The sequence below is a fragment of the Asterias rubens genome, chromosome 7 (assembly GCF_902459465.1).
Source record: "Asterias rubens chromosome 7, eAstRub1.3, whole genome shotgun sequence".
NCBI classification, from domain to species: Eukaryota; Metazoa; Echinodermata; class Asteroidea; order Forcipulatida; family Asteriidae; genus Asterias; species Asterias rubens.
This window is the reverse complement of record NC_047068.1, coordinates 19,204,476-19,262,978: the sequence shown is the minus strand read 5'-3', so window position 1 is coordinate 19,262,978 and position 58,503 is coordinate 19,204,476. Positions and strand designations below refer to the sequence as shown.

General features: G+C 38.9%; 3 protein-coding genes across 3 annotated transcripts; 1 reads left to right on the top strand and 2 right to left on the bottom strand.

The window, feature by feature from the left end:
- Positions 1-1,657: 1,657 nt before the first annotated feature.
- Positions 1,658-26,470, bottom strand: LOC117292863. The gene is given in 22 exon segments (XM_033775033.1): positions 1,658-1,811; positions 5,558-5,690; positions 6,287-6,450; positions 7,026-7,196; positions 7,657-8,183; positions 8,185-8,336; positions 8,782-9,003; positions 9,413-9,595; positions 11,408-11,607; positions 12,268-12,406; positions 13,298-13,458; positions 16,081-16,431; positions 16,868-17,012; positions 17,617-17,783; positions 18,377-18,547; positions 18,951-19,620; positions 20,230-20,451; positions 21,417-21,593; positions 23,033-23,229; positions 24,274-24,409; positions 25,823-25,971; positions 26,418-26,470. Coding segments are annotated over 22 exon segments (4,605 nt in total). The 5' UTR covers positions 26,432-26,470.
- Positions 26,471-28,539: 2,069 nt separating this feature from the next.
- Positions 28,540-38,789, bottom strand: LOC117293036 (peroxidasin-like). The gene is made up of 11 exons (XM_033775244.1): positions 38,684-38,789; positions 38,037-38,185; positions 36,506-36,644; positions 35,788-35,981; positions 33,965-34,138; positions 33,321-33,539; positions 32,442-33,114; positions 31,507-31,674; positions 31,232-31,398; positions 30,187-30,310; positions 28,540-29,742 (listed from the first exon to the last, which is right to left on the bottom strand). Exons 1-11 carry the CDS (start codon positions 38,701-38,703, stop codon positions 29,604-29,606), a joined length of 2,166 nt encoding a protein of 721 aa, XP_033631135.1. The 5' UTR covers positions 38,704-38,789; the 3' UTR covers positions 28,540-29,603.
- A 4,087-nt stretch (positions 38,790-42,876) lies between these two features.
- Positions 42,877-57,576, top strand: LOC117293035 (dual specificity mitogen-activated protein kinase kinase 2-like). The gene is made up of 12 exons (XM_033775243.1): positions 42,877-42,928; positions 44,312-44,498; positions 45,606-45,666; positions 45,845-45,958; positions 46,585-46,704; positions 52,953-53,072; positions 53,513-53,564; positions 54,658-54,785; positions 55,624-55,701; positions 56,118-56,266; positions 56,454-56,499; positions 57,304-57,576. Exons 1-12 carry the CDS (start codon positions 42,907-42,909, stop codon positions 57,415-57,417), a joined length of 1,191 nt encoding a protein of 396 aa, XP_033631134.1. The 5' UTR covers positions 42,877-42,906; the 3' UTR covers positions 57,418-57,576.
- The last annotated feature ends 927 nt before the right edge of the window (positions 57,577-58,503 follow it).

Below are 58,503 nucleotides of genomic sequence, written 5' to 3'. Positions count from 1 at the left end.
ACGTTAAATAATATTGCTAAAAGAAGTTTCTATCTATAGTAGCCCTATAAAAACTTGCGTTATCTTTGCTTCGAGCCTCTACACTAGTATTACATGTCATTCTCACAAACAATAATTGTTTTATATATTTTGGTGCAACAGTCATCTTACAAACATCTATCTGGTCTCTTTCATTGTTTTCTTTTATTCTGACTGCCCCAAAAGGTCATTGTCTGTCATAGGTAAAGGCATACAATACTAGAAATATGCTCCACTTTTTTCCAAAACATGTTGGGTTTGATTGTGGAATGCTGTATGAAGATTTTTGTGGCGTTGTATATTGTGTGACATTAATTATTTATTCACAGTCACACCTACACAATAATTGTAAATAACCTGTACCTGTATTTGTAACTGCCATCATGAAATCAACATGTTTGTTGAATTGAAGTCACACTTTTCAATGTCAGGATGACCGTGGTGTTCAACCCATGGACCTAGAAAATGTTATGTTTCTCCCCTTTAAAATGGACCTGTTTCCTTGTTATTTTTCACATAGTTTACTGAATAAACATTTGTACTTATTCAAGCACACTCCAGAACGAAACAAAAAAAGTTCACCTTCCACAAAAGTTGCTGAAGATCACTTTCAAAGAAGAACAAATCTTAAACCTTTGAGTTGACTAATGTACAGAGAACTACAACTGGCCTATTGTTTATAAAACAATAATATATCGGTTATGAAAGATAAAACTCTGTTTAAAGACACTGGACACATTTGTTAATTCAAAGACCAATATTCTCACTCGGTGTATCCCAACATTTAGGAAATAACAAACCTGTGATAATTTGAACTCAATTGGTCGTCAAAGTTGTCAGAGAATAACGGGGGAAAAACACCCTTGTCGCACAATGTGTGCTTTTATAGGTCCATTGAACTAGAGAACTGAGCTGAGGTCTCGAATTCAACTCAAATATTTTAGTTAGAAGTATCTCAAAAACTACGTTTAATACTTCAGAGGGAGTCGTTTCTCATAGTGTTTTATGCTATAAACAGCTCTCCACTGCTCGTTTCAAAGTAAGTTTTATGCTAATCATTTGAGTGGGCCTAATGAAAATAAGTACCGGTAGTGCCTTTAAAGACAGTGGACACTATTGGTAATTGTCAAAGACTAGTCTTCTCACTTGGTGTATCTCAACATTATGCATAAAATAACAAACCTGTGAGAATTTGAGCTCAATCAGTCGTCGAAGTTGCGAGATAATAATGAAAGAAGAAAACACCCTTGTCACACCAAGTTGTGTGCTTTCTGATGCTTGATTTCGAGACCTCATATTCTAAACTTGAGGTCTCGAAATCAAATTCGTGGAAAATTACTTATTTCTCGAAAACTACGTCACTTCAGAGGGAGCTGTTTCTTACAATGTTTTTACTATCAACCTCTCCCCATTACTCGTAATCAAGAAAGGTTTAATGATGATAATTATTTTGAGTAACTACCAACAGTGTCCACTGCCTTTAATAATGAATGTAATCAATCAAAATAATTGTTAGTTTGGTGATTGGTTTGTCATCATGCTGTATTTCCGTTTCTATGATCCTGCACTCAATCACACAACAACCCATTTGGGGAATGGGTTCCCGATTTTCTCAGGGTGACTATTTTTCTTGATTGCACTACGGCTCGTCCTCAAGATCTCGTTTGTGCTTCACGGTGAATAGTTTGGCGAGGTCCATCCTCGGTATCAGGTCAGGGCGGTCGCATCTAGCTCGCCTGTTGTTCATTCCAGATAGAATGAAGGAATCCTCGTGCGGCCAAAACCCAGAACGGCTGTACTCATAAAAAGAGTTGTAGTATCTTTAAAAAAAGAGGGGGGGGGGAGGATAAGTTTTTCAAAGATATGTTCAATGTGATTTGGAATATGAAAAAATATGTTCATGTTAACCATACTGTTGTATAGCACCCGCAAACATTCCATGGTTTTACTATTACTGCCAATCGTAACAAATAAAACACTCAGAAATAGGGCGACCTGCCGTCGATTTCACAAAGAGTTAGGACTCGTCTTATCTCGAGTTAGGACGAGTAACTCTTCCTAACTCAGGATTAATCTTAAAGTCTGCATATTACATTGCAGAGTTGGGACTCGTCTTAAGTCCTAAGATTAGTCTTAAGTTAGGAAGAGTTTTGTGAAATCGACGGCTGGTCTATCAAAAAGAATTTGTAACCGTGTGTTGATATGAAATGCATATGGTTAGAAAGATGGTTTTAAAGTATAATACGATGATCCACACAAATACTCCACGAAATTGAACGGTTTTCCTTTTACTTTGTGAACTGACACGGTCGGCCATTTTGTGGAGTCAATAATTTGACTCCACAAAATGGCGTGCCGCGTTTTAGTTTATATCACGACGTAAAACTTAGGAAAACCATACAACTTCGAAGCATTTCTGTGGATCATTGTACTATACATTAAATCATCTTTCTGACCATAAGCATTTCAACATACGGTAGGCTAACAAACACTTTTTATAGACCAGCTCGCCCTATCCAATTAGGCAACTTGTCCCTTTTAGCTCATGTTCATATCGAATTGACATTTCCCCCCAATGTTTCCAGTCCTGAAACGAAATACGATTTTTAAAATTTTTTTTGTTATAACAATTATGATGCTTGTTTATGTTACCCCATCGTGTTCAGTTAGATAGTTGGCCTGGAAGTTCATTTTTGCTCTGAGAGGCCATGGCATGGCAAGACCGTTTCCATTGTTGATGCAAAGGGCACTTCTCATTGGAAAATCTAAAGGTTGATGAGAAACTTTTGAAGGGGCACCTATGCCTGTACCGCGGGGACGACGGCCATGGCCTTCTTGGCCGCGCCCCTGTGTTAATCAAGGCTTGATGTTTGGGGCTGTGTATGAGAAACATTGCTTAATCTTGGTGGCCGGGTCTGAGTGTTAAGAGTTTACAGTTGTGTAGAATTTGAGTTTATAGTTGTGTTAAGAGTTGGGGTTTATATATTTTTGTATGCAACCTAACATTAGTCCCATTTATGTTAATAGGGGTCGCGATTCTCGTCTTGCTGACCCATTGTCCCCAATCGCATACCAGAAGAACATTGGAATTCCACACGAAATCGGTTGTTTGAAAGGATGGACAATGCTTGCTACTCGGCAGATTCCTTTTTGGTTTCCAGAAACGGACGGGTGAGAACTTCAACTGCCGGGCTAGCAGCCATGAGGCATTTCCCGGTGACTTCTTACATTTCCTGCAGACTGTACCGAGTCCTTGCCGGTACATACCACCGTCTACAGTGACGACAGCCCAGTAGAACACCTCGTAGTTCCGCCCACGACTGGACCATGGCAGCCACGGAACTTCAAATCCCAACTTAGAGTTTCAACGGAGGTATGTTTCTCCCCTATTTTCACGCGTTCCGTTACCAGCACCCTCCATTTTCATTGCATTCAATTATTTTCATTGTATTAAATTTCTCATTGTTTTTTAAGTAATTCAACTTCCCCTTATGTTAATATATTTTCGAAACGCTGAGTTTTTATTTCAAGGTTTAGAACAACAAAATATAAAGCAGTTAATGGTTGTACTAAACCTTGACTCCTTAATTATTCAAGTGCGGTATTTCCCTTAATTTCTGCTATAGTTATTCCGTTGGATTTGTGACTTCGTAACAGAAACTCCAGAGGTGCGAAAACTCCTCACGTTGATTCTTATTTAGAAGTGACTATCAATTGCTACCATGTGAAAAATTACTTAAAGACATTAAGACACTATTGGTAATTGTCTAAGACCAGTTTTCTCAATTGGTGTATCACAACATATGCATAAAATTACAAACCTGAAAATTTGAACTCAATTGGGCATCGAAGTTGCGAGATAGTAATGAAAGAAAAAACACCCTGTTCACACGAAGTTGTGTGCTTTCAGATGCTTGATTTCAAGACCTCAAGTTCTAAACCTGAGGTCTCAAAATCAAATTCGGGGAAAATACTTCTTTCTCGAAAACAACTCCACTTCAGAGGGAGCCGTTTCTCACAATGTTTTATATTACCAACCTCTCCCCATTACTCGTTAGCAAGAAAGATTTTACGCCAATAATTATTTTCAGTAATTACTAATAGTGTCCACTGCCTTTAAGGGAGGATTGTTGACTCTGAAGACGAGCAGAGACCACAACAACGGCTCATTTTGGAGCAACTCTCCCCAAAAGTAATATACACAGTCAATGTTGTAGCCGTATCTTGTCATAGTTATTACTGCCACTGAAGACGAGCAGAGCATACTGCTTGAAACGTCGAGACCCAACTCTCTTCCAAGAGTTATTTACACAGTCAATGTTGTAGCCGTATGTCATAGTTATTACTGCCCCTGAAGACGAGCAGAGCATACTGCTTGAAACGTCGAGACCCAACTCTCTTCCAAGAGTTATTTACACAGTCAATGTTGTAGCCGTATGTCATAGGTATTACTGCCCCTGAAGACGAGCAGAGCATACTGCTTGAAACGTCGAGACCCAACTCTCTCCCAAGAGTTATTTACACAGTCAATGTTGTAGCCGTATTGTCATAGTTATTACTGCCCCTGAAGACGAGCAGAGCATACTGCTCGAAACGTCGAGACCCAACTCTCTTCCAAGAGTTATTTACACAGTCAATGTTGTAGCCGTATTGTCATAGTTATTACTGCCCCTGAAGACGAGCAGAGCAAACTGCTCGAAACGTCGAGACCCAACTCTCTTCCAAGAGTTATTTACACAGTCAATGTTGTAGCCGTATTGTCATAGTTATTACTGCCCCTGAAGACGAGCAGAGCATACTGCTTGAAACGTCGAGACCCAACTCTCTTCCAAGAGTTATTTACACAGTCAATGTTGTAGCCGTATTGTCATAGTTATTACTGCCCCTGAAGACGAGCAGAGCATACTGCTTGAAACGTCGAGACCCAACTCTCTCCCAAGAGTTATTTACACAGTCAATGTTGTAGCCGTATCTTGTCATAGTTATTACTGCCCCTGAAGACGAGCAGAGCATACTGCTTGAAACGTCGAGAGCCAACTCTCTTCCAAGAGTTATTTACACAGTCAATGTTGTAGCCGTATTGTCATAGTTATTACTGCCCCTGAAGACGAGCAGAGCATACTGCTCGAAACGTCGAGAGCCAACTCTCTTCCAAGAGTTATTTACACAGTCAATGTTGTAGCCGTATCTTGTCATAGTTATTACTGCCCCTGAAGACGAGCAGAGCATACTGCTCGAAACGTCGAGAGCCAACTCTCTCCCAAGAGTTATTTACACAGTCAATGTTGTAGCCGTATCTTGTCATAGTTATTACTGCCCCTGAAGACGAGCAGAGCATACTGCTCGAAACGTCGAGACCCAACTCTCTCCCAAGAGTTATTTACACAGTCATTGTTGTAGCCGTTGCTATATTTACTTGTACCCGATGCAGAGCTTGAAGCATCACTTAAAAGGTCTAAAAAAAAATGATAGCTGGATAGCCTTCCTACAATTATAAGCAATATTCAAAGTTGACGATTTGAAAGGAATTATCTCTAACCTGTCACCAGAATCTGCAGCCTTCTTGAACTTCTTGTTCGGCATAAATACATAGGGCTGGATTTCAGTGATCCCTTCAATGTTATCACACATCAATCTTGCCATGGTCACCTTCTCAATCTCGTCCATTTCATCTTTTCAAAAGGAATAATACATAAATAACTCGTACAAATCATTAAGGATGTGCTGAAATAATATTTTTTAAAGATTTGGGGTCGAACAGAGAATTAAAAAACATGACCATAATAGAGTGGGATTTGAACCAACGACCTCCAGATGACCGTGCCTGTAAGGCGAACTGTGTATACAAACTCCTCCATTTTATCTTTTCAAAAGGAATACATTATATTAATAGTGTCGTACAAATCATTTAGGATGTGCTGAAATAATATTTTTAATGACTTAGGGTCGAACAAAGAATTAAAAACTTGACTTGAACCAACGACCTCCAGATGTGTACGTGCCTGTATTGCGAACTGTTTATACAAACTTTTTCTGATAGCGCCCTCTTTTGAAATCTCCTCCAGCCCATGTTAATTTCCCTTTATAAGGGAAACAGAATATTCGGCAGATCGAATTCCCTGAGACACGGGGCTATCTAGCTTTGGCGTTATAATATTGGCAACACTTTTGTTCGAATAATATTTTAGATGAGGCAATTAATTAGAATGTTATTTCCATATTCCATTTTAGCACTGTGGGTCAAATTGTCACCGATGATATATTATACCTGATGTAAATTGGTCCGTATTTTTGTAGAAGAAACGGTCTCCGAATTTGAGTCGTTTGAATTGGTCCGCGAATATGCAAGCCAAGGTTGGTCCCACCAGAGCATTGGGAAGAGGCTTTTCCAGAATGAAACCAACAAAAGCATCGATGTCTTCCAATCCATGCCTCCTGGAATGTTCAGAACAGAATTGAAAAGATTAATTCATTGAAGCCATGAATCAGTGGGGCAGACAGGGTAAACTTTTGGGGGGGGGGGGGCTGTGCCTTAGGAATTGTGTGAAAGTTTCTTTGCAAAAGGTGGTTGCGTTTTTGAGATATCGCCGAAACTCCTGAGCGATTATCCATGCGGGAAGAATAATTCATTTAAAGGCGAACGTTAGGGGGAAGTGTGCATTTGATGATACAATCATTGAATTTGGCTCATAGTCAGAGTACGAGAAAGTTATTTGGCTGAAACTTGGGCAAGTTTTGAGCTTTTTAACTTATTAAAGGCATTGTAGGTCTATACCTTTGTTGTTTAAATAGCTTTAATCATTGATGTAGCTAAATAAAAATTAACATGTGAACATTTCAATTCAAAAGGTGGTCGGGCTTCAGTTTTGTATTTCTGTTAAACCTCTCTCAAAATCACAACACAATAAATAAAATATATCTTATGAGTTGTGGCGGTGTCGAAAATCCGGTTTTGTATACAACTCGACGTTTCTATGATTTGATCTTCATCATCTGAATAAACCTACCCGTAAACCCTCCTCAGTGCGTTGACGTTTCTGGAGCGCATGACTTTCTTTAAGTCATTGTAAGTCTGAATGGGTTCGAAGCCGCAATACTTTTCTCTAATCACAGTGTAGCTCGGGATGCCATGGTCACGCCCCCGTTGAATATTCAACGATGCAAGGTCAAATCCATCTCTGAAAAGGTCAATGAATATATAGTGTTATCAAACTTGAACCGAATATCCACAATAAATTGAGCAAGCAGAACATGAAAATTAGTATAGAGAAAGTTTTTTTATTGCGAGTAAGGGCTCAATTTCATAGAGCTGCTTTTAAAAGCAGAAATCTGCTTTATAGCAAAAATGAGCAGGATACCAGTCGAAATGGTACATGTAACCTTATTCTGGTGAGCTTAATCACTTTTTAACTACTTTTTGCGAAATTAGGCCCTACAGGTTGGTGCGGGCCGAGAATAGATTCAAGATCAAAATATTTTCATCCACCAAACTGTCTGAGCAATTAGTGCAAGCTTGAAGTAGTACATTATGCAAATTGCAGTGGGGGATAATAAACAATAGATGCTAGTTTTTCTCTTCACCAACTTAAAATCCATTTCTTACAGGAAGATATATTATCTTTTGCCCACACTTATTACCCTTTTGTGAGTGGTTCTCCAAACAGATTTTCAGTAATTGCAGATGCGAGATGTCGATCCACTTTATCCAGTCTCTGAACACTCATTCCTCTTAAAATAGAATCCACTGCACCATCAGGAATGGATGTATCAAACATATACGACGCATTGAAGAAAGCTTCCCTCATTTCAATTTGTTTAATTTGTTTGGTGCGATAGTTTTTGGGTGCACGACTAATTGAGTCTGGTACCAACGTGTGTCCGAAGCGGAAAGCAGCTGAAGAGAACACATTAGCAATGGAGGCATCGACGTCAGGGTCATATTGGTATTCCGCTGTAGGACCAAGGTTGGCTGAGCTGTACAGCTCTGCACCAGTGATATGTGGCAGGAATTCATTGTAGATAATATGTTGCCATTCTGCACCCACAATCTTGCGAGCTTGTTGGTAGATTTCATTGTTGCTTAACTCATCATTTTGATCCCGGAGTTCTTTAGCAATGCGGTTGTGTTCTCGAAGGAACAGGGTGTGGAGGGAGGTAAGGCCAGGTGTGCTCAGCGGCCCGACCGTCCCCGGCGAGACCGCAGTAGATACCAGCTTCCTCATCTACTCCGGCACATGCTTCCAGATCTTTATTTGGAGGCAGTAGATCTCGACCAGTCTTTTCGTCTGTTAGGTGTTTTAAGGAGTATGACTTGTCATCTACAGTAAAACACATAATAAAATAATTTTAAAGCCTTTTAATTTTGTGAACTTTAAATAAACGTGTCTATAGTGCAAATGACCAAAGTTCTGGAGATGGCTAAGTCATCATCAGAGTGTGTGTTCGAGTCCTGGCCATTACACTTTTACCTGGTACCATTTGACAAGGCCCTTAACCATTGTTGCTTCCCTGCACCAAGGAGTTAAAGGGTACCATGTGCATACCCAAAGATGGTTTGGAGAGTAATAAAGTTTCTTGTGGTATGTCTTGTGTATTATGTCTTCTTGTTACTAAAGTGACTGGATATGCTATCTTTGTAGCGCAGGCTGCTTCTCCAAAGGAAGCTGAAATGGTTTAGGAATAAAAACAACTTAATACCTAACTCTGGCCGGGTGAATGAGAATCAAAGATGTTGTTATTTTAAAGGGTAAAATTCATTTTTACCATCAATCAGAGATTGTGCAGTCTTTTTATCTGACCCATACACGAATGATGCATCCAGCCACGTCGTGATAGAGTTCAGTTGCTGACGGACCCCTGGACTGCTACTGTCATGATCTGATCTGGTGAACGGAAAACATGTCTGGGCCCCACCAAACACTGGGTCATTGTCTTCGATTGTGATTGCGAAACACTCATTATGAACGTCACATTCTCCGCATTCAACTGGGGGGAAACGTAAAACCATTTTCAGATACGGTTTTCAATGTATAACACACGATCAAACATTTTATAGCTTGAACATTTGACGTCACACTTCGAAGCTCGTAAATTGTTTGCACAAACTGTAAACAAAAAATGTTCAACATGAAAATCCCCAAAATTAAACAATCGCGAAAAATAGATAGAATTTCTTTCAACAAACATAAATATTGCAGTTAATTGCCACACAAGCAGGCGGTTTGCTAAATAATGTTGGTTAAAAACGGGATTGTATGCACTCAAAAATGTGCAGTTTCAGGCGTTTCAAAATGGCGTCCGTTGTGACTTAAATGAACGCACTACAGTCAGTCTATAGTATTAGAGATCAGTGGATCCGACTGATATAAATATTAATATAAAGACCATTTTAAACTCTTACTCTCTTGAGCTTCAATTGCAACGAGATCATGATCAATCAGTTGAGCAAAATGAATCCCTAGGGATGTGAACCACCGGTTGGTTTTATTTCTTGAATCGAAGACACTGTTTGAGACGTCTCGTGCGTTGGGCAATGCATCCACGTAGTAGAATGACGCAGTGCGTGGACTGGATATACCTGAAACCATGACAACATAAATAAGAGTTTATTCTCTTGTTGTTACAGTTGTTACATAACGGTGCAGAGCGTATGTTACCCAATTCATGTTCCAATGGTGTTGCGTTACAACACTCTTACTAAGAGAAGTGTTTGTTTGTTGGGGTTTGTTGGGGTTTGTTTGTCTGTTTGTTTGTCAGTCTGTTTTTTTTTTATTTTGTTTTTTTGGTGTGTGTTTTTTGCTTTGTTTGTTGGTTTGTTTGTTGGTTTAGGTAATCCATTCATGAAAACCTGGAAATGTTATTGATTTTAATCAATGGAACTCATCATCATCATTTAGCGGTCGCAACCGAGATTCCTTGCACAACGTCACGCCAGACGTGTTTATTCATATCCTCATGTTTGGAACTATCGTGATTACAGATAAATAAATGACGTGTGCCAATCAAATAATTTGATAATCATTTTCGGCAAAAATATCACTTTTGCAATCATTGTCAGTTAAGTCAAAGCTTAATATGATTTGTTTGTGGTTTTTGTTTTCAGAGGAAAGGTAAAGAAATGATGTTTTCCAGTTCAGGCGAACGAAAGCAAATCAATGTGATTCTTCCACAGTCAAGGAATCTTCAAATCGTAAGTCTGAACCCTTTTCTGGCATTATCAACGAAGTAGATAACACCAATGTACTGTCAGTGAGGGCGCTACACAAAATGCCTCAACGTGATGTAAGTGTGACACAATATTAACAGGACATAACTAAAACAAAAATGGTGACAGCTAGTCGCCCCTTCCAGTTGAACGGGTAATAAACAAAAGGTTGAATATAATGAAACCAATGTTTTCACACGCCCTTGGATAACTGGATGATCAGGTTCAAATGTACATCGATTAAATTAACGACGCCACTGCTCTAGATTTTAGCGTGTTTTTCCAACTTATTTTATTGATATTGTTTTGTAGTAATCGTCTAAAACCATGGTTACATTTCTACCAATGTATTGATCAAGCCATAAAATCTGCTAAACGGGCAATTGGTGTGATCTTCGTCGATTTTTTTTTCTGGGAATAAAAGCTGCCCTGCCGGTATTTCACGCTTTGAATCTATACTGTATGATGTTAATACTCGTGTGACTGTGAAATATACCTGTTATCGTTCCGTTTAATAACAATCAAATCATTGTTTTATTGGAGCTTTTCATACCCTTGACTCATAAGCTTACGGATTTGAACAACATTTGTTATTGTGAAGATAATCCTTGCTCAGTTGAATCATAACCCCAATTAATCTATTACGTGTCAGCCCTGTGTGCTTCGTTTTTGAAAGGGAAAGGACACCAAGGCACTTCTACTTGGTAAAGGGCACCCTTTGAGAAAATTGTAAAATTCTACTGGAGCATTTCAAGGGCACAAAGGCAATGACCAGTGCGTTTAATGCATCCGTCAAGTATCAGACCTGCAGTTTTGTCGTTGTGTGTTATTTTTGACAAGTGTTGGCTTATTCCCCAGTACAATTTTGTCGCTACTCTGAAAAACTTCCGGACTCACCCAGATTCTGGTTCGCGTACAGGGCATAGCCCATATTTTTTGCTAGGGACCAGAAAGCTGGATACAAAGATTTTATTTTAACCCAGATTGAGCATATAGTTCTATACCCATTTATGGGTTATTTTGACATCGACTCCGGGTCACCGGCCGTACAAAGCCACGATATCCCTCGGAACCCGGAATATCTGACTGGAAGTTAGTGGAATAGTTTCTTTGGGGTTGAACAGGGGGATCTATGAGCTTGGTTTGTGTACATAAACAAATATAAGAATTGCCATTCGTACTTACCATCATCATACGCGTTGTCGACCACCCTCAGCAGGGGGGTTCCGGCTGAACCCTGCTCCGGGTTACCGATGTTATTACACGTTCCGTCAATTGAGCGATACGGAACTGTATCATCACAGTGTTTGGTCGAGGTTACGGCAGCTCTTCCTAATACATCCATGATACTCGATCGGATCTTGTCCATGTCGTAATTTGGAGTACTAGAAGAGATTTTAAAAAGTAACAAGTGTTCTGTCTAATAAAATGGTTCTGCTTAGCAAAAGAAAGCAGTATTCCACTCACAGTTTGTAAAATGTGACATTCTACTTTTGCTAGTAACCTTGTTATAGTAAAGCAATTTTTTTGTGCCAACTCTTTGCAGTTCTATGAAATTGGGCCCCGGTCGTTGCACTTGCGTCATTGAGCAATACTTGATATTTTGCCTAGGTCTCGCATGCTGCTAACTGCAGCACTTTAATTAACCCACTTGTCTTTAATGGGTATGCGCCCCATTGTTTTTGGCATGGCTGGCATCAAATTGCACTGGATCGTCTTATAAACCCTCAGATTAAGTAGGCAAAGGTCTCATTCAGATTTGTCAAACCCGTTGCAGACCTGTATGCTTCGTTTTTGAAAGGGCAATGGCATTTCTCCTTGGTAAAGGGCACCCTACATAAGGAAACTGAATTTCTACTGGTGCTTTTCAAGGGCACCAAGGCAATGAACAGGGGGCAAGGAGGCAGTCGCTTTTGTTGGCTCCGTGAAATATAAGCCCTGCCGTTGCTATTAGTGAACAGATGGTAGTCTAGCTTGTGACAAGGAGGGAGTGTGATTTCGAATGCTAAAAATGAGGATTATATGGAAGAATTTTGTCTGCTTACAATTTAGCCAAAGGGCCGTTCTTTCGTTCCAGCTTCTTCCACAGTTTCTTGAGTTTCCGTACAGCTGCGGGCGATGTTTTGATACTGCTAAACTGATGCAATAAGTTTTTGGGAGAGCGGCAGTTTGGTCCGTGTCCAGCTGTGTATAGAACAACGAATTAAAAACTTGCCGTCTAAAAAACTCAAAGATTATTCAATGAAATTCAGGACTTTGGTGTGGAAAGTTTACTTTTCAGCAAAGTTTGTGGCTCACCATGATCATGTGATTTCCGTTTAGTTGGTTTAAACATTAATGAGTGGGGGACAGGCTGACTGATATTAAGTCACTATAGAAATTTACTCTATTAAAGACAAAAAGGTTTTTGGAAAAGGCTGGAGTCTGTAAGGAGAGGCAGTTTGTAGAAGTGTCCTCCCCGAAACATTATAGGGATATAAACTTTTTCCATTTTTTTTTTCTTAATATGATTCATGTTGCAACTATTGATAGTATAAAGCATTTTGAGAGACGTCTCACTTCGAAGTTAATGTAGCTATGTAAACAAAACAAAAATTGATATGCTCCAAACTTTGAATCTGAGACCCGTTACCGCGTACCGCTTTTTCAAATTGCGTTTTTCTATTAGAATTATTCTTCCTGCGTGGACATATTTTCTCCGGACTTTCGGCGAGATCTCACAAAGGCGACCACCCTTTGAAACAAAATTGTCGGATGTGAAATTTATTGTATATACATCATAAAAGAAACGAACGGTTAAAAAAATCTTGGCGTATATTGCCTGTAAAGTTTCCAGTTTCAACGGCGTGGTTGGGCCACTCCCATTATAATATGCCCGAAGCATCAATTGGTGATAATGATTATATTTACATTGATTATAACATTATCGTTGGCAGGGGTCTGTTTTACACATCTCAAGACGACAGGTTTTATACTTTTCATAGGCTTGACAGCCTCTGTCAAACTTGTCATCATTACATTTATGTCTAAAAATTTACAATAACATAAATAAATAAATACAATAAACAATCCTACCTCCTTCATGGTGGATGTAGGCTTCAACATTTCCCTGTCTCAAGATGAGGTCCTCTAGATCTTCCAATATTTTAATATCATCCGCATAGTCTTCTGCTTCGTCACTTTCTTCATTGTGTCGAGCAGAAACAATAGGTACAAGAAGGAGTAACAGTAAAACCCTGGCAAAATAAAAAGAAGAAAAACAAGTATAAAAAACTGTTTAGGAAACCATAAACGCTTGTACTTCACTCTTTAAAGGATTTGGGTACTTTTTCAAAAGGTCCACAGATTTACATTCTACCCTGTTCGAAGAAAATGATAGTAGAAAGCTTCCCTGAAAATATTACTTGCTGAAGTGCTGCAGTTTTTGAGACATGAGTAAAACAATGTCATAAAAATACGTTTTTACATGCTTAAATAATTTTCGTCTCATGATCACTGAGATGAAAACTATTTTCATTAAAAAAAATTGCACTTATTATACAAATGCCTGTCACTGATTGTGCTTACAGGAATACAACCAAAACAGAACACCAAAGAAAACATAATTTATGAAATGGCAATACAGTACAAAATGCACTGACTGAAAAAATAGTGGAAGAAACTATTGTCCAAACCTTCAATGTTTTTTATTTCGATTGGACTCGTCGAAATTTTCATTCATTCATATTGCATCCGTCGAATTGCAAGAAAATAATTTACATTCAAAATGTTAGACGTTTTAAGAAGGGAAAACAAAAATAAATTTGGATAGTAGTAAATGTTGACTGGTGAGCGTTTTGATGAGATGAACAAATCTAATCTCCCAAACTACAATTAATTAAAGGCAGTGGACACTATTGGTAATTATCAAAGACTAGCCTTCACAGTTGGGGTATCTCAACATATGTATACAATAACAAACCTGTGAAAATTTGAGCTCAATCGGTCTTCGAACTTGCGAGATAACAATGAAAGAAAAAAACACCCATGTCACACGAAGTTGTGTGCGTTTAGATGGTTGATTTCGAGACCTCAAGTTCTAAATCTGAGGTCTCGAAATCAAATTCAGGGAAAATTACTTCTTTCTCGAAAACTACGTCACTTCAGAGGGAGCCGTTTCTCACAATGTTTTATACCATCAACCTCTTCCCATTACTCGTCACCAAGAAAGGTTTTATGCTAACAATTATTTTGAGTAACTACCCATAGTGTCCACTGCCTTTAAAACATTAATTACTACTTACCAAGGAATAAGCGATTTCATCATGCCTGTCTCACTCTCAGCGTTAGCCGAAATGAACTACCTATTAACGTAGTTAATGTGAAAATTATGCCTGTGACAACATCCAATCAAATTGGGTGTTTGATAAAATGCGTGACGTAATCCCCATAACGTTGATTGTCATACGTTACATTAAATGACGTCATGTATGACGCTGTTGTTATTGTCATTGTCGTTAATGTCGTTCTAAATATAAATTGAAGCTAGTTGGAAGAACTTTGACATTCTTTTTTTGCCCCTGAGAACAATTAGAATTAGAATATTGAGTTCGGGCGCCCTCTATCGTATACAAGTATCCCATTATAATGAGCAACACTTAGAAATATGAAACTGTTCCTTTTGATTGGTAATTAGTTTGCAATAGCTGATTCCATCTTCTCAAAATATGTAACTGATTGCAGTGCAACACATCACGGCAAAAACATGCAAACCAATTACCTAGTAAAATCCTGAACAGCCTTCAAATTATTGACAGAACGAACTAATTTAATTTGGAGATAAGAGGCAATTGTAAACACCTGTGCATAAACTAATTGTAACTCGACATATTAGTTAACAATAGATTTAGAATACACGCGTTCATAAAAGCTGCAATTAAACACAGACATTTGTTACACACTCAATTGTATATAATATATATGAATGATAACTCGGCAAAAATGCGTCCGTAGTTGCAGTCCTTTGTCCGTTTTGAATTAATAATGGCGTAAGAATTCCACTTATACCTTAATTATTTATTTTTTTGGTCAACTACATTGTAAAAGAATAACAGACACATTATATATAGAGTTTGCTTTAGAGTATCATTTTAATGTCTCGCTGTTGTATTGTTCAAGTAACAAATTGATATGCTACACAGCCCTTTCACTATCCAAATGAACCGAGTCTGCCTCGCGCGATTAGGCAAGATTATTCAATACAACTAACAATAAAATGCAATTTAAGGGCAAAAATAAGAGGCATTTACACCCAATTATTTACCTGCTATAATACCACAACTGCATCGAGTTGTTTTAAAATATAGTTATTTTGTTATGTTTTTAAACATAACAAAATAACTTAAAAGAATGTGTGCTCGGTTTTGAAATCATTTTGGGAATAAGACGTATAACCCATATTGAAATTCATGCATTCTGTTCAAGATATTCCCTAAGTAGATTCTTCATACTTTATACTTTTTTTATAGTTTAATGTATTTATTATATGGATAATATTAACGATGTGTAGTTATTAGCAGAAGATCCTACGTTGTCATCAATAATTACCAATAGTAATGGTAATTGAGTAATTGCCAATAGTGTCCACTGCCTATTAAGCAGAAAAAGAAGCTAAGCACAACACCATTTTGCTTGCTAGAATAAGGTTACCATGCCAAACTATCATGTCACATGTCACATGTACCACCTGTGACTGGTATTTCTGCTTAGCCGATTATTAGTAAGCAGTATTTTCTGCTTATAAGCAGCTCTGTGAAGTGAGGCCCTGTTTGAATGTGGGTCTACTGGAAGCAGTGTCTGTGTCCTAAACTTAAAGAAACACACTTAGATCCAACTCGGGTATTTTCTGAGTATTACTGCAGCGTACTCTCTTGGGATCTCCAGATTCAAGTGACGACTCACCCCATCCACCATGCCCTGACTCATCCGAGGATCCACTATTCCCGGATTCATCCGAGGATCCACTATTCCCGGATTCATCCGAGGATCCACTATTCCCGGATTCATCCGAGGATCCACTATCCCCTGACTCATCCGAGCCCCCCCATCCACCAAGCTCTTTCCACAATGGTAAACTTGGAGCAGTCTTTTTCTTACCCCATCCTTTCCACCCTGGTTCACTCGATTCCTCCTCTGATGCTCCCCATCCAGGGAAGAGATACTTTATCCAACTGAATAACAAAGAAAAAGGTCAAGGGTTAAAATAATGCATAAGTTAGTCTGAAATGAAACGGGGAATTGGAATAATATTATTATAAGGTATTTCAACTTATCCTGGGATGATTTATTAGGTTAAAGAGTGATATTGGCTGATCATGTCTCTCTCCTAAACAATGGTCGGAGAAATGGGAAGGAAGCTGTATGTTGTTTGGGCTGTGTAACCCAAAGTTGTGGGGGATGGGTCCTAGTTGGTAATACTATTACACTTCAGTAGGCCTACCATGCAGTTTTTAAAAGCTGACTTTTATTTTTGTTCAGCCTGGTATGTTGAGAAGAGTGGCCACATGTTTTCTTTAGTTTGTGGTTTTACACAGCGCCATCTATTTTTGGAATAATATGATGGCAAGAACTGACTACGTCTTGAATAAAAGTCAACCGTTACTTCACCTAAATTGTTTGAATGGAAACCACGGTTTGGAAACACTGTCCACGGTGGCTGCCAAGAAAGCAGACGGTTGAATCTTTCTAACGCCCTCAACGTTATCACACATCAGCCTGGCCATGCTCGCCTTTTTTATTTCCGTTCTTTCAGCTTTCAACAAAACACACACAGAAAACAAAGTTTCATATGGGGTCAACATTGAAATCCTGGAGAAATATTCAGACCCTAACTTGTTGATTGACCCCTTTCCATACGCCATATGACGTCACAATAAACACATACTCTGTTACCCATGTGTCACTCTTTCTCTTGTAACATGAACTCTGTAACTCGTGTTTCATTATTCTATCGCTTGTTTCACGTAATAAGTTACTCTTATATTTCATATGTTGTGTTACTCTTCGTCACATGTATACTCTTTCTCTTAATCCCCAGCCGTGACACTTGTGTCCTTAAGCAAGACACTTAACCATTGCTTCGTCCTAGTCGGATGGGACGTAAAGCCGTTGGTCCCATGTGTTGTGTAACGCATGTAAAAGAACCAAGTGCACTTTATCGATGAGAGAAGGGGTTCGCCCCGGTGTTCCTGGTTTGATTAGATGCAAATTGCACCATTACATGGTGCTACCAAAAGGAATGGGTCTCATAATTCAAACGTAGTCCTTAAAGGAAAAACTCTTGTTATACATATACTGTGTGTCCTGTTACAATGCATTATTACCGCCTCCAGCTAGCCTATCATGTTTCTAATTACCTAATGTAAATTGATGCGGGTTTGTGTAGAAGAAACGGTCCCCGAACTTGAGTCGCCTGAACTGGTTTGCAAAGATGGTAGCCAATGTTGGTCCCACGAGTGCATTTGGTAGATGTTCTTCAAGGATAAAACCGACGAAGGCGTCGATGTCTCTTACACCGTGTATCCTGAAGGGGAAAACAGTAACAACATCAACAAACCCAACCTTTTTGGACGAGTACCTGGTGCACTCACAAACTGAATTGATTCGGATCCGGGCCGTGCAGCTTGACCCATTTCGGAGTCAGGCTGGCTCTAGAATCTGTGTCAAAATAACACAGAAATCGGTCGAACTGACGCAAAGTCCGACTGTTAAAACCTCTTTCCGGAACCCGTTATCCGGATAAAATGTTTACACAGTCTTTGCAGAGTATGGTCACATTATGTGAAGTCTTGTATGATTGGTGACAATGTATAACCACTTTTGGAACTGGATCAGGCTCCTGGAACCTGTAATCAGGCTAGTTATATTAGCATTTAGACTCAGTAGTTTTTAAAGTATGGGATGGTCGGTCACCGTCTTTTATGAATTGTGAAAATGTAAAACTTCCTATGTGGCAGGAGATTCTGTCCCCCGGAGATCCTGTGCCCCCCCCCCCCTTCACACATATGGCGACACAAACTACTTCTGGTAGCGCCCTCTTTTGAACCCTCCAACCCATTCCATTTTTCCATATTTGGGACAGTATCTCAGACGGACTGACTTCTCTTGGCCACCTACCCATAAGCTTTTCTGAGTTTCTTGATATTCCGTCTGCTCATGACTCCCTTCAGGTCACTGTATTTGTAGATTGGCGAGGCTCCTACCAGCTCTTCTCGTATCACAGCGTAGCTCGGTAAGCCATGATCACGTGCTCGTTGAATATTCAGCGATACCAGATCCATTCCATCCCTTTAGAAACAAAATAATCACATTTGAAATTGCATATTAATTGTAGAGCTTAAATTAAGAAAGTCGCAGTGCGCCCTCTTTGATGAAATAGGGCAAATATATTTGGTACCTAGTCGTACCATCGGTCTCTATTATATAGATCAATGTAGTTGAATATTTGACGACACACTTCCAGGGTCACCAATAACGCCAAACACCAGCCTGACTGGATGGCGGGATCCCGCCAAAATGTACATTTTGACCTCGCATTCATTTCACACGCAGATTCCCAATCAATTCACACGTACAGTGAAATAAATGTAGGCCTATCAAATGAAATCATTGGGCCTGTAAGACCAGTGCCTGTCTTTACCCTTGCTGATACAGACAGTTGACCATTCTACAATATGTTCTGCCTACTTACCCTTTAACATCCGGGTCTCCAAACAGGTTTTCAGTAACTGCTGACGTCAGCTGTCGATCAACCAAATCCAATTGTTGAATTGTCATTCCTCTCAAAATAGAATCTACTGCACCATCAGGTATTGATTCGTCAAATATATACGAAGCATTAAAGAAGGCCTCTGCCACCTTGATTTGGGGGATGGAATGTGTTTGGAATCTCTTAGAAGCACGCATGATGACGTCAGGTATTTCAGTATGCCCAAAGCGGAATGCAGCTGCCGCGAACACGTTAGCAATGCTTGCGTCTTGGTGCCCTTCCCATTGGAACGGCGCATTCGGGCCTAGTTTACTGGTTCTGTATAATGTTTCTCCAATAATCTGTGGTAGGTATTCGTTGTATAAGATATGCTGCCATTCTGCTCCTACAATCCTGCGAGCTGTTTGGTAGATTTCCTCATCACTGAGGTCTCCAAGATCCCGGAGTTGTCTGGCAATGCGGTTGTGTTCCCGTAGGAATAGGGTATGGAGGGAGGTAAGGCCAGGCTGCTCAGCGACCCGACCGTCCCCAGCGAGCCCGCAGAAGATACCAGCATCTTCATCTACTCCGGCACAAAGGGTTAGCTCTTTATTTGGAGGAAGCAAGTCCCTCCCAGTTACTCCATCAGTCAAGTGTCTCAACAATCCAAAATCTGTAATCAGAAGATACCAGATCATAACTTAATGTTTATATTACTCTTGTTTCATATTTTGTGTTACTCTTTCTCTTAATTACAGTATTTTGTGACCCCAGTTTCATATTTTGTGTTACTCTTGTCACATGTACCTTGCTCTTGATTACAGTTCTCTGTGACTCTTTTCCATACTTTGTGTTACTCTTGTCACATGTATTCTTTCTCTTGATTACAGTACTCTGTGACCCCTGTTTCATAGTTTGTGTTACTCTTGTTATATGTACTCTTTTTCTTGATTGCAGTACTCTGTGACTCTTGTTTCATATGTTGTGTTACACTTGTTACATGTACTCTTTCTCTTGATTGCAGTACGCTGTTACTCGTGTTTCAAGTGTTTCAACAATCCAAAATCTGTGATCAGAACATATCAGATAAAACCCCGTGTTTAAATTAGGAAATTAGTAGAAAATTGAGAAAAGTTAAAGTATTTTGTAAGTAAGGCTCGCGGTGACATGTAAACCTCTTTGTGAGTAGTGGTGGCTCAGAGAAGAGCCAGTTTGTACTACCCGACGTTTCGATCAGTCTGCTCTGAGTCTGACTGTCTTCTGGAGAAGAATACTTTGTTACCATCTCTGAGTAGTTCCGCAGTGAGTTCATCTGAGCCATACACAAAGGAAGCATCCAGCCAGGTCGTGACTTCGTTTATTTGTTGACGAACACCTTGGGGATCTTCTTCATGATTTGCCCGGATGAATGGGAAGCATTTCTGGACGCGGCCAAAGACTGGGTCTGATTTGTATATCCTAATGGCGAAACACTCGCCTTCCATCTCACACTCCTCACATTCAACTGTGTACATAAAGGGAAGATGGGAGAGTATTAAACAAAACAGCTGGAGCTTTGGCATGGCAGCAATTGATTGTTCAAGATGAATTTGTTTGCATATGTTTGCGGATGGTGGATCACATCGAGACATTTTTTTTTGAAAACTTAAAATGAAAAGTTGTAAAACAATTGTTTGTGGACTAAAGCTACTCAAGAGTCATTGGTTGGTTTGATCTGTGATTTTTTCCACCTAAAGTTTGAATTAATTAGTAATAATCCTTGCAAAATTTAAAGGGCAGTTGGGGTTCAGTGTTCCTAGATGCAATGCACATGTTAATGCGCAAACAATTGAATTTTCCCTGGTAAGCCTGCTGCCACCTGGAGTTCCAAAGTCTCCAATTATGTTGGCTTTTCGTGTGTATTAAGTTCAGCTCAAAAAGGTTCGCTTTTAGTATTATAGTTGAATTTCTCACTTATTTATACCAAGGCAGGTATTCGATCAGAGCACCACACCTGTCATATTGTATGGTGCCGAGACATGGACAACCACCAAACGACTTGAGAAAAAACTAAGGGTGACAGAGAGGGCTATGGGGAGTATTATGATAGGAGTAACAAAGAAGGACATGGTGACGATGAGGACCTATAACAAAAGAAATCAAGAGTGCATGATATTATTAATACGATTAAATAAAAAAAGTAGAGAAGGGCAGGTCACCTAGCAAGGAGGTATGACAACAGGTGGGCATGCAAAACAACCAATTGGACTCCAAGAAACTGGACAAGAAAAAGAGGGCGACAAAACAAAAGGTGGAGAGATGGACTAAGTACATACAGGGGCATTGCTTGGCAACAGACAGCGCAGGATATAGTGAAATGGAGAATTGGCGAAGAGGCTTTCCTCCTGCAGTGGAGTGAAACAGGCTAGATGGACAGACTAAGCACATTAAATGAAGGTTCATGGTCCCTATGCTGCTAACATTGCTTACTTTCTTGGCTCTCTGATGCTGTAAGGTCATGGTCAGTCAGTTGACCGAAGTGTACTCCAAGTGATGTGAATGATTTAATTTGTTTGGTAGATCCACCAATAACTTGTTTGGATATAGCTCTTGGATTAGGCAGTGATCCCAGCCCCGCGGCTTTTCGTGAACGAGGTTTAGATAGTCCTGCCAGAAACAGATGAAACCAAGTTGCAATCGTTAACTATAATCTTCAAATTCTTATGTATGATTTGAGGCATTGCATGGTGAGGTATCAATATTATTTGGTTTGCGGTAACACCATGTGTGTATCTGCGCCAGGTAGAGTTTGTTCGTTAGAGAACTGTCTTGCTATATATTCTACTATCCCGGAGTAGTTTTTCGGCCTTTTCGGGAGACGTCTGTGCGGCACCATAATGTAGCCCGAGCCCTCAATGGTGCCGCACAGACGTCTCATTTCTGGAAAAAAAAAATTCCTGCTTTTCAACCACTACGTGGGTGGAAGTTAGAAAATCTGCTCACTGCACTTCCGTGGAGTGAGTACTTAAAGTCCTTGTTTTGATCTATGTTCATTTCGAGAAAAAGGCCATATATAAAAATAGTTCACCAAAAAATAAAAAAAAATAAAAAAAGGTCCCTTGTGTAAGTTTCACAAAGATAGTCCGGCCCGTCCGGCCCATGTCCATCTGGACAATTCTGTACCCTAAATTAGATTATCATATTTGTTTCATTCATAGACAATTAATGACCATCCAGAAATCGATTTACATAATGATCGTTCTATTTACTATTAGTGATTTGAAGGTTCTACTTTAACACTAAACAATAGCGGTGTTAATTTAAACACTGCACAATATCCATTCCCTACCGTTCAACAAATTAACTGGGTCGGCAATAGTAAATACGCATGTGATTTTTTGTCACAACTCCGGAAAGTACTGAGTATACATGGCTAACACACATCGGTGTAAGAGTAAAACCAAAATTAATATGGGTCAACAGGAGTATCCGTCGTCATGCGTTAAATTTACCATCGTCATAGGCGTTATTTTTACCATCGTCATAAGTGTTAACTTAATCATTGTTATTAGCGTTAGCTTTACAATATTGTCTTAAAGCGTTATATTACCTTCGTCGTAAGCCTTAACTTTACCCTCGTAATAAAGCGTTAACTTTACCCTCGTCATAAAGCGTTAACTTTACCCTCGTAATAAAGCGTTAACTTTACCCTCGTAATAAAGCGTTAACTTTACCATCGTAATAAAGCGTTAACTTTACCCTCGTAATAAAGCGTTAACTTTACCATCGCCATAAAGCGTTACTTTACCATCGTCATAAAGCGTTAACTTTACCATCATCATAAGGCGTTAACTTTACCATCGTCATAAAGCGTTAACTTTACCATCGTCATAAAGCGTTAACTTTACCATCGTCATAAAGCGTTAACTTTACCCTCGTCATAAAGCGTTAACTTTACCATCGTCATAAGGCGGTAACTTTACCATCGTCATAAGGCGGTAACTTTACCATCGTCATAAAGCGTTACTTTACCATCGTCATAAAGCGTTAACTTTACCATCGTCATAAAGCGTTAACTTTACCATCGTCATAAGCGATAACCTTACCGTCGTCATAAGCGTTGGTAACGAGTCGAAGCAATGGAGTTTCAGCTGATCCTTGCTCGGGTTCGCCAAGATTATTACAGCTGCCGTCGATTGTACGGAATTTTAGCGTAGTCACGTCACAAGTCGTTCGTAAGGCTGACTTTCCTAGAGAATCATCTATCGCACCAATTAGGTCTTTTACCTCTTGGTTTGGTTTCCTGTAAAAAAAAATAGTATCCTTGAAAAGAGAATATCGACTTCCGATGACAAAGCTTTATATTTAGATCTAGAAATAGAAACAGTGTCAACTAATTGAAAAATTAATACTTCAGCAGGCTTGCTATTAGGGTAATTATGTTAAGGAGATAGGACGAGAAAGTGTAGATTCGTGGATAGAATGTACGAGCCGAAGCGAGTACATTGTAGTTACGAATCTACACTTTAGAGGGTTCCCCAAAACTTTGTTGTGCTTTGTCAAAATGACGTTTGGTCACATTTATAACTATTTTGCAAAATGTATAAGCATCACATATAGTGCTTGCAACATTATCGAGTACCATAAATGTTTTTATCGACTACAATTAGGTTTTTACTAGAGATATTGCAAAATATTTTGGGAAACAGAAATAATAACGTGTTTCAGCTGTGTTTTGCACATCATGTTATCTTTCAATTTGAAGGCAGTCACTGTTGAACTATTAATTCAGTTTGTAACGAGTATATAGTCAAGTGTTGATTCGTCATGAATGTAGATTCGTAACGAATCTACCGTTAAAGGCACTGTACACTATTGGTAATTGTCAAAGACCAGTGTTCTCACTTTGTGTATCCCACCATAAGCATAAAATAACCAGCCTGTGGAAATTTGGGCTCAATTGGTCATCGAAGCTGCGAGAAAATGAAGAAAGAAAAAACACCTTTGTTGGACGAATTTCTGTGCTTTCAGATAGGAATACAAGACTTCTAGCCAGAATATTTTAGTGCAAAATTACATCTTTCTCAAAAACTACGTTACTTCAGAGGGAGCCTATTCTCACAATTTGTTATACTATCAACAGCTCTCAATTACTCGTTACCATGTAAGGTTTTATGCTAATAATTATTTTAAGTATATTTACCAATAGTATCCACTGCCCTTAAGGTACAGAATGGATGGTTTGCCATCACACGTCCAGTGTAAGTTTGTTGTCAGTCACTTTTTATTACAACAATATTTGTCTTTGCTCATTAATTTGTCATAATTCTAGTTGTTGTTTCCTTACCGTGCTGCCAGTGCACTATTCCTTGCTGTTAGCTGTTGTCGTAGTTTCTTGAGTCTTCTCAGTGCTGCTGGGGATCTCTTGGCTGTATTAAACTGACGCAGCAGTGACTCCGCGGTGCGTTCATGCAAGACATGCCCTGTTATGATTATGTCAAATAGGACTAGTCATTTAATTGAAAACATTTTAACCACATTTATATAGTCAGAGAAAGTAATTTATAAGTATAAGGACATATCTAAGAAGAGACAAATCCTTTAACAACTTAAAAATAAAATAAAAATCTTCTAAATATGCTCACCGAGGAAATATTTTCGAATAAATAATTGAATTTTATTTTATTTTGATTAGTAGCTGTATAGAACCGGGCACTCTGCGTTCCTTCCCCAATGTTCCCCCACCTCTGGGTCCCTGGTTCGAATTCCACCGGGGGCACTGAGTGGATTTGGTTTTCAGTCCCTACCCAACTGTGTGGGTTTTCCTTAGAATATCCCTAAGGTTTTCCTCTCACATCTAAAACTGAAACTTCCTTCCTTGTACTTTCTCCATTGGGTTCAAAATCATAGTTCTCTTTATTAAAAAACACACACAAAAAACCCACCAAACCAACCATGACAAACAAACAAACAAACAAACAAACAAACAAACAAACAAACAAACAAACAAACAAACAAACAAACAAACAAACAAACAAACAAACAAACAAACAAACAAACAAACAAACACATACAAACTGAAGCAAGCAGTAAACAAACGAATAAACAAACAAACAAACAAACAAACAAACAAACGAACAAACGAACGAACAAACAAACAAACGAACAAACGAACGAACAAACAAACAAACAAACAAACAAACAAACACACACATACAAACTGAAGCAAGCAGTTAACAAACGAATAAACAAACAAACATACAAACAAACAAACAAACAAACAAACAGACAAACACCCCCTCAATCAAAAAATCAAAAAATTAAAAACAAAACAGCGAAACATACACCCAAAAAAAAACACCCCCAAAAAAAAACAAACAAACAAACAAACAAACAAACAAACAAACAAACAAACAAACAAACAAACAAACAAACAAACAAACAAACAAACAAACAAACAAACAAACAAACAAACAAACAAACAAACACATACAAACTGAAGCAAGCAGTAAACAAACGAATAAACAAACAAACAAACAAACAAACAAACAAACAAACAAACGAACAAACGAACGAACAAACAAACAAACAAACGAACAAACGAACGAACAAACAAACAAACAAACAAACAAACACACACATACAAACTGAAGCAAGCAGTTAACAAACGAATAAACAAACAAACATACAAACAAACAAACAAACAAACAAACAGACAAACACCCCCTCAATCAAAAAATCAAAAAATTAAAAACAAAACAGCGAAACATACACCCAAAAAAAAACACCCCCAAAAAATAAAAAAACAAACAAACAAACAAACAAACAAACAAACAAACAAACAAACAAACAAACAAACAAACAAACAAACAGACAAGAAACGGATTATCACCTACCTGCTTCGGGTTCGTAGTATGCTTTGATGTTGCCATCTCGATTCAGAAGATCTTCAAGTTCTCCCAGCAACTGAATATCTTTGTCAACAGTATCTGTTTCTTGGATTAGACTGGCAGCAGTCACAGCCAAAGAAACCAATAACGCCAACCTAAAGAGAAGCATTATTCCATTTCGACTATCAACTCCGAGCATTACCCCTAACTGACTTCTTTATTAATTTATTAATAACGGAATACTTTTGCTAACAAAACATTTGTTGGCAGTGTACGCACGCTATGTAGTCCACCACATACATAAACTGACAAACCTGTAGAAGTTTGAGATTGATCGGCCATCTGGTTCACGGCAAAGCTCCCCCTTATTTTGCTTAATCTGAAATAGGCACTTGGAAATAACTCGGATAGTATAATAATGGTGTGTAGCCCTCGGTATTCAAACATGATGTGACTCAACATAAACACATAAAACGACAAACTTGTGGAAGTTTAAGCTCTACTGTTATCATTGAAAGCGAAAAGACCAAACCTTTTGAGCATGGTTTATTTACAATAATATTATATATAATTATGTTCCAAAAAACGCGCAAAATCTTACCCTAACAATCTCATCTTGCACCGAGTTGAAATAGTGCGAACTCAATTCAGCAACAGACCACACAATCACAAATAAGATTTGAAGTGCCAGATTTTAACTCTGAGTTTGTGACGTCGCCACTGTGTTATCAGTAATAAAGTGACAATTATTATGCCATCGTTGTGAATGTTATAATGCGTAAACCTTGGATTAGTGTTTGCTCTTATTAAAATTAGAACATCGTTTCGATTTGTATTCGATTTTTCACCAGATGTTGTTTTTTCCAATAACGAATACTGGTAACGACTTTGGAGATTAGCGTACATAGTCTGACTGAATTGAGTGAGAGCATTAGTCTTGGTTTGTGACGTTCGTTTTGCTAACGTAGTTGCCGATCGCAATACGAATTACTGGAGAAGAGATGACTGTATCACACAAACATCTGGGTCAAAACGAACTGTTGCGACCACAAAATTATATAACAACTCTATATAATAATGGTTTCGACCCAGTTTCGTAGACTTGCCAAACACTTACGAGTCGGCGCGATGTTGGGCGCCCTATACCGGTGTCAGATGTAATTTTGTCCGCCAAGCAATATTGCCGCTCCGGACACTTTTGCATGTGCAATTGTGTCCGGGGCTATGCAAAAACCATCTGGCGGACATGTACATGACTGTACATGTATGTGCGCGCGTGAGCGAGCGTGCATGTATATGTCATGTATTATGCAGCATGAACTCACGTATTTTATGATTGCAGAGCATTTTCCATGTCAATCATGACATGAACTTTATCTTGTTAAAAAATGACGAACGTGTTCCGCCGACCAAGGGCGTTTAATTTACCGCAAGGACGGTTTTGCACGGGGGCGGACACAACTGCATATGCAAATGTGTCCGGGCGGACACAATTGCATCATGCAGCAGCGTCCGGGTGGACACGATTGCATATGAAAAACCGTCCGGCGGACATTATTGCATATGCAATACTGTCCTCCGGATAGTATTGCATAGAGAACATAACTGCATGCGACACCGGCAACTAATACAAAAACGGGAACTCAAATCAAGGCGGGCTTGAAGAGCGAATTTGGAAAAGGAAGACTGTTTTGTTCGACAATACTCAAATTTAATGCATTTACATGTACACACATTCTTATTATTTGACATGGGAGCATCGGTGAAATTTACTTTGGGCTGTTTTTCGTTCTCCTGTTGTTATTTTTCCTAAAGTGTATTGCTGATCCCTGGTCTATTTTAATGGACTAATCCGGACAACATTTAGCCAATGAGATCGTAAACCAGTGTAAACCAGTGTTATACTGAGCCTGTCAATCACCGGACAGACGCAGACATTTTAACTGGGGGGGGGGGGGGGTGTCAGGCAAGCAGGGATCAAAGACAAGCGGGGATCAAAGACACTCGGGTGTAGAGGCTATGTATCGAACAATGTTGCGCATTTGTTAGGGGGGGGGGGGCAGTTACCGTCATTCACATTCCGACCTTAGTCGACCATAACCACGGTAGAAATAATTTTGTGGAGTTATGATGATTAAACTGGCTCTTGTCTTGAAGCAGTTGCCAGTGTTTTGTACGGACGGTCTTAAGTATCACAAAATATATTATCTACACTTTGTGATACTGGTTTAAAACCGAGTTAGACCAAATTTGTCATTGTGGCAGGAGGGTCTTTCCCCCGGAGATAATGTGTCCATCCCCTTCCCCATACGGCAAACTGTGTACAAAAACATTTCCGATAGCGCCCTCTTTGAATCAACCTCATCCAGCGCTTATTACTTCGCCATTATGGGAGACAAAATCTCCAGGGTTGGATTTCACAAATAGCTATTAGACTAGTCTTATCTCGAGTTAGGACGAAATATTCTCCTTGGTCTTTTAGTATCTCCTAGATAGAACTAATCATAAGGACTATAGTCCTAACTCTTTGTGAAATCGACCGGAGGGACAGTCTTATGACACCAGGGGCCGATTTCACGAAACTTTACGCAACTGCGTAAGTCCACTTGCGCAACGTTTATGGAGCAACTTGCGCCATAAACGTTGCGCAAGTGGACTTACGCAGTTGCGTAAAGTTTCGTGAAATCGGCCCCTTGATAAATAAAACATATTTTACACTCCTGTTTTTATGCTGAGCAAAACTTCTCTTTATTTATCAGTGATTATTTTAAGTTCTGTTTTACTTCTACACCTAAGCTATATATAGGAGCTTCGTCATAGCAGTCATGTCTATTGCTGAACTGCCTTTATACCCTTTCTTGGTGGTACCATATAGGGCGTTGTATGTGTGGTTTTGGACTAGTTTGTGAAGTTCTGGAGCTTGTAAAGCCCGTCGACTTTGTTTTCTCTAAATTGGACAATCAGTTTGATAAAGAATCTGACAAAACGGATGGCTTAGGGTTGCAGCTCAGTGCAAACCGAGCAATTAATATGACCAAATTTTACATTGCGCTTTGTATGTTTTTTTCTTCATCAGTTTGTGTTTTATTCTTCAAATGATCAACTGACTACTGTCAACCAGACCAATACCCAAACAACTTTAAGAAACCATGAGAATTGTGAGTATATTTCAAATTTGAGTTGTTCCATACTCGCAATTTTAAACTTTCTCATTGGTTAGGGGCATGCCACGTGGCATTGATACTATGTGTACAATTATTGTTGACGTAGAGTGATTGCACACCAAACAGAGTTTGAGCGAATGAGTGTCAGTCAACATTCTGGGTGAATGAGGTAACTGGGTGGATGAGAAAAGTAAATTCAGTACCTCCAGTGGAAATATTATTTTTAAACTTTTGAAAAATGATCATATCATGCTTCATCACACAGGTGTATTTGTATGAAGAAAGCCAAATAGTATTCTTTATCCCCGATGCAAATTTAACACCTTACTCCGGTAAGCATCGTTGTGCATAGCCGTAGCACCTCCATTAATTTGCCCCTTGTTCTGGGAACAACTTTGTTTTGACATCGATTTGTAAGTCTTACATTAATTTTTCGGAAACGATTACAATAATATAAGGCATGGCCTATGGGAGACGTTGGGACGCTAGGTGGCGGCAGACTCACCAGGTAAACTTCCATTGTTTACGTAAGTTTTAGCTTGCGCACACTACCAACTACGCTTTACATGGTAAGTATGCTGCCACCAAGCGTCCCAAAAGTACACATTTGCATAATTATAGTTTTAGAATCTATTGATATCAAGTTTGGGAATGAAATTTGTGTTTGAGCAGGATTTTCGATGGTTGTTTAATCCATTCAGGATTGTGGATCTTGTATGGGGCCAGTCACCAGACTTGCTGTACTCGTGGAACGAGTTATACCTTTTGAAAGACCAGAATAAGAAATGGTTAGCACTGTATTCGCGGGTGTATCGTTTTGAGTAGTCAGGACGCCAAACATCTGACGTCATCACTTCAGAACAAATTGATAAACGTAGGGTATCAGACTGGAGAGATAGTACATACGATTCAAAACATTGCAATGTGGCAGTACAATCAATATGGTTTGCAGTGACACCATTTCCTACATCCATAAAGCTGTTTAAGCAAAAGATACTTCTCATGAGATTTATATGCTAAAAGCAAAACGGTAGTTGGCTGGTAACCAGTTGCTGCTATTAAGCAATATTTTTCTCTGCTTAACATATTATTTTGTGTGCATACATAGTTTTTTTTAATTGGGCACTGGCGCTTAGCGTGTATACGATTGAAAACAAGAAGTATAAACTTCAAATGAATATTTTAACTACACTATCCATTTCTTACCGTCTTTCTTTCGTCTGAAAGTTCTTAGGTGCCACGAAGACAAATGGTTGGATTTTCGTAACCCCTTCCACGTTATCACACATCAATCTTGCGAAGGTTGCTTTTTGAATCTCTTCAATTTCATCTGTAGACAAACGGAAATTTAATTATTCGTAGTAATTGGGTGACGATTTATATTTGTGACAATGCAGAATTTGTGCGCATAAAGTAAGTTTGGACGGTATTATTATACTTAAAGTTGGGAATGGGGGTGGTAATAATATGGCAGTCTTGGTATCTCCGCTATGATGGACTGATAGTCTGTCAACTCTGTCAAGTCAGTTTTGGTTGTGTGGAATTTAAAGTGCTATTGGAATAAGAGTGGCAAGATGGCACCCTTGGTACCTCAAGTACTTTTTCAGGCGTTAATGTATAGACCTTACGCACATGACGTCATTTCAGTAGGGCGCCCTCACCTAGAGGTCAAAAGGAGGTTGTTCATTGGCCAATACTGTGCGCCGCGCGTACAAATCTGTGTGTTCGTCTCGATTGTTAAGTCACCGTTTTTCCTCTAAGATGGCGGCTGGATGACGTCAATGCATAAGGTCCATTGATAGGATTGGTTGTACATGTTTGTAGGGAAGTCACATGGTGATGAAATGCCTTTGTCTGTTAAGTTCCCAAGCATCCTCTTTCTAAAAACCTTAATGGTTCTCTCTGACCAATGAGGGCGCCATCACATCGTTAATTTATCAATAATTTTTAGTGTTGTATAAATCTCAACTCTTTATTACAATAAATTGTAACTAAAGCCCGGTTCATACTTCCTGCGAATGCGAATGCGAAGCGAATTTGACGTGAATTTGATGTCACACCCTCCTTTCGCAGCGATTATTCGCAAGGGAGCAGAGCAGAGGGCAACTGCTGCGAATTGTTCGTTGCGAATTTGTGACGTCAAGATTCGCTTCGCATTCGCATTCGCAGGAAGTATGAACCGGGCTTAATGGTTGCGATAATTAATTTAAAAAAACAATGGAAAAAATATGGAACAATCTTTTTTACATACCTACTGTAAACTGATCAGAGTTTTTGTAGAAGAAACGGTCTCCGAATTTGAGTCGTTTGAATTGGTCCGCGAATATGCAAGCCAAGGTTGGGCCCACCAGAGCATTCGGAAGATGGTCTTCAAGGATCAGACCAGCGAAAGCATCGATGTCTCGTACACCATTATCTCTGCATTGGGAAGATTCAAAAGGAATGGACTTACACAAGTTTATGCACTATAAATAGCTCTTTCTGTGTTTTTTTTAGTACACGAATCCAACACACGTCACTACTTACCCGTAGACTTGTTTAAGCTTATCGAGGTTAGCTCCACCAATGTCAGTTAAGTCAGAGTAATCGTTGATGGCGCTTGCTCCACAAAACTCCTCCCTGATCACAGCGTAGCTTGGCAAGCCATGCTCACGCCCTCGTTGAATATTCAGCGCTGCAAGGTCAAGTCCATCACTGAAAAGGTCAAAGGATAAAGTCGCCGGTTGATTCAATGGGGAAGTTTTTGGGGTGCTATGTGGGTGCTATAATAAGAGCTATAGCTCTATGGTGGTTGCAGCAGCTTTACTAGGCAAATTCATTGTTCTCTGTAATGTACGCACCCTCAGAATACGCTTGCTCAAAAAATCTTCACTCTAGTTAGCTTAGCCCCGGTAAACTACTCGTGATATTTAATACAATAATTAGTCTGCTGCCACCAAGTGTTCCAAAGTTTCGGATTACATCACGACACCAAAAACAGTTAAAGTATTGCTTAAAATACAGCGAAAAACCTGCATGCATGGTATGAAAGGCCCTATCGTTATTTTAAACACCTTTGTCATGTTTCCCGAATCCAATCCGCACCAACGCCATCTAAAAATATATACCGCAACGCATCTTGGGAAACTGAGTACAGTTACAGAATAAACCAAGCTGGTAAGAGTGACGTCATTCTGTATATGAAATGCTAGGTTTATAGTTGTGTGCCGCAATGCTTCAAGAAGTGCACCATGATGGTGGCTTGTGTTGCTTGAATTCGGATCCCCCCGAGTCATTTGCGCGCCGATCATGCGCATTTGGACTTGTTTATGAACTATTGGACTTGTACTGTAATTAAAGCCTCAAATTGCGTACGTTGACTTGAATCATAGCACCATGCTTGAATATTAAGAAAACATGCTTGTCCACATTTGAAAATTATAGCTTAATATGCAAGGACTTAAGCACATGAACCAAATTACCCTGTCGCATCCGGATCTCCAAACAGGTTGTCAATAATTGCTGACGTCAGATGTCCATCAACCAAATCCAATTCTTGAATTGTCATTCCTCTCAAGATAGAATCTACCGCACCATCAGGTATTGATTCATCAAATATATACGAAGCATTGAAGAATGCTTCACTCATTTGAATCGGTGGTATGTTCGAGGCACGGTATTTTGTTCCGGCTCGTATTATTGTGTCTGGTACCTCGGTGTGCCCGAATCGGAACCCGGCCGCAGCAAACATGTTAGCAATAGACGCATCAACGGCTGGGTTGTATTCATACGGAGCATCCGGACCGAGTTCGTTAGCATTGTAGAGAGTAGCACCAATAATCTGTGGAAGGTATTCATTGTATAATATATGCTGCCATTCAGCGCCTACAATCTTACGAGCTTTATGGAACACTTCATCGGCGGTTGATGTAGGGCGGAGTGCACGCAGCTCTGCAGCAATGCGGTTGTGTTCTCGTAGGAACAGGGTGTGGAGGGAGGTGAGTCCGGGCTGCTCAGCGGCCCGACCGTCCCCAGCGAGACCGCAGTAAATGTTTTGTTCTGCGTCGATCCCAAAACAATCGGTAAAGGCGGTATTTGGAGGGAGAAGGGGTCGGCCTGTCACGCTATCTGTAAGGTGCACCATGGAACCACACTCTGAAAATAACACAGTTTTCAAAATATAATAAAAAAAATCCCATGCCTTTTTCATTTGGTTCAATTCCCTAGCCTTTTTCCAACGCTAACCAGTAGCAGCCTCAACATTGACAGATAACAAAAAATGTATTTACTGATTCAAATCTATCAGAAGTTGGCCTCACAAAAGCTGAGGTGCCTTGCATAAAAACTTGGCACAGTCTTACCGTCAGTAAGTGTATCTGCAGTCATATCACTGGACCCATACACGAATGATGCATCCAACCACGTGGTGATAGAGTTGAGTTGTTGGCGAACTCCGTTACTGTCAGTCTCATGATGCGCTCGAGTGAAATCCAAACAACTTTTTCCCCCAAACACTGGGTCAGGTGAGTCAAATGTAATAGCGAAGCATTCGCCCTCAACGGCACACTCACTGCAATCAACTACAAATGGAAAGGGTATAAGTGAATGCACATAATGGCTGGGTCATAAAGTTGAAGCACAGACTGGATTGACCCTTAGCAACAGCCGCACATATTGCGGGTGACACTTACCCATTTCTAGTTGAAAACTGATAGGATCTTTACAGTCTCACTCACTTTATAAGTTTCATTTGCTAGAAATATTGGCTCTAAAGGAGCTGTTGTCAAGTCTCGACGTTTTAAAAGGTATACCCTGCTGGTCGTCAGGAGTGGTTTGATGATCGGTTTTTCCTTTAAGACCAGCATAGTATCTGATTGTCTGATCTAAACGTGTAGACCACAGCGACTGATGTCAGAGCCAATACTCCTAAACAGTAAGTGAAAATTACTTTCTGATGAGCTAAACAAAGTAAACAGTTGAAGAGGAATATAGTATATAGTACCACCTTGTTGTCTGTTCACTGCCGATAGATCATGATCAGTAATTTGCCCAAAGTGTACACCAAGTGATGTAAAATCGGATGTTGTCTCAGTACTGCCATCGAATACACCAAGCGAGACTGTTCTGGCACTTGGTAGTGGTCCACCGTTTACTGACAACGTGCGTGGTGTACCAACACCTATCACATAAAGATATATTGGAAATGTTAATTGTTATAGTTACATTACTATTTATATGTTTGTCAAATTAAATTGATTAAATCACAATTCTCATGTTATACTTTTAAAGGAACGTTACAGAATTGGTAAGAAACAAAAATCGTGAAGATCACAGATTTACATTAAACTTACACGGTCTAATGATGATGATAGTTGAAAACATCCCTTGAAATATTTCTGTCTGAAATGTCATATTTGATGTTTGGAGTTTATTGCTCAGTGAGCGTTTCATTCAATTTATTAAAGGCATCGATGCGATGCAAAATTTGCAATCGGTTTTTCACTATTCTCACGTGGCCGATCGATCTCAAACTTCTACAGGTTTGTCATTGAGTATATGGTGGTTGGTGCTTACACCGCCAGCAACGGTTTTGTTAGCTCAGTAATGTTGCTTTAAAGGCAGTGGACACTATTGGTAATTACTCAACATAATTATCAGCATAAAACCTTTCTCGGTGACGAGTAATGGGGAGAGGTTGGTGGTATAAAACAATGTGGGAAACAGCTCCCTCTGAAGTGCCATAGTTTTCGAGAAAGAAGTAATTTTCCACGAATTTGATTTCGACACCTCAGGATAGAACTTGAGGTCTCGAAATCAACCATCTAAACGCACACAACTTCGTGTGACAAGGGTGTTTTCTTCTTTCATTATTATCTCGCAACTTTGATGACCGATTGAGCTCAAATTTGCACAGGTTAGTTATTTAATGCATATGTTGAGATACACCTCTTGTGAAGGCTAGTCTTTGACAGTTACCAATAGTATCCACTGCCTTTAATAAAGATATTTTTTATATTAATACAATTTTCAACGGGCCACCGTTTACTGACGGCGTGTGTCAAAATGACAATGATTTGACGTCATGCTTGTGAGTTTGCTTTGTTATACCTCCCCGCTGCAACAAAGCGGCTATACAAATTGGAGCTAAGTAATCATTTTATGGGTGATGACGTTACAGACTATTTCGCGAATCTTTCAGAAAAGCACTGGATATGTGTATTCGAAATGATTATTTTTTTTACACAATTAAAATCTATTATATTCATAATATGACCGATTTCCGTAAAGATTGAAAACATTTCAAATTGAATTCAACAAAGGTCACGACTTGCCATCTTCGCTCAAGTACGTGTTTAAAGGCAGTGGACACTATTGATAATTATTCAAAATATTTATTGCCATACAACTTTTTTTGGTAACGAGTAATGGGGAGAGGTCGACAGTATAAAACATTGTGAGAAACGGCTCCCTCTGAAGTGACGTAGTTTTCGAGAAAGAAGTATTATCCCCGAATTTCATTTTGAGACCTCATATTTAGAATTTGAGGTCTCGAAATCAAGCATCTGAAAGCACACAACAAGGGTGTGACAAGGGTGTTTTTTCTTTTATTATTATCTCGCAACTTCGACGACCGATTGAGCTCAAATTTTCACATTTTGTTATTTTACGCATATGTCGAGATACACCAACCGTGAAGACTAGTCTTTGACAATTACCAATTAGTGTCCAGTGTCTTTAAATTGTAAACAAAACTGGTATTTATCATCTTTTTTCCTTCGTCAGCTTCTACAAAGTAGCTTGAATAGGTTAGTGACTTCTCGTACGTACCATCTCCGTATGCATTGCCAACAACCCTTGTTAATGGCGTTTCCACCATTCCTATTTCGGTATGGACAAGGTTGTTACAGCTCCCATCTAGGGTACGGTAGGGCGTAGACGCGTCACAAGTCGTTTGCGTGTTCACTTGCCCCAAAACATCATCAATTTGAATGATTAGTTTGTCCACTTCATCTTTTGAAAGCCTGTAAGAAAATGCACAAGTTTTGAAGTTAATATTATGATTACTTCAATAATACAGACAGAACAATGTAATACCAGGGTCTGTAAAAATGTTCATATAAATTGCATAGGCCTTTCTATGCCCACTCACCTGTTAGCCAGTGGTTTCTAAATATCTCATAATAAAAACAATGGCCTCTTATAGCGCGCATATCCGTCACTCAGTGACGCTCCTGGTGTTGTTACATACATAATTTCCCTGCAAGGTATGTATAGGACTACGTTTGAATTATGAGACCTACTCATTTTTTGTTTACGAGGGTGCTGTTGCTTAATATGCCAATCCAGCCAGGAACATCAGGGTGAACCCTTTTCTTATTTATAAAAGTACACCGGGTTCTTTTACATGCGTTACACGACACACGGGACCAACGGCTTGATATCCCATCCGGAGGACGAGTACACTCTGCTAATCGGAAACACCAAAATTTGAATTCGGTGCTCTTAACCGCTCGGTCACCACACTTCCAATACTATACCCACTCACCTATTTACCAGTGGTGTGTCATTTTGAAGCCTGGTCCTGAATTTTCCCAATTTCCTGATAGCAATAGGTGAACGGCTGGCGCCATTAAATTGGTTCAATAGAGATTTTGGACTACGTCCATCCAACTGCTGGTGTTTGTCTGTTAACATTAACCAAATTCAATTATTTAATCATTCATTAATACACGTAAAAGTTTATCCTTTCTGATTGGTCTAGAGGAGATCAGGTGGAGAACGCACGGCTTAATAGTTCAGTCGGTAGGTCGCATATTATTTGGCCCGCGCAAGTTTTAATCTTTCGCGATATTTATTTATTTCATATATATTTTAAAGACATTGGACACTATTGGTAATTGTCAAAGACCGGTCTTCTCACTTGCTGTATCTCAACATATGCATAAATTAACAAACCTGTGAAAATTTGAGCTCAAAAAAGACCAAGGAAGTTGCGAGATAAAATGAAAGAAAAAACACCCTTGTCATACGAAGTTGTGTGCTTTCAGATGCTTGATTTCGAGACCTGAAGTTCTAAATCTGAGGTCTCGAAATCAAATTCGTGGAAAATTACTTCTTTCTCTAAAAGCACTCCACTTCAGAGGGAGCCGTCTCTCACAATGTGTTGTACTACCAACCTCTCCCCATTACTCACTACAAAGTAAGGTTTTATGCTAATAACTATTTTGAGTAATTACCAATAGTGTTCACTACCTTTAAATCTGTAGGCAGGTTGGAGAGGGACTGCTATAGGTTATACAAAAGTAATAAAAAAAAAAAAATGAAAAAAATCATCTTAAGATGTGTACAAACAAACCCCTGCCAACGATATATAATTGTATAATTATAAAAAGGAGATTGCACTCAAACGCTATTAAAATCACACAACTTGAAACTTTAAAACAAAAGCAAATTCAGAACCTTGCAAAAACAACACACATAAAACACTATAACAGGACAGCCATTTTAACACCCAAAGCCAAACACGTATGCACTTCAACCTTCTAAAGCCCCCCCCCCAAAAAAAAAAAAAAAAAAATGGTACAAAGAACATAAAAGTTCCGATAGTTTGAAATTGAAGCGGCATGCAGATTCGAAGCATGAGGAGTTATAGGATATAGGCCTAGCACTCAGCGTGATAACAAATTCAAGGCAACATCGAGAGAAGAAGAAGCTTAATTTGTAGAAATTCACATACAATGATATTATTACAAGAAAAACACTGCCTCTATTTTTGCAAAATAAATCGGCACCCGAACACAGATATTGACAAAACGGAGAGATCGCCAACATAGGGCTAGATAGCTCAGTTGGTAGAGCGCCGGCACGTTAATCCGGAGGTCGTTGGTTCAAATCCCGCTCTAGTCAATTCGTTTTACCTCAAAATAATGACTGTGTGGAGAACGTTTTTAATTTGACTGATAAACTCCATTCCACGAAAGCTTATACAAGTTGTCACAGCTTATACAAGTTGTCACAACTTATACAAGTTGTCATAAGAAACAAACTACTGAGCCCTTACAGAACGTTGCACGTACCTTCACAATGTCCCAAGTATGCTTGGATGTTGCCATCTTTGTGAATAAGATCCTCCAATTCTTCTAACAGTTTCATGTCTTCATCATAGATGTTCCTCTTCTGACGATGACCGACAACAAACGAAGTGATCACCAACAACACCAACAGCCTGAAAGGTACAGATAAATTAAAGGCGCTGGACACTATTTGTAATTACTCCAAATAAACGTAGTAGAACAACTTACTTGGTAATGAGCAATTGAGAGCTATTGATAGTATAACACATTGTGAGAAACGTCTCACTCTGAAGTAACGTTTAGGTTTTGAAAAAGAGGTAACTTTTCACTTGAATAATACCAAAAGACTTCAGCCCTGAAGCCTTCTATTAGGTGCCTGAAAGCACACAAAGTAATTCAACAATGCTATTTTTCTCTTTCACTATTCTCTTGCAAATTCGATGACCAGTTGAGCTCAACTTTGTACAGGTTTGTTAATTTTTTATGCATATGTTGGGATACAAAAAGTGAGAATACTGGTATTTGACAATTTACCAAAATGTGTCCAACAGTGCCTTAAAAGAATTGTCTCCACACACTTTTGAAATTCAATTTTAGTTTGTTCGCAATATTCAAGTTTGGCTGCATGCGGTAGAAATACCCAGTCTTACCTTAAAAACATCGTGAACATCTTGCCTTACTTCGCATCAATGGCAAACTGTGTAGTTAAGGGTGTCGGTGGTCTCTTTATATATGCCTACCTCTTCAAGAAAACACCAGTTTGTGCTCATTGAATTCAGCATAATAAACAAACGTTCTGTTTACTAGCTGATCAAAGTTTAGTTTAAAATGACGTGGGTTATAGAAAAGACTATTTTGATTGGTCGACAGCCAAGTGATATCGGTGACCGATTTGCATTTCGTGATGGTACTCTGGTGGTCGAGTGATTGGAAAAATTAAATATTGATTTCACTGGATTCAAATGCAACTTTCTTTAACAATTTTGTTTTAAAGCATTTCAGACAAAATATGTCTCTATTTTGCTCTGGGGATAAATTTCAACTTTATTTAAGTAACCTTACACACAAAATATCACAACTTTACATCTAGACACTAGACTTAGCTTTTTCGAACTGCTATACCAACCAAAAGGACCTATGGTATAATTGGAAAATATATATTAATGGCCTGACGGAGGCTAAAAAAGAAAGATTCTGCAAGGGTCGAAACGTCGGGTTATGAACTTTCTTTCTTTTTCTTCCCCACCCATAACAGAATTACAAATACCTAATGCAAATATTGACTGTTGATGTTGTGTGCTGTCAACTGACGGGAATGTGAACCAGTGGAATTTTGAACAAAAGAATGGAAAAAAAACATACATTCAAAATCAGGGTTGCTCAGCTACTGTGAAGTCAGTTTGCTTTTCAACTCATCAATGTTTATTTTCGAAGGCAGTTAGTTGTACCTTCTTGTGTCATTAAACTGTGTACAACGCAACCCACGGTCAACGCTACAATATAAAGGGGGTACAAACACTTATATTTTGTGTGCGTGCATTTCTCAGTATTTGGTGTTATACATTTTTTTGAAGAAATCTAGATGACAGACCAGTGTTTATCTTTCTTCACTAGGAACTCAACCCAACCATTCCAACCTCACATTCCCATGTATGTATGGACTTTCATATCATCTTTACTAAGAACAATCAATGTTGAATTAGTGTTTCGAATGTTCATATATCTTTTCATATATGTATTTTTAAATGTAACATTTTCCTCGGTAAACGGATCAGTGTTAATTGTAAAGAAATAACTAAACAAAATTAATAAACACAATTGTGAAAATCCTCAAAAAAGTCAACAGATATAAAGTGCAGGGCTGATGAACGAACTGAAGTTTTGAGGAAAACCAATGACTATCCTTTACTGTTTTTGATCATCTGTGGTTTTGGTATGCACGCATTATTCAACAGATAAGTGCCGTAGTGGGTGTATATGATGTTAAAATAATGTCCACAGTGTCAAATTAATCATCTTTGCTGATTAATTTTGTTGTATCTAATTAGATACAAACTTGTTGTCCTTAGTTGAAGTCCCCTTGATAGAACCGGGCGTCAATCAGTTTAATACCTAAGACTCCAGACAGTAATTGGGTTTTACTTGTAACAGACTTGACTTTAGGGTACACTATTGGTATATTAGTCAAAATAATTGTTAGAAAAAAACTATGGTAACGAGCAGTGGAGAGCTGTTGATAGTTTAAAACATTGTGAAGAACGGCTCCCTTTGTAGTAACGTAGTTTTTTGAGAAAGAGGTAAATTCTCTCAAATATTGAAAGACTTCTATGCATCTGAAAGCACACACATTGTGCAACAAGGGTGTTTTTCATTTCATAATTTTTTTGCAACTTTCGATGACCAATTGAGTCAAACTTTTCCCAGATTTGTTATTTTGTGCATTATGAATAATGGTTCATTGTGCGTGCGCTTTATATGCTTTACGTAAAAAAAACCGAAAATGATTAAAAGTTGCGTTTAGGTTCCATGGCCCAATTTTCGACAACATTGGGTGCGTTCGATTAGCTTCTGCGGGTCGACCCCGATATGCCCCCGGTACGTTCGAATAGCTTTGACGTCATTCCAGGGGCTGACCCGGGTCAGTCCCAAACCAAGTTCCCTGCTTGTGGAACGGGTCACTTGGGGCTGACCCGCGGTGCACGACGTCACCACGAGAGGGTGAGTGATCGTTCGATTAGCTCTTGTCAGGAGCTCACCCGAATGAGCCCGCGGGTTCGACACAGGGAAGCTATTATCGAACGCACCCATTGTTTGTGTAAAACACATATCGGAACTAATTTTGCCAGACGGTGCTACTTCCTAACTAAAACCATAAAAACACTTGCGCATTATGTCATTGACAATGCACAACACATGTAAAATGCAAAATTATTTGTACGGCTTATGGACGCGAAATAATATCCGATTCCTGGCAATGAGTAATTTGTTTTACTTTTCAATTTAACTACCCGCACACCACAATAGTAGACTTGCGGGTACAACCATTGTGTAAAATCTCTTCTGAGGGAGTGTTGGCTCGATCTGAAATTAGCCGGTTTGGTTCCGACGTTTCGGACAGTATACTCTGCTCGCCTAAGGAGAATGCTGCACTACTGGTGGTGAGTGAGCTTATAATGTATGGCTTGAGGGATGGGGCGGGAAGCTGTGGATTTGTTGCTGGCTGGATGTGTGTGCCATAGTCCAGCATTCTCCAAGACGAGCAGAGTATACTGTTCTAAACCGGCTCTTTTTAGAGAGCCGCGAACACTCCCTCAAAAGAGATTTTACACATGGTTCTCTACTAACTATATATTTATAGTTATTGTGTACAAAACATGTCTGAACTAATTTTGACAAAATTGGTGCTACTTCCTTTGATTAAATTCTTATATAATAAGCAATGTTCAGAGTTTCTGCTGAAACAATACGGAAAGGAATAGATAAGCTCACAGATGATATAACTTACAAGCCATAATTATTTTTTATTATCCACAAGAAGACTATATTGTGTAATAATTTCCATAAACAGTGTGTTCGAATTAATTCACTCAGTGCCCCCGTACTTCGAAGTTTTCTTGACAAGAAGTTACTGGCAGACCTCGACTTGATATGTCAAGAGAGAGACAAACATTAATTTGCAATCTATATGCAAATCGCAATCATCTTCAAGGCCTGTGCTGACCTTCAATCATAATTATTCGATTTAATGTTCATGGAAATAACTTTTCCCATTATTTGTCTCTTGAAACAAAAAGCGGGTTTGGCAGTACGAACCGTAGTGTTAACGCTCCTCTCCAAATTCACCTCTCAAACTTTGTAGCGAGAAGTCAAAAGGTAATTAATAATAAACTGTGAATTATTCCACCATGACGCCATCAGTAAGATGTAAAAGTACTTGAGTCGTAATGAGATACAATGAAGGTCATATTTCTTTGTTTAAATTTCGTAAACTCATCAAAAAAGAGCAAAATTGGCTTTCCCTGCAAGGTTGGCATCAAAAACAAGCTGGTACTCAACAAGGCTATTGTTGTTTGACATTTCTTTTTGACATTTTGTGACATTCAAAGATTACAGGGCTAAAAGGGGGCGTTTCCCCATTGTTTCCAGGCTCCGCCCATATTTGTTGTCCCAAACAGACTTGGCAAGATAAGCACTGTCCCTACTATTGAAGTTTATTTGAATAAGGCCCGGGATGAGTACATCGGTACGTGGCTTATGTTATTTCATTTCGGTATACTTTTATTTGTTGCTATTCAAATGTAGCCCGTGACACCCACCCCGCCCCGCCCCTTCCCCAGCACCGCATGGACATGTGCCAACTGAAGAGGGCGCTGTGCTGATTATTTGCTGCTCATCGCATGACGTATACAAGTTTCGACTGACATTTACACTCAAATCAAATTGTTTGAAGCATTTGAGGATCAAATCCATTTTGATAAAAGACTCTACCGTCACATCAACATACAACACCTCCAACACATTGCCTTTATAATTTAGATGAGTCATTTTCATCGATGAATCACGCAGTGTGTGAGATAATATCTTGAAAAAAGACTAGCCTAAAACGTCATAGGAAAATAGAAAAGTTAAACTCGTTTTCAGTCTGTTGTGATTTTACTCAATCGTTCTGTCTCTTTTTGTCGGTAGATATCATGATTATGGATATATTTTACCCCACATGCTACACATTAAGTGCATAGTATCGCAAAAACAACAACCTATTGACTTCATTTAATAACTTTGTCGCATTTCGCCGTTATACTAAAAAGGTATCGACTGGGAAAGTTTACTACAATGACCTCAAATGACCTGATGTAAAATTTACTCATCCAAAATGGCGTTGAATCGAGCGAATGGTGAGTCATTTCGGTCTTCTTTTGGGACTGATTTCATCTTTGAAATATCCTCAAATCTCACTAAAAATTATTGAATTGTTGTGCTTATATCAAGTGTTTTCTTTCTTGTATTTGGAATAAATAAACGTTATCTAGTTTGGGAATAATTATGAATTATTTGGGGGTGGGTTGATAAATTGATTCCGGTTTTTTTTTTTACCATCTTCGCCTATTGCATGCAACACACACAGGGCAGTTGCATTCTGTCACTGAATAGGTTTTATTTCATGAGTCATTTACAAAATTACATTTAACTGTGTAGTCTTTTCGATGTGACAGTCATGTCATCCTACAGTTGTGACAATTACTTCGTTTGTTCTGTCAATTAACGAAAAGTGGCAAATACAATAGGGGTAAACATGCAAAAATATGAAATGTTGAATTGTGAAAAAGAAAGCAAAGAAAAAGGACATCTGTCTCTCACGACACGAGTCACAGTCCTCACTCAGTCAGTGTCAAATCTGCATCTGCATCTGCATGTGCATCTGTCAGCTACTGTACAAATTGTCAAATTGTCAGTCTGTTTATATTTTACAATTAGGATTCAATGAGTGAATGACAAGTGACAGTAACCGACTGAGACCATCTGAAACCTTTTGGGAGTGACACTTACTTACTAGCTGCTTGTTGTATCCATTAGTTAGCCCAACTTACAACTAAACTTTATGAAAAATTTTATGGGTAGTGAAGCCTTTAGTTAGTATATTATAGCCAATGCCAAGTACACCACCATCCGCCTCCTCAACAACCAACTTCTGTTTTGTTTGGTGCATACCCTATGGGCGGGTCTTTGGTTTAAACTAGCCAAGATTAGACTACCCTTTTAAAAAGTTATTGCAAATTGTTTTCAATTTATTCAGAATTACTTCCCTGTATGTGTGGGTGGATTGCAGACTTTGGACCCACCCACAATGTAATGCCATCTCAAAATGAGGCACAAAGTGGGCGTGTTTAGTAAAACTAACTAGCCAGGCCTGTAATAGTCCCCCTAATAAATACATTTATAAAGTGGTGCAGTGCCGTTCATTTGCCCTCAAGCCTTTGCTGCCCAGACTTTGTGTTTTTATTGCTGTAAATGTGCAATTCTGATACTCAAAACTTACAAGTCAACGAAGTAGCCAGGCTACACACATTTAGTTATGCTGCTATAGGTGTCAGTTAAGCTACAATAACCATAGCTCAACTGGTCCTTGACATACAATGAACCGTGTTGCTGTTAAATTTGGGAACTGAAAAAAAAATCTTTCCAACATTTTAATATGCTCAATTGTGACGCCCTTTCGCTTGAATTTCATGACAGGTATGTTTAACTTTTATATCTTTTTTTTTTCTTTGAAAAAGTAGATGATAAGTCAAGGCCAGGACTGAAGAAGTTGGATTTCACACGCATTAGTCTCAATGATAATCCAGAAAGCACAGTGCTGGATGGAATGTCATCTAGCAGACTAAGTCTAGTAACTAGCCCCAGTGATTCCAGCATTAGTAGTACACACAGTAGCAATGGCAGCCATCAAAGAGCCGAGTCCACACTGTAAGTACACAGACTGTATCTATGAAGTCTAGGTTCCAGACTTTCCTAGGGCCATTTTCACTACTAAAAAAAAATCCCAATTTGCAATCGCAAAACGAAAATCCATCACTCTTGTTGATTTCACTAGAGTCATCGCGATGAAATAAAATGGAAAATAAAGTCTTTGTCTGAGGCTAAAACAGAATGAAAAACTCTAAACTATATTTAGTTTTGAAAATGACAGAATCGTTTTAAATAATCCCAAAGAGTTAATACCGTCTTTGAACAAAATCTTTAAAATTATACTCTCATTACTTTACTAAGCTTACCAGTAAATTAATTATTATAATAATTAATAACTATAATGAGGAATTTGATTAAGTGCCCTTTCCCTAGGATACAAAGTGCGTACATGAAAGAATAAACTTAATGGTTGAAGAGATAAGTTTTGGGTTCTTTCTGAACTGAGATGTGGAGATGGAATTCCTGAAACATTGTTTTCAATCACAGTTCATTGGGTCTGATAGCAGTTCTTATAGCACTAGGGTGTCACTTGAATAGTGGAAAAATAACAATTAAAGCAGGAAGAAAAATAATATAATTCATTGTAAAAAGATATTACTATGTTAAATTTGCATCGGGGGTTAAAGAACATTTATTTAGGTTTTACCCTTGTACAGGCATATTACTCTAGTGGGATTCAAACCCAGCCGTCGATTTCACCAAACTCTTCCTAACTTAGGATTAATCTTAGGACTTAGGACGAGTAAAGTTCCGTATTCAAATACGTAGGACGGGTTACTCATCATAACTTGAGTTAGGATTCATCCTAGCATTTCATGAAATCGGCTTCAGGACCTGTAAAATTCTAGGGCAGTGTCTTTCCAACGAAAGACCGCTGAAATATATATATTGTCTGAGCTACCATGAGCTAATCAAAACAGACTATCTGATTGGTGCTACAAAGTCGTAGAATAAATTACGGTTCTGTGTGAAGGAAAAATTTACATTTTGAAGTGTATGTATTTTTTTTACCAAAACAGAGTTTTTACTTTGAAGTGTTGATATGATTGTGTGACCTCTTAGAAATATTTTGAAACTAATTATCATCTTTGTCTTGTCCTACAGTGATAGAATTCGTTCCCGCAGTCTGGACTCCATCGGCAAGCTCAGTATTTCTCCTGATGAAGTAGGTTGAATTATTCTAAGATTATCTATAAAAAATGGATGACTATATTATTCATGAAAAACCTTTACAGGCAACTAAATTTAGAGCTAACATTGTTTTTGATTTCAAAGATTACACTAATAGTTGAGATTTCATTGTCTGGATTTATATTTAACAATTTTTTCTTTTCTTTATACAGACATATGACTTTACATCCGAAGATTTGGAAGACAGAGGAGAGATTGGGCGAGGTGCGTTTGGTTCCGTTAGTAAAATGTGGCATTCAAGGAGTGATTCCATTATGGCAGTCAAGGTAAATTAATATGTTATGCCTTCTTGCTAAAACCAGACCCTACTTGATTCCCTGGGTTTCCCCTGGAATAATTCTCTGGGGTTTTCCTCCCACATCTAAAACTGAAACTTTCTTATTTTTTTTCCTTTTGGGTTCTTGTCTAGTACAGTGATTAAAGACACTAGACACTATTGGTAATTTGTCAAAGACCAGTCTTCTCACTTGGTGTATCTCAACGTATGCATAAAATAACAAACCTGTGAAAATTTGAGCTCAATTGGTCGCCGAAGTTGCGAGATAATAATGAAAGAAAAAACACCCTTGTTACACCAAGTCGTGTGCTTTCAGATGCTTGATTTCGAGACCTCAAATTCTAAATCTGAGGTCTCGAAATCAAATTCATGGAAAAATTACTTCTTTCACAAAAACTACGTTACTTCAGAGGGAGCCGTTTCTCACAATGTTTTATACTATCAACAGCTCTCCATTAATTGTAACTAAGTAAGTTTTTATTCTAAAAATTATTTTGAGTAATTACCAATAGTGTCCACTGCCTTTAAGTTTGCTTTTCTGAGAGTTCTTAGGTTCAACCAGAATAAATGTCATATTGCTACATAATAAACACATTTTGGTGGTTTTTATTTCAGCGAATTCGATCTACGGTAGATGAGAAGGAACAGAAACAACTCTTGATGGATCTTGACGTCGTTAAGAGAAGTAATCACTGTCCATGTATTATCAAGTTCTTTGGAGCGCTGTTCAAAGAGGTAATAATAATAACAATAACATGCATTTATATAGCGCTTAATACCAGGTTTCTAGGCGCTGCAACAAGAAGTGTACAATAACAAAGAAATGACAATTTAAAGTGGGATGAAATAGCAAAAACAAGACAGCTTAGATGGGTTTCAATGGTGTTTTGAGAGCAGTTTTATATGAGTCCAATGTAGTGGAGGCACGGATGTGGACAGGAAGAGTTGTTCCAGAGAGTGGGTGTGGCGATTGAGAAGGCTCGTTTTCCATAGCGAGTGCGAGGGGATAGGTGCGAGGTGAGCTCACAACAGTCAAATTTGGATTTGGACTAATCTAGTTGGGGGTAAATTTGCATGAGAAATTTTAAACAGGGCCCAATTTCATAGAACCACTTGAGCAGGCTAAGCGGAAATGAGCAGAATACCAGTCACAAATTGTACTTGTGGTATGGTAGTTTGGCTTGTAACCATATTCTAGTAAGCATAATGGTGTTGTGCTAAGCTACTTTTCTGTGCTTAAAGGCACTGGACACTGTTGGTAATTGTCAAAGACCAATATTCTCAATATATATGCATGAAATAACAAACCTGTGAAAATTTTGACATCGGTGGTGGTCCTATGCGATCGGTGATCAACTTTAGCGAGCAGTGATAAAACACGATCGGTGGTCCATTTTAGCGATCGGTCATGCATATTCATGATCGGTGATGGTATATAGCGATCGGTCATGCATATTCACGACCGTTGATGGCTTTTTGCAATCGGTGGTCAACTTTAGTGATCGATGGTGGCTTTTTGCAATCGGTCAACTTTAGCGATCGGTGGTGGCTTTTTGCAGTCGGTCAACGTTAGGGAGCGGTGGTGGCTTTTTGCAGTTAGTAAACTTTAGGGATCGGTGATGGCTTTTTGCAATCGGTCAACTTCAGGGATCGGTGATGGCTTTTTGCATGCGGTCAACTTTAGTGATCGGTGGTGGCTTTTTGCAATCGGTCAACTTTAGTGATCGGTGGTGGCTTTTTGCAATCGGTCAACTTTAGGGATCGGTGATGGCTTTTTGCAATCGGTCAACTTAAGGGATCGGAGGTGGCTTTTTGCAATCAGTCAACTTTAGGGATCGGTGGTGGCTTTTTGCAATCGGTCAACTTTTGCAACCGGTGATGGAATTTTGGGATATCCGAATTTTGCGTCCGGTCGGTGCAGGCCTACTTCAAAACCTATGATTGTGTAGATTGTGGATATTAGTTGTTGTTATTTTCTAGTTCACATCACCATGGAGGAATAAATTACACTCACCAGCGGGTTGACTGACATGCCAAACATTTTTAGAAGAGTACCATTTTATAACTATGTAAGGGGGAACGCAACAAACATCAAATTAATCAGCTCTTTCTAAAAAGATAATAATAATAATAACAAATGGGTAGGAGAGGGTGTGGAAGGGTTATCTATGTCCCACAATTGGTTGTCGTCTTCCGGAAATGGTAGGGACTTTTCGTTTTCGACGACGGATGGTTCTGCGATGGTTGTTCAGCTAAACGTTGTCGTTTTCAGCACAATGAAGATTCATCCCAAGTACTGTCGTAGAAATTGAGGGACGACCGTCCTCAAAGCCGACGCATGCGCAGATGACGCCAAATGTCATCTTTACCGTCGCAGAACCATCCGTCATTGAAAACAAAAAGTCCCTGGTGTATGCCGGGGAAATACAAATATTTATATTCAGTGAAGGGAAATGTTTTTGAACAAGAGTCTCTACCGATAGTTTTGTGTGTAAGGGGAAATCTGAAATCATACAAGTAGCCCTGTGTAAACAGACCCGGAGGTGAGAACATTATGACCACACAAAAACCGTTTTAATGGAAAACACATATTATGTGCATCATGAATGTGATGGACAAACACAGACCGGGACGCACTCAACACGTTTTATAAAAGGCTAGGTAAAGTATTATACAAATATTTCCTTGTAACAAACGGAGAGGCATGTATTAATTGAATCCAAAGCGAAACACATACTGTATAAAGTTCTTAATTTAGGGGGGGGGGTGTATAAAGTATAAAGATAAAAGAGTTAAATCTTATATAAAATTGAAGCTTGAAAATAAGCTTTACTCTAAACGTAATTTTGTTTTAAATTATTAATTAATTAACCTTGTGATCTTCATTTGCATATTTAATTAGTAAATCTTAGTAGAGCGCCATATCTCAAGAAGTATACTTCCGGGTCAACCGGAAGTTGGCCCATTTTTTGTTTCAGTTATACTACACAATCAATCTTCATTTTTTGTTTCAGTTATAGACTCCTTTCAAATTTTTTCTTTGGAAAACCGTGACCCTATTTTCGGGTCAACCTGAATTGGGACCAGATCTCAAGACCTATACAACCTATTTCAAACTTGTTCCAGTTTCCGCGACCCCATGTTGACCTCTACTTCCGGGTCAACCGGAAGTGGGACCATATCTCGAGAACTACACAACCGATTTTCAAACTTTTGTTTCAGTTGCACACTCCTTTGTGTTAAATATTAACTTTGAAAAATGTGTCCCCTTGTTGACCTCTACTTCAGGGTCAACTGGAAGTGGGACCATACCTCAAGAACTACACAACTAATTTTCAAACCCTTTTTTACTTAGAGACTCTTTGAGCATTAAGGATTAACCTTAACAAAATTTGGCCCCCATATTGACCTAGCTCTACTTCCAGGTCAACCGGAAGTGGGACAATATCCCAAGAACTTCACAACCTATGTTCAAACCTTTTTTCAGTTATAGCCTAACAAACAATACAGTATCGGGCCAATGGTGGCATGTACCGGCGTCGAGTTTCGATACGGTGCCGTTAATTATGATGATGATATTGAGCCAGAATTGGGCCAGTGCTGGCCTTCTTCCGGTCAAGCGTCATGTCCTTGCTAGTAAAATGCCCACACTGGGCCAATGTCGGTTTTATAGAGGCAAACTATTTTAGTTAGGACGGAGGTTTGCCTGTCTTGGCCAATATTGGTTTTGTGCGGCACAACGTTTCGGCAAAATTATGAACCTTTAATGGGCCAATGCTGGTTTTGTAGCGGTGCACCATTTTGGGAAAGTGGTAGAAAACCTGCAGTGGTCCAATACTGGTTTTGTGGCACACCATTTGGGAAAACAGGCAGAAAACCTCTCATTGAGCCAATACTGGTTGTAGCTGCACACCATTTTTTGTCAAAATGGTGTCATTATAGAAAACCTTTTCGGGGCCAATCATGCCAATACTGGCTTTGGCAAAACGGTAAAGAAATATGTTCTAATGACTAAACCGACTTGATATTTAAAAAGGAATTAGCCCATGCAAGTTATTGAAGCTGGGGTGGATTTCACAAAGAGGTTAGACTAGTCTTATCTCGAGTTAGGAAGAGTTAATCGTCCTAACTTAGGACTAGCCATACGTTTCTTATATCTCCAAGGACTATGTCCTAAGTTAGGACTAGGCCTAACTCTCTGTGAAATCGACCCCTGATGGTACCGGCATTTTGAGAAACCGAATACTACTAATAAAACAAAATTCTAAAATGTATACCTCCTTTTTTAGTTTATTGGTTTTTACAAAGCATTTTTAATTTGATTTATGCATTGCTGCTGTTTTTTCATTTTTTATGTTTTGTGTTTATCATGGACAACTACACTTTATTGTAATGAACTTTTTTATTGCAAAGTAATTCCATTTAAATTTAATATATTTAATGTACTTTTTGCATTTTTATTTTATTAATAAAAACTTACGAGTTAAAATGCTGGTTGAATTTTCGTCTGATAATGAAAGTTTTACTTTCTGTCATCTGTCTACTGGTTTGTTGGCGGCACACCATTTTGCCAAAATTTTCAGATGAAAATTCAACCAGCAATTTAACTCGTAAGTTTTTATTAATAAAATAAAAATGCAAAAAGTACATTAAATATATTAAATTTAAATGGAATTACTTTGCAATAAAAAAGTTCATTACAATAAAGTGTAGTTGTCCATGATAAACACAAAACATAAAAAATTAAAAAACAGCAGCAATGCATAAATCAAATTAAAAATGTTGTGCCGCACAAAACCAATATTGGCCAAGACAGGCAAACCTCCGTCCTAACTAAAATAGTTTGCCTCTATAAAACCGACATTGGCCCAGTGTGGGCACTTTACTAGCAAGGACATGACGCTTGACCGGAAGAAGGCCAGCACTGGCCCAATTCTGGCTCAATATCATCATCATAATTAACGGCACCGTATCGAAACTCGACGCCGGTACATGCCACCATTGGCCCGATACTGTATTGTTTGTTAGGCTATAACTGAAAAAAGGTTTGAACATAGGTTGTGAAGTTCTTGGGATATTGTCCCACTTCCGGTTGACCTGGAAGTAGAGCTAGGTCAATATGGGGGCCAAATTTTGTTATGGTTAATCCTTAATGCTCAAAGAGTCTCTAAGTAAAAAAGGGTTTGAAAATTAGTGGTGTAGTTCTTGAGGTATGGTCCCACTTCCGGTTGACCCTGAAGTAGAGGTCAACATGGGGACACATTTTTCAAAGTTAATATTTAACACAAAGGAGTGTGCAACTGAAACAAAAGTTTGAAAATCGGTTGTGTATTTCTCGAGATATGGTCCCACTTCCGGTTGACCCGGAAGTAGAGGTCAACATGGGGTCGCGGAAACTGGAACAAGTTTGAAATAGGTTGTATAGGTCTTGAGATCTGGTCCCAATTCAGGTTGACCCGAAAATAGAGGTCAACATGGGGTCACGGTTTTCCAAAGTAAAAATTTAAAAGGAGTCTATAACTGAAACAAAAAATGAAGATTGATTGTGTAGTATAACTGAAACAAAAAATGGGCCAACTTCCGGTTGACCCGGAAGTATACTTCTTGAGATATGGCGCTCTACTAAGATTTACTAATTAAATATGCAAATGAAGATCACAAGGTTAATTAATTAATAATTTAAAACAAAATTACGTTTAGAGTAAAGCTTATTTTCAAGTTTCAATTTTATATAAGATTTAACTCTTTTATCTTTATACTTTATACACCCCCCCCCCCTAAATTAAGAACTTTATATAGTACGTTTTTCGCTTTGGATTCAATTAATACGTGCCTCTCCGTTTATTACAAGGAAATATTTGTATAATACTTTACCTAGCCTTTTATAAAACGTGTTGAGTGCGTTCCGGTCTGTGTTTGTCCATCACATTCATGATGCACATAATATGTGTTTTCCATCAAAACGGTTTTTGTGTGGTCATAATGTTCTCACCTCCGGGTCTGTTTACACAGGGCTACTTGTATGATTTCAGATTTCCCCTTACACACAAAACTATCGGTAGAGACTCTTGTTCAAAAACATTTCCCTTCACTGAATATAAATATTTGTATTTCCCCGGCATACACCATTTCCGGAAGACGACAACCAATTGTGGGACATAGATAACCCTTCCACACCCTCTCCTACCCATTTGTTATTATTATTATTATCTTTTTAGACAGAGCTGATTAATTTGATGTTTGTTGCGTTCCCCCTTACATAGTTATAAAATGGTACTCTTCTAAAAATGTTTGGCATGTCAGTCAACCCGCTGGTGAGTGTAATTTATTCCTCCATGGTGGTGTGAACTAGAAAATAACAACTAATATCCACAATCTACACAATCATAGGTTTTGAAGTAGGCCTGCACCGACCGGACGCAAAATTCGGATATCCCAAAATCCCATCACCGGTTGCAAAAGTTGACCGATTGCAAAAAGCCACCACCATTCCCTAAAGTTGACTGATTGCAAAAAGCCACCACCGATCCCTTAAGTTGACCGATTGCAAAAACCATCACCGATCCCTAAAGTTGACCGATTGCAAAAAGCCACCACCGATCACTAAAGTTGACCGATTGCAAAAAGCCACCACCGATCCCTAAAGTTGACCACCGATTGCAAAAAGCCATCAACGGTCGTGAATATGCATGACCGATCGCTATATACCATCACCGATCATGAATATGCATGACCGATCGCTAAAATGGACCACTGATCGTGTTTTATCACCGCTCGCTAAAGTTGATCACCGATCGCATAGGACCACCACCGATGACAAATTTGATCACCGGTTGCAAAAGACCATCACCGATGATTAAATGCCTCTTTGGCGTTCCATAGAAGCCCGCTGCCCTGCAGTCTTGTTAATGTTTTCTTCAATTCTTGCCCTGTCGTGTACACAACATTCCTTAATTCTGTTTTTTTTTTCTTCCCTATTTTAGGGTGATTGCTGGATATGCATGGAGCTGATGGATACCTCATTAGATAAAGTCTACAGATTTGTGTGTGAACATCTCAAGAGTCGTATCCCTGAACCCATCCTAGGAAAGATCACCGTCTCTGTAAGTAATAACTGTTATAACTTCAATAACTGACAGTGACGTAATGATCGGGCCCAATTTCCTGAAGCTGTTAAGCAGAAAATACTGCTTGACAATTGTTATGCACAAATCAAGTGAGGCACCAGCCACAACGATGCAAACTTAATGTAATTTTGGCTGGTAAACTGCTTCTGATAAGCAATACTATTCTGTGCTTAGCAGTTTTTTGTGCTTACAGGCTTTATAAAATTGGGCCCAGAGGTTAATTTTCTATTTACTACACAACAACAAAGGTGGATGACATCAACTAGAACACATGGCTGCACTAAACTAGTCAACAGAGGGGACTATACACTAACTCAGCACAGGTAACCACAATGACTGTGATAGATAGCAAAACTAATCAGAGGATCTAGACGTACATGTAAGGAATAAATGAGTTCAAATAATTCTTTCCACAGACTGTCACAGCTCTGAATTATCTGAAGGAGGAACTCACAATCATCCACAGAGGTAAGGTTATCCACACCTTTCATTTCTCATTGTTCTTTTTGTATAAGAGTTTTCTGTATCAGTTTTTTTTTTTTTTTTTTTTTTTTTTTAATAGCTGCTAAGAAAAATTGCAGTCCGAATTGTCAGTTACGTTAAAGTTTGGTGTTTCATGGCTTAAATGGGCACTGGACTCAAGCTCTTGTTGTGTTTGTGATGAGCAGAGTGTAGGTTCAAGTCCCAGTCTTATCTTGTGTCCTTAAAGCAAGACACTTGACCATTATTGCTTTGTCATACTGTTACATCGGGTGAAAGGTTATTGGCATAGTGCCCTCATAGGTAGAATTTGTTCTATAGAGCAAATGGGCCTAGTCTGTAATAGGGTTAATTCTTTCACAATGTGTTGCTTAGGTTGTCATGGCTGTGTTGTTTAGAGCATCAAATTCAAACTCTGGTGGTTAAGTCATGGTGGTGTGGGTTTGAGTTCCGGATGTGACACTTGTGTCCTTGAGCAAGATGCTTTACTATAATTGCTTCTCTTCACTCAGTGGTGTAAATGGGTACCTGCGAGGGTCGAGGTTGATATTGTGTATGGAAAAGCCGGATGTGACACTTGTGTCCTTGAGCAAGATGCTTTACTATAATTGCTTCTCTTCACTCAGTGGTGTAAATGGGTACCTGCGAGGGTCGAGGTTGATATTGTGTATGGAAAAGCCTTGATAATAATAATAATAGAAATAATAATACAAAGCATTTATAAGGCGCTATATAAAGAACAGAGCGCCTAACAAAGAGAAGGCAACACAAGAACAAAAACAAAACAAAAAAACAGACCAACAACAGGCCAAGAGATAAAGAAAAAGAGGAGCACATTAGGATGGCTCTTGGAATCAAAATGTCTTGAGGAGGCGATTAAACACAGCCAACGACGCAGCCTCTCTCAGACTTGTTGTTAGCGCGTTCTACAAGCGTGGTGCAGCAACTGCCAGGGCTGTGTCCCCGGCTTTCCTTTTGGATCTAGGAATGGATCTACTTTTATGAAGATCGAATTAATATGGTCTTTGTAAAATGCGCTGTATAAAAACTTGTTATTATTATTTATCGTTTGTCATTGCAGATGTGAAGCCCTCTAACATCCTTCTAGATACCAAAGGCAACATCAAGCTATGTGACTTTGGCATCAGTGGTCAACTTGTAGACTCCATTGCTAAGACCAGAGACGCAGGATGCAAACCATACATGGCTGTAAGTAGATTGTATCTAGGCTTGCAAAATTGTTTTACCTTAGGGGCACAGTACAAAATGAACCAATGGAGTAGACTTAAACTGGGAGGACGCAAAAAAAATTAGTTTTTTAAAATGTAGTGGTGCACTAATTAGTTGAATTGCTTTTTTAGATCTGGGCCTAATTTCATGGCTCTGCTTACCATAAGCAAAGGATCAGCGCTTACAGAAGCAGTGAATTCCGTGCTATGTCAAGCGTATTTCACGGGTTAGCGGGGGGTTTCTGCTTGTGCCCTTGGGTGCCCCAAACTTACTAGGCGTTCTTCCCTTACACAACTAGCGCAGAATTTCAGCGCTTGCCCTGTAAGCACTGAATTTAGCATTAAGGAGAGTCATGAAATTGGGCCCTGCTTCACACTTGCTTGAACTGAGGTCAAAATCTCATGTGACATGTGTCCTTTAAATAGGAACTGACATTGGTGAATATTCTGTCTTAAAGGATTTGGGTACTTTTTTAACACAAAACACAATGTCCACAGATTTACATTAAATTTACACCGTTTGAAGATAGTGAACAAACTAGTAGAAAGCTAAACCTTAAAATATCGATTGCTGAGGTGCTGTAGTTTTTGAGAAATGAGTAAAACAAATGATAACTGGTAAATATGTATTATATGCTAAAATACTACCATCATTATCTTCAAACTGTGTGAGATTAATGAAAATCTGGGGACATTGTATTTTGTGTCCTACAAAAAGTGCCTAAAACTCTTTATAAGAAGAAATAAAGCAGAAAGTAAATCAAACATTAAATAATGTGAAATATAACTTATTATCATATTGATGTTTTGATTATTAGCCTGAGAGAATAGATCCATTGGCGTCAAGGGAAGGCTACGACGTCAGATCCGATGTATGGAGTCTTGGAATCACATTAGTAAGTAGTCTCTGTTTACCCCTAACTCCCTCAAGTATTAACTACAACCCTTCCTCACTCTAAAGAAAATACACCATCCAAACTGTTCAACTCTTGACCATGTTAAGAGTCTCTGCCTGTAAGAATGTATCAAGTGGTGATTCATGGGTTTTCAGATCTTCTTCAAAAAGATTATAGTGATACGTCATCATACCAAACAAATAAATCAAAAATATTAGTTTGCTGATGCTTTAGGTTTGGGAGTTATCAGTTATCAAAATTTTAAGACGTATTAGCTCGAGTTAGGATGAGTAACTCATTGTAACTTGAGACACGTCCTAATGAACAAACTTTTTCATCGGGTCAATCTTAGTGTTTGTTATCACTTATGGCAGCGGCTGTTTTAACAATTTCTTATTTTCTCTGTGCTATTGTAGATTGAGTTAGCGACAGGGAAGTTTCCCTATCCCAAATGGAACAGTGTGTTTGATCAGCTAGCGCAGGTTGTTAAAGGCCCACCACCAAGGCTTTTCAGTTCAGCTGATCTACCATTCTCAAAGAACTTCACAGACTTTGTCAGTCAATGGTAAGTCAAGAATAATTGGGGTCTTCGGATGTTTTCATTTTGTAAAGGGCACATCCATTGGAACATCTTAAGTCTATGGGAAACTTTGATGGGTAGAGGTGAAAGTGTTTGCTCTTCATTTGTATGATCTTTTTTTATTGTAAACTATTCATTTTTATAATTTTTTTATTTTATGATTATTTTTCAGTGTAACAAAGAATGAGAAGGAGAGACCGAAGTACAAGCAGCTCTTGGTGAGTTCTTTACAAATATTGGCTTTTAAATAATAATTATGGCTTCTTTGCGCTCATATCCGTCACTGCGATCAGTATTTCGTGCAAGATGCATGTGGGGCTATGTTTAAAATATGAGACCTACTTCTTTTTTTTACAAGGCCCTGTGGCGCAATATGCTGCCAATTAAACTAGGAACACCAGAGCGAACCCCTTCTCTGTTCAGGGCACTGGGTTATTTTACGTGCGTTACACAACACACAGGACAAATAATTTGATGTCTCATCTGAAGGACAAAGCAATGGTTAAGTGTCTTGCTTAATGACACAAATGTCACAACCAGGACTGGAACCCACACTCTGCTGATCAGAAACACCAGAGCTTGAGTTGGGTACTCTTATCCGCTCGGCCACAGCTTAAGGTATATTAACCTGACTGATTGGTCACGAACAAAGGACATCAAGTCAAGACACAAAACAGGCTTGTCTTTAGCACAGGGATTAATAACAGGTTTCTTCTGGAAAAAACCAAGCCCCTTGTTTACAAACAGGCGAACTTAACATTGGCTCGGCTCATGACAACATCGATGTCTGAACCAAGGCAGTCCAGAGTCAATCCAAACCACAGCAACAGTCGATTGTTGACTTCTAGCGCTTGTAGTTGCTACTAACTGTTTCAGACGTTAAACTTTCAATGTACTGAATTCAGAATTCTGTTAGACACAACTCTGGAGCTCCTATGAAATGTTTTTTGTTTTAAACAGCCTACGTGTGATTAAACCCGATGTCAGGAGTTGATTTTTGTTGTCATTTATGATAATTGCAGGAACATCCGTTCATCAGGAAATACGAAAGAGAACATGTCGATGTAGCTGGATACGTCTCAAATATCGTTGAACAGATGAACGAGGCAGGGTTGAACTTTAACATGGATTATTAATTGCATCAAATCAGGTAGAGTTATTGTAAATGTGATTGTAAGCTAGAGCTGTCATAACTGGCTCTCGGGTGTTTTAACTAGCATTGGCCAGCAGACCACTCTTAAAGGCACTGGACACTAATGGTAATTACTCAAAACACGTTACTTGGTAATGAGCAGTGAAGAGCTGTTGAAAGTACAAAATATTGTTGGTCCCTCTGAAGTTGCGTAGTTTTTGAGGAAGAGGTAATTTCTCACTAAAGCATTTTATTAGGCATCTGCAATCACACAAATTTGTGCAACAAGAGTGTTTTTCTTGTTATTCTCTTGCGAATTCGATGACCAATTGAATCAAAATGTTCACAGATTTGTTATTTAATGCATATTCTAGGAAACACCAAGTGAGAATACTGGTCTTTGACAATTACCAAAGTTGTCCAGTGCCTTTAAAGGAGAGCGCTGTGAGGTTTCAGGTCAGATGTAGATGTGAATAATGTATGTAGGCCAATAAGGGTAAACCAAGTAAACATGAAGGTGCTCTTTCTAGGCCTAATCCACTTCTTATCTCTCCACCCCCCTCCTGTTCCGCCCTTGCCCCGCCTCCCTCTACTCATTGTACATATTAAAATGCTCTGATCATTAGACTCTAAGACCATGTCATAATTTAGCGACTTCGGCTATGGCTATTATCATTAGCTGCAGCCATGGACAAGTTCACGCAAGGACTATCATTGCCCATAGTTTGACTAGCATTGCCCAAACTCTGTGTAGTTGGACTACGCTAGTCGACTATTTGGAACCAACCTACCGGGCATGGTCGCATCGCTGGCTACCACAGGCATGTAACCTTTCAGCTGAGCGGCTGATTTCCTGTTTTTCTTTTCAAAACAGTGCCCGAAAGTTAAGTGTGATTGGCCACTTCCTCTTTCTTTTTGCAATGAGAAAGTTGCATGTCTGCTGCCAACAGCCGGTTTCATTGCACAGTGCAGAGTGGACCAGTGCAGAGTGGAGCAGGACAGTTCTTTTCAGAACTGAGAAGTCTACCGAACAATCCGATAAATCTACTCCGCGGTAGTAGAATATATAGCAAGACAGTTCTCTAAGAAC

Bases quoted from the DNA above. Each gene is read 5' to 3' on its own strand.
- LOC117293036 (XM_033775244.1), bottom strand. From the start codon at position 38,703: ATGTTCACGATGTTTTTAAG. The intron at 36,645-38,036 runs GTACGTGCAACG...TAATGTTAACAG, and splicing joins ATACTTGGGACATTGTGAAG to ACAAACACCAGCAGTTGGAT. The intron at 31,399-31,506 runs GTAAGTAGTGAC...TTCCCAATGCAG, and splicing joins AAGCTTAAACAAGTCTACGG to AGATAATGGTGTACGAGACA.
- LOC117293035 (XM_033775243.1), top strand. From the start codon at position 42,907: ATGGCGTTGAATCGAGCGAATG. The intron at 45,667-45,844 runs GTAGGTTGAATT...TTCTTTATACAG, and splicing joins TCAGTATTTCTCCTGATGAA to ACATATGACTTTACATCCGA. The intron at 56,267-56,453 runs GTAAGTCAAGAA...ATTATTTTTCAG, and splicing joins ACAGACTTTGTCAGTCAATG to TGTAACAAAGAATGAGAAGG.